Source organism: Periplaneta americana, chromosome 2, assembly GCF_040183065.1.
Source record: "Periplaneta americana isolate PAMFEO1 chromosome 2, P.americana_PAMFEO1_priV1, whole genome shotgun sequence".
NCBI classification, from domain to species: domain Eukaryota; kingdom Metazoa; phylum Arthropoda; class Insecta; order Blattodea; family Blattidae; genus Periplaneta; species Periplaneta americana.
The window spans coordinates 25,382,716-25,454,804 of record NC_091118.1 but is presented as its reverse complement, the minus strand read 5'-3'; the positions used below and the strand labels follow the sequence as shown (position 1 = coordinate 25,454,804).

At 37.5% G+C, this 72,089-nt stretch overlaps 1 protein-coding gene and 1 long non-coding RNA gene across 5 annotated transcripts; one reads left to right on the top strand and one right to left on the bottom strand.

Moving 5' to 3' along the window:
- Positions 1-14,044: 14,044 nt before the first annotated feature.
- LOC138716473 (uncharacterized) lies at positions 14,045-34,238 on the bottom strand. Of its 2 annotated transcripts, XR_011336672.1 has the most exons (8): positions 33,945-34,235; positions 30,086-30,254; positions 29,272-29,440; positions 28,624-28,792; positions 27,591-27,758; positions 26,804-26,937; positions 26,173-26,340; positions 14,046-18,053 (listed from the first exon to the last, which is right to left on the bottom strand). It is a non-coding gene; the product is annotated as an uncharacterized lncRNA (long non-coding RNA). The 2 variants fall into 2 exon arrangements; XR_011336671.1 differs by having other exon boundaries at positions 14,045-18,053; positions 26,804-27,758; positions 33,945-34,238.
- Positions 34,239-36,148: 1,910 nt separating this feature from the next.
- LOC138716455 (zinc finger protein 85-like) lies at positions 36,149-47,010 on the top strand. 3 transcript variants are annotated; one of them, XM_069849574.1, is made up of 6 exons: positions 36,151-36,184; positions 36,548-36,587; positions 38,596-38,690; positions 38,886-39,017; positions 40,930-41,009; positions 42,492-47,010. In XM_069849574.1, the coding sequence occupies exons 3-6, from the start codon at positions 38,601-38,603 to the stop codon at positions 43,696-43,698; spliced, it is 1,509 nt and encodes a 502-aa protein (XP_069705675.1). In that variant the 5' UTR covers positions 36,151-36,184; positions 36,548-36,587; positions 38,596-38,600; the 3' UTR covers positions 43,699-47,010. The 3 variants fall into 3 exon arrangements, with proteins under 3 accessions (XP_069705667.1, XP_069705675.1, XP_069705683.1); XM_069849582.1 differs by having other exon boundaries at positions 36,157-36,184; positions 38,600-38,690; XM_069849566.1 differs by lacking the exon at positions 36,548-36,587 and having other exon boundaries at positions 36,149-36,184.
- The last annotated feature ends 25,079 nt before the right edge of the window (positions 47,011-72,089 follow it).

The window sequence follows — 72,089 nt, the reverse complement described above, 5'->3', positions numbered from 1 at the left end:
TGCACAGGTGAGACTCGGGGTTCTTCTTACTTTTATATTATTTAGGTTATTACAATTACAACCGGAACAAGAAACGCGGGCGCTAGAAAAAAGGCGAGGGGCGATAAAAAGAGAAACCAAGAGTCGGGAAGTGATAGGGAAGAAAGTAGTGAAAAGATTAAGGGTGCGAGTGTAAGTGGAAATCTAGTATGTGAAAGTGAAAGCGTGGGGGGGAATAAAAGAGGAATAGAAGAAGAGATAAATAGAAAGAAAGACAAAGACAGAAATAAGGCAGAGACGAACAGTGAAGAAAGGTCAGAACCTGCAACAGCTGAGGATATAGCAGATATATTTGATAGGTTTAAAAAAATAGTGGGGATATGATCAAAAAGTGCAAGTGAAACTGGAAAAGATCGAGAAGTATAGGGGAGAGAGAAAGTGTATAACCAGATGTGTAGAATAAAATATAAGTATTTATAGGAAGTGGGAATAGTGACAAAGGATTAGGTGTAAGCAGAATAGTGAGAAAGTGGAAGTGAGCGCAAATAGGAATGAGTGAAAATAGTGAGAAAGGGTTAAGAGAAGTGAACAAGTGACATCATAAAATTAATACTAACATTTGAATGTTGGAACAGTAAATGAATATAAGAGAAAGATAGGAGAAAAGGTCAAAGAACAAATAGCACAAATAATTCAATATGATAATTTATAGAGAAAAATTTAAATTGAGATTTTAGTGAATAGTAGTTAGAGGAAAAAGGGGGTTTGAAAGGAGTAGGCTATATAATATTAGATATATTAGGATTAATGAACAAATAGGCCTAGAGAATAGCAAATGAAATGTAGGAGAAATACTGAAGGGGAGTTTGACCAAGTAACAAAAAAGGTACATAGTGTAATTGGGAGTATTTGTGTAGACGTGTACTGCAAATAATGTGTTATTGTTATAATAATAATAATAATAATAATAATAATAATGGATAAATCGCAGTATAGCGAACGGCAGTAGGGGAAGTTATCCCCACTCACATGAAATGTGCATTCGACACAACACTCGCCTATCACGTAGAGTGTCTGGTGAGCTAGTAGGGGAAAAGTGGAAGGGGTCGTGGGCGGAGATTCTACGTTCGCTATATTGCGATTTGCCCAATATATCATATATATTACAATTACAACGGTGGTCTAGTGGTTAGAGCGCTGGATTTATAATACTGTGAGCCCGGGTTCGATCCCTGGCGTACCCCCGGCTTATAACTTGTGTTGGACAAGCCAGTGCTTCAAGTAACACGGGGGGGGGGGTTTTCTCCGAGAGCTCCGGTTCCCCTGTGGCATCCCATCAAATCTCCATCCCATAGCGGGTGTAGCGTATGTCTTCTCTGGCGCAGCCCGGGAAACAACTGGAAAGAACCATGTCGCTGAAAGAGAGAACTTCAAAATTTACTGGTCATTTCTTGCCCACATCTAGATCAAGAAGTCCATTACATATAACTTTATATATATAATTACCAGGACGTACCATACATGTTCATTTTTCCTGGACATGTCATATTTTCAAGGGTTAAATTTATTACCGTCCGGGAGGAATTTTCAGAATCGAAGGAAATATCCGGAAATTTAATCTGTGGATTAAATTTAAAAAAATACTTGGCTTTCAAACAACGGAAGCTAAGATTCTCGACATACCTAACATCTTTGTTTTACTCACGATTCGGAAACTCAAAAATACCACTCGACACTTTTTGTAGTACTTTGAAGTACGAACCCATTTCACTTGCACTTGGTTATTCTTACTGCGTTGCTGTTCAATTCCCATGCGACGTTCTTGTTATGTTTGTGGGCTTGCTACTGCTTCCATATCACCTGTGTCATTATTTTCTAATCTCACTCAGGATTGTCATCCTATTGCTATAAAGTCCCGTAAACATTCACGAGAAGACAACAAATTCTAAGAATCTGAAATCGCCAAACTTTTAAGTGAAGGTATAATTGAAAAGAGTTATATTTGTCTTGTTAACTCTTCTTGCCAATCAATCCGTACTATTATCTTTCTCGCGGTATATGGCATTCAAATCATTCTACCCTATCTGATGATATCCCCCCCCCTTCCTTAACTGTGAATGAGCACAAACGCTTCTTAGGTGTAAATTTTTCTGAAGTTTTGCATATTCGATTCCCTAACCGTTTCAAATGTATATCATTTTACCTTTCAGGTGTGTTTCCAAATTATATGTAATACGATTTGTCAAATCTGGCAACCTTTTCATAAGGGAAGCTAAATTTATTTTTATTATTATTATCATCCCTGCGTAATTGGTTTACACGAGCTTTGAGTTGAGAATCGTGAGTTCTTTAAAACGCTTACAAAGCATTTTCCATTTTTTTTTATTTAAATGCAGTGATCTAAAGATAGGAAATATATTGATGTGGCAATAGTGAAGTAGGGCTAAAAGTTTCGTCACTTCAGTTACATAACATTTCATTCGTACTTGCTAAAAATTACTGATATCTTAAAGAAAATGGATCAGAGAAATATTCACCTACTGTTTAGCCTAAATGAAATTAATGGATCGTGTGAAATGGTCAGACAGAATAAGAAATGAAGCTGTGTTGGAAAGAGTGGGTAAGAAGGAATGATGCTGAAACTCATCAGGAAGAGGAAAAGGAATTGATTGGGTCACTGGCTGATGAGCAGGCTTCACATATGTCACAAGAGATAATAACTTATATTGGATGGAGTAGTTTCTCCTGGTACATTAAGGCACGAGCAGGTTACAAGACATCTGTGAGTTATATAGGAGTTCACGATGTTACGTAAGCTTATATGTCGAGTTTGTGATCCCGTTGCACCAGGTGGTGCACCAGGAGACAAATGCCGCCACCAATAACTACACCGCAGTTGTTTATTTCGGAATTTGGAAATTATTATTTTTGTGTAAGGAATGGTAACATCACAGTCTAGTATATGCAATCACGAAGCTTGAGGTGATGAGAGTACTAGGAACAATAGACTGTGCCGGTACTATTTCGCATTGTCTGTGATGAGGCGAGAGTAGCGATCCTAGTGGTTAGCAACTATCTATGGATGCATATTCCCTACATATTGAGCTTCGTGACTGTGGTGACATAATCTCAGAATGTATATCTTGCGATATTATAATAATAAATTGGTGTAAATTGTTTGTACAGGACTATATTATATACAAAATTTCTGTTGTATATTTTTATCAGATTATTAATTTTGAAATACAATTTGTATAATCAATAGCGTGGCAAACATATTTATTCAAAACGTTTCGGCTGTGCAAACAATTAAAATTAAGTTGCAGTGTTGCCATGATATGCTACATTATATTTTACATTCACCGTAGGCCTACTGTACCGACACTTATGCAGTGAGCGCCAGACATTTGAACTCTCTCCGTACAAGACTATATTTCTCGATAAATTCAGTGTGATAAAAATGCGAAGCGTGGTGATGAGAAACTGTCTGCTGAAGGATGCAGTGGAAGACATGGTGAACGGGAGAAGAGTTCGGGGCAGAAGAGATCAGAGGATAGACGACATTAAGATATATGGATCATATGCGGAGACAAAGAGGAAGGCAGAAAATGGGAAAGATTGGAGAATGCTGGCTTCGCAGTGACAGAAAATTATGAATGAATGACCCTCTATTGGAATTCAACTGACTTAAATTTAACAGAAGTTTATTCTATGCCTGAAAGCCAGGTTCTATTATGCAAACTCAGATTATACTGATAATAATTTAAGAATAAGTTATAGACAGAGCCGGGTATTTATGGAGATCACGAAAAATCATGAAATAATAGATATGCAATAGGTTTTTACTAATCTTTACGAATTAAGTGATTCTGATTAATAATATGCGGATAAAACAATCGCGACAAATCGCGAAATAGAGTTCTAATAGCGAAATATGAATACATTCGAGAATTATTACTATTGCGTCGTTTTATAGCGAATTTCATATTCTGAGTTTTTTCGGATTTTTTTTCCACTTGAATTTGTTATATATCCAAGTAACTTGCATTACATGGTATTCCAAGTATTCTGATTACATCAGTGAGCTGAAAAGACGGAGAATTCAACATTTCACTAATAATTTGAAATTGTTAATTTGAGGGCTGCAATTTTTTTTTTTTTTTTTTTTTTTTTTTCGTTTTTAATGACTGTGTGTTAAATACAGTCTCAATCCAAAAAATATTGTCTATTGGCCATATCGCATCTTTACCAGAATCCAACGAACCTTTAATGTTGATTATTTGGAAAGTAATATTCATACTGAGTTAACACTCCAATTCCAAAATAATTGTATTTTCTAAAATATCCGTTAATCTCCGCCAAGAATAGAACTCAATCTCCAACAATCTCTGCCGACACCAATATTAAAAGACACAAATGATAAAATTAATATCCATAAATTCCTGCCCCTGGTTATAGACGTTTGATTTCATATTATTTCTTGAAAATTACCGAATCTAGTAGCCTAGCCCTTGTCTCGTCTCACCCTCCACTTTCAGACCACACCGTATCCTCTTCATTTTCTTCTGTTGTACCAGTTCCTCCTTGGTCACCTCTCTAGTGGTGTTGTGATGCTGCATTGTTGTTCTGACTCTAGTGTAATGGCAATGTTTCTTTTTGCAGCCCGGAGAAAAGGGACGTGAAACTGGGGTCAACTGGACTGGATTCTGGAATGGAGGGCTTCACAAATTACAGGCAACACAGGCAAGTGTTTTGTTTGAAGCATGAATATAACGTGATATAATGTAATGATTATTACTTACTGATATCAGCCCTTTTGCTTATCTTATTTTGTGAAGGACAGAAAGTGTTGTGAAAAAAGTCCATTTCGAAATTCAGCATCATAACAATATGCTTTTAGTATCCCTAATGCCATCTGTTGGCGTGCAGCAGTTTCTACTAAACATCTACAATGTTGGTTGCATTTTATTCTCATTCAATATCTACCATATTCCCGGTGTATCCCCAATTTATAATTTGTGTTGAGCAAACCCGTGATGCAGATAAGACGGGTTTTTCTCCTGTTCCCCTGTGGCATTCTAACAAATCTCTATAATTACTTCATTTCATCGCGGGTGTAGCGTAGACCAGCCCCCTATGGCGCACCCCGGGCAGCGACTCTATCGGTAAATTGCTCTACATAACTGGCTTCATTTGGGTGAATGATGTAAGTCAAGTACCTGCCATTAGTAAAAAAAAGTAGCCTATAGCTATATTATTTACAAATTAATGTGTCTGTATTTGCGGTAAAAACTATGTAATGGACAATAGCGATGCACTTCAAGAAACTTCGTACGATTTTGTTTGTGATAAAGTGAGGCGTTTAACATTAAGGAAATTCTTCAGCAATTTGAATAGATAAAACTCAGAAGGGGTAATGTCTGGAGAATAGACATCCCAGTCGAAATTTCGCAACTTTTGATGGGTCGCCTTATATGGCATAAGTATGTGGTTTGGCTTTGACGTTGTGCTTAAAGACGACTTCATCGCTGCTTGCCAATTCCGATTCCGAACAAAGGGAGAAACGTAAAAATTTGTTGTCGAGTGTGTTTTTTTCTTATACATGGCCAACATTGAACAATTTTATATATAAATGCATGTTTAACATGAGTTTAATATAGCAATTCTTTTGTTTTTTAGAACTTTGAACATGTATTTATATTAGGCGATTGTCAAGATGGCCATGACTAGACCATGATAACCATGTGACTCCAATTCGTGCCGAAGCCTGTCTTTCTCGTTAGCCACGTAGCCTACATGTCTTAAGTGATGCAGGCGTTCTAAACAATGGCATTCTTGTTCCAGAATACGTTAAGTTCGAACACTCCTCTATAACCCGGATCTTTATAATAATTGTACAGAGGGAACGTACACAATCCACTTTCATTCTCTTGTAACCAGCCGTTTCAGAAAAGTATAATTTTGATTGCGTCTCATTAAGGAAACACGCGGAACCAAATTTCCGTCACTCAATTTGTACGGAACCCACATATCGCGAAGATTTACGTAACCAAGTTGAAATGCCTGATTACGCTAGCGTGAGATAAGTTCAGCCCTCTGCCATATCTCGAATTGTCATCCGTGGATCGTTTTAAATATCCTTTATTTCCACGTTCATAACCACAGGTCGTCCAGTACGAGATTTGCCTTTTGACATGCCCAATTCTTCACTGCATCTTCTCCGTAAACAACATTTGTGAGGCGGTTTTAAAACAGCATAAGACACCGAAAATGTTCCTTTTTGCCTTCCATGTTATATTAATGTAAATATAAGTTCACACCGCTGCATTCAACCTCCGTCAGTCGCAATAGAGAGTCTAGTTGCAGGGGTGTTTAGGCAGCTGTGATAATTTGGCTGTAAAGAGGGTAGAGTGTTTTCAGGCGGAGCAGATGAAAATTACGATAAAAGAAAACTAATGAGACAACCCCCGATACTTAAAAAATTATTCCCTCACAGGTAGCTAAAATCAAAGAAAATATAACATCGGGAATTTTCTAGATTTGAACATTTTTCGAAATGTATTAAATATTGAATCTATATATGCATATTGTGTAAAATAATTAATTAAAATTTGAGAATTCTGTGGTTCCAAGGCAAAAGGTAATATGCCAATGTTTGGTTAAAATGAGATTTTGCTATTTTTTGTACATCCTGATGGTATCTTCATGTGGCAAAAGATGACATGCATAGCTCTGTTATTTTTCTCTCTATTCCGTTGCTATGAATCATGATTAGTATGATTTTATACGGTAGTTCAAACTTGGACTATTTTGAGAGGAACAGAGATTAAGGGTGTTTGAGAATAAGGTTCTTAGGAAAATATTTGGGGCTAAGAGGGACGAAGTTACAGCACAATGGAGAAAGTTACACAACACAGAACTGCACGCATTGTATTCTTCATCTGACATAATTAAATAATAATCCGTGGCCCTACAGCCCGTGAAGGACCTAGACCGACCAGCCGGCTGCTGGCTTCACGCCGAAGCAGAGGTGGACGATCATCCAACCTGAATGGAGGTATCGTGTGGTTAGCACGATGATCCCCCCCAGCCATTATAGCTGGCATTCGCAACCGGATTTCGCTACCTATCGTAGCTCCCCAAGTGCATCATGATGCTGGGTGGGCACCGGTCCCATACACTGGCCGAAATTTCATGAGAAAATTTCTTCCCCCACGAGGACTCGAACCGTCCACACCTGTGGAGTAACGGTCAGCGCGTCTGCCCGCAAAACCAGGTGGCCCGGGTTCGAATCCCGGTCGGGGCAAGTTACCTGGTTGAGGTTTTTTCCGGGGTTTTCCCTCAACCCAATACGAGCAAATGCTGGGTAACTTTCGGTGCTGGACCCCGGACTCATTTCACTGGCATTATCACCTTCATTTCATTCAGACGCTAAATAACCTAAGATGTTGATACAGCGTCGTAAAATAACCCAATAAAAAAAAAGAGGGACTCGAACCATTGCGATTTCCGTAACGCGAGTCCTAGACTGGATGCCTTAGACCACGACGTCACGGTGCTGACATAATGAGGAACATTAAATCTAGACGTTTGAGATGGGCAGGGCATGTAGCACGTATGTAGGAATCCAGAAATGCATATAGAGTGTTAGTTGGGAGGCTGGAGGGAAAAAGACGTTTGGGGAGGCCGAGACGTAGATGGGAGGATATTAAAACGGATTTGATGGCGGTGGGATATGATGATAGAGACTGGATTAATCTTGCACAGGATAGGGACCGATGGTGGACTTATGTGAGGGCGGCAATGAACCTGCGGATTCCTTAAAAACCATGAGTAAGTAAGTTCAAACTGAAATTTTAAAACGGTTTCTCGGGCAGGACTCTGAAAATTATAAGAAGAATATTGTGTAATTTTACAGACCTTTTGTCTGGCCACTAAATAGTAAGATGGATCAGCAATTTCTCGTTTTCACATTACACGAATTGTTTTAGTCGTTGATATGCTTGTTTCCCTGCCTGAAGTTATTGTTACCCCAACTGCACTATAACACGAATAAGTTGGGTAAATATGATCAATCTCTTAATTTAGCCTTCACCAGGCTCACTTAGATGCTTTGAAGTTTTGGGCAGGTGCTTGTAATACATTTAAAAACAATTTCAGGCTCTGGTCAGGTTTGGATTCAGAGATGAATGGGTTGATCTGCGCTGAGCTTCCAATATTTTGGCCAATGGAGAATTATGGATGGGAAAGGAATGCACAATGGTGGTGATGGTGATGATGTTAATAGTGATAATGTATTGCTCCTTTTGCCATTTTCAGAACCAATATACAGAATAAATAATTGCTTATTTCAGTACAGAGAGAAGTTCAGAAAATAGCTAGACAAAAATTGAATATTTTGTTTATAAAGCTACTTTTTTACTAAATGTTATTTTTACAGAAAGGAGACAAATTATTGCCTTGAAATATGCGTGTTCATTCACATTTTATAGATATGTTATACCACCATTCTATGCACTAAATGTATTAGAATACTTCATAGTTTTCCAATAATTTCTAAATTAAAATATAAGGTAATAGATTTGGCCTGGGAAACAAAAAATTGAAGATTTTGGAAAATAAATCGTACTTTTAAATGTCATTTTTCATGACAAATAGAAGGAATTGGAAAAAAAAAATAACTTTAGCATTGAATTCAGAATGTAAGCAATATGTTTATTATGTTATGGGTCAAAATCGGTTTTTGAGTAAAATAGCAGATTTTGGAATGACACCATTTAATCGTTGTACAGAAATTGTATACCTGGAACACTATTGGAATCAGGGACATAATTCTCGAAATGGACTTTTTTTTACAGCAACACAATTCTGTTTTTTCTTCGTTTCATGTGAAATAGTAAAGAATATGCAGATATTGCTTGTCCCCACTGAGGAGGAAAACTTTACTTCTCTTAGTACATATTGATTGGATTGCTTAGGGAATCTCATAGCATACATACCACTTACACAGTAAAACCGTCTTTTCACGAATCTCCACTACGGGAATGATTACTAGTTTTCCTCAAAAGCAGGTGTTTGTTAAACAGGGGTTTTTTTTCACAGTGAGTCCCAGCCAATGTTCTGGTGTTTCTGCCAGCTGACCACTTGGAGGTTCCTCCTGCTACAGTCATTACTTGCATCTGTTAACTTGCCGCGCCTAACGGGATTAAAACTTGTGTACTGTTACAATATCATTCAATACTTACCCTCCTCACAGTAGCTACTGGAAGTGTCGTCCGTGTGATTCATAATTCACATCGTCATAAAAATATATATTCACATGCATCTGTTTCTCTGCAGTAATAGAACCAATTTCTGTTCCAAAGTTTTCTTCAAGTTCCTCCAGCATATGAGGATCACTGGCATACACTATTTTTCAATTTTCCCCAGAAATAAAAGTAACATGGTTTAAGATCTGGGCAATGAGCAGGCCATAATTCCCTGCTAATAATTTTGCTGCAAAATATACGAATATTACTATAATGTAGTACATCAGCTTTGATCAGATGCAAGCAGTGGCGATTGTGGAGGGAATCTGTGCTAGCTGACAAACAGAAATACTGAGAAAGATGAGGGCACGACAGAAACAGAGAGATCGAAACATGATAAATAGGGAGAAAGACTGGGACATAACAGAGAGAGAAAGAAAGACCAGGAAACAACAGAATAAGAAAGCCCACATGACAGAAAAAGACAAAGATTGGGACACGACAAAAAAAGGAAGAAAGATCGAGGCATGACAGAAATAGGGAGAAAGACTGGGACACGACAGAAAAAGTGAGATAGATCGGGGCATGACAAATTGGGAGAAAAACTGGAACACGACAGAAAAAGTGAGATAGATCGGGGCATGACAAATTGGGAGAAAAACTGGAACACGACAGAAAAAGTGAGATAGATCGGGGCATGACAAATTGGGAGAAAAACTGGAACACGACAGAAAAAGTGAGATAGATCGGGGCATGATAAATAGGGAGAAAGACTGGAACACGACAGAAAAAGTGAGATAGATTGGGGCATGATAAATAGGGAGAAAGACTGGAACACGACAGAAAAAGTGAGATAGATCGGGGCATGACAAATAGGGAGAAAGACTGGAACATGACAGAAAAAGTGAGATAGATCGGGGCATGATAAATAGGGAGAAAGACTGGAACACGACAGAAAAAGTGAGATAGATTGGGGCATGATAAATAGGGAGAAAGACTGGAACACGACAGAAAAAGTGAGATAGATCGGGGCATGACAAATAGGGAGAAAGACTGGAACATGACAGAAAAAGTGAGATAGATCGGGGCATGATAAATAGGGAGAAAGACTGGAACACGACAGAAAAAGTGAGATAGATTGGGGCATGATAAATAGGGAGAAAAACTGGAACACGACAGAAAAAGTGAGATAGATCGGGGCATGACAAATAGGGAGAAAGACTAGAACACGACAGAAAAAGTGAGATAGATCGGGGCATGACAAATAGGGAGAAAGACTGGGACACGACAGAAAAAGTGAGAAAGATTGAGGCATGACAAATAGGGAGAAAGACTACAACACGACAGAAAAAGTGAGATAGATCGGGGCATGACAAATTGGGAGAAAAACTGGAGCACGACAGAAAAAGTGAGATAGATCGGGGCATGACAAATAGGGAGAAAGACTGGGACACAATGGAAAAAGTGAGAAAGATCAGGGCATGACAGAAATAGGGAGAAAGACTGGAATGCAAGAGAAAGTGAGAAAGATCGAGGCATGACAAATAGGGAGAAAGACTGGAACACAACAGAAAAAATGAGAAAGATCGGGGCATGACAGAAATAGGGAGAAAGACTGGAACATGACAGAAAAAGTGAGAAAGATTGAGGCATGGCAGAAATACGGACAAAGACTGTGACAGTAGAGTAAAAGAAACATGGACATGGGAGAAAATGGAGACCAGGACACATGGAAATTTGTGTGAAAGATTTTAATAAATGAAATATGAATTGTGGAATCCAATACTTTCTCATAAATTATTGCATATTTCACTTTCCTGATAACAATGACACACTTCATCTGTAATCATAATTTCACACACTGCATTTACACCAAAAAATATCTTATTTCCTATGTTTTTTCACTGCACTGTACTAGCTGTTTTCTCTAATAGATTTTGGGGAAGTTTCAATACTTTCAGTAAACCATGAAACACATGGCATTACTTCTGTCACCTGGATTTGTTTAGTGTTCGTTTGATAAAGAAATCAAAACACACTTAATGTTGCAAAATGTCCAATTTTCCTCCTTAGTGGAATGCTTTGTGTGGCTTACAATCCTAGTTATAACTTTAGAATGTATGTGCTGAAAATTTTAATTTCAGGGAGCAGAAGTGAAAATTTGATTTGTCTGATGGTTTCTGTACTTTTTCTTTCCAGATCTTCATCCACTGCTGGCTAGTGTACAAGCAGAATGCAGTGCATATCTACTAGACTACAAATTCATCAATGTGCAGTTTCCAGTGATATGTTTTTATTGTGTAACTTATGTGCAAGTTGACTATGGATATTGAATGTGAAAACTAGAATAAGTTGGAATTACTTAGTGAAATATTCAAGTTGTAAATATACTATTTGTATGGTGAATATGCTTCATGAATAATAAAGTAAGGTTATGGTCAGACATGGTTTTATTTGTGGAATGCTATATGTATCATAGAGGGCCCTACAAACAAATTTTAAATTTTCCCGCCAAAAAAGATAGAATATATACGTTTTATAGGCCTTTTATACTAGCTGCTGGCAGTGCTTGTGCAGAGGTAGAGAGCAAATGATTCCATTTATTTTCCAAGTGCTGCTTATATAGGCTACAGTAGAGAACCCTGGTGGACAAACTGTATACTACAGATACTTCATGAATTTATTCTAAGTCCTGATGTTCAATAGATGCTTTTATTTCTGAACTTGTATACACTAGAGAACTCTGGTGTGCCAAGTATATACTCGGTACACTGGAGTTCTCTAGTGTATACAAGTTCAGAAATAAAAGCATCCATTGAACATCAGGACTTAGAATAAATTCATGAAGTATCTGTAGTATACAGTTTGTCCACCAGGGTTCTCTACTGTAGCCTATATAAGCAGCACTTAGAAAATAAATGGAATCATTTGCTCTCTACCTCTGCACAAGCACTGCCAGCAGCTATAAAAGGCCTATAAAGCGTATATATTCTATCTTTTTTGGCGGGAAAATTTTTTCGAACAAAAAGGGGTCCCTTTAGGAAAGGTGGCAGTTGTAGGAAAGCAAAGAACATAAACACACATACTCTCTTTCAAAGATTTTACTTGTACCACAATTCATGTTATAAAGATATACAATAATTATAACTTCATCACAAGCCTGCTAAAATTTATTAACACTCAACATTCTCACAAACTGTAACCCAATCACTTCAGAACTTTATATACTGTCATCACAAACAAAAATATGTACATGCTGAACCATTATGCAAGATATCCTGAAAGCAACAGTGCTAACTCTACTTAAAAAGGATTTTGAACAATGAGTCATTTCAAACATTTTAATGCACAAGATACTGAATAACTGTGATCTACTATAATGCCATACTGTTCTTTAAGACCTTGCAAAGAAGCAACTTCTGACAGATCCATAACATTTTTCAATTCTCATCTATTCTGCAAATTTCTCAGCCTAGAGGAGCCCAAAAAATCACTTATCTAACACCACATGCAAAGTGATAAGGTGAAGCTAATCATTATTTGCCATGCTTCATGTCATTGTCTCCATTATAATGCTTATCGCAGTCCATATTGTGGTGCTTGTCATGGTTCAAATTGTAGTATCATAATGGTTATCAGTCCATATTGTGGTGCTTGTCATGGTTCGAAGTGTGGTATCGTGATGCTTATCGCAGTCCATATTGTGGTGCTTGTCATGGTTCAAATTGTGGTATCGTGATGCTTATCGCAGTCCATATTGTGGTGCTTGTCATGGTTCGAATTGTGGTATCGTGATGCTTATCGCAGTCCATATTGTGGTGCTTGTCATGGTTCGAATTGTGGTATCGTAATGCTTATCGCAGTCCATATTGTGGTGCTTGTCATGGTTCAAATTGTGGTATCGTGATGCTTATCGCAGTCCATATTGTGGTGCTTGTCATGGGTCGAATTGTGGTATCGTAATGCTTATCGCAGTCCATATTGTGGTGCTTGTCATGGTTCGAATTGTGGTATCGTAATGCTTATCGCAGTCCATATTGTGGTGCTTGTCATGGTTCAAATTGTGGTATCATGATGCTTATCGCAGTCCATATTGTGGTGCTTGTCATGGTTCAAATTGTGGTATTGTGATGCTTATCGCAGTCCATATTGTGGTGCTTGTCATGGGTCGAATTGTGGTATCGTGATGCTTATCGCAGTCCATATTGTGGTGCTTGTCATGGGTCGAATTGTGGTATCGTAATGCTTATCGCAGTCCATATTGTGGTGCTTGTCATGGTTCCAATTGTGGTATCGTGATGCTTATCGCAGTCCATATTGAGGTATCGTAATGCTTATCGCAGTCCATATTGTGGTGCTTGTCATGGTTCGAATTGTGGTATCATGATGCTTATCGCAGTCCATATTGTAGTGCTTGTCATGGTTCAAATTGTGGTATCGTAATGCTTATCGCAGTCCATATTGTGGTGCTTGTCATGGTTCAAATTGTGGTATCGTGATGCTTATCGCAGTCCATATTGTGGTGCTTGTCATGGTTCAAATTGTGGTATCGTGATGCTTATCGCAGTCCATATTGTGGTGCTTGTCATGGTTCAAATTGTAGTATAATGCTTATCACAGTTCAAATTGTAGTATAATGCTTATCACAGTCCATATTGTGGTGCTTGTCATGGTTCGAATTGTGGTATCGTGATGCTTATCGCAGTCCATATTGTAGTGCTTGTCACGGTTCAAATTGTAGTATAATGCTTATCACAGTTCAAATTGTAGTATAATGCTTATCACAGTCCATATTGTAGTGCTTGTCATGGTTCAAATTGTAGTATAATGCTTATCGCAGTCCATATTGTGGTGCTTGTCATGGTTCAAATTGTGGTATCGTGATGCTTATCGCAGTCCATATTGTGGTGCTTGTCATGGTTCAAACTGTAGTATAATGCTTATCACAGTCCATATTGTGGTGCTTGTCATGGTTCAAATTGTAGTATAATGCTTATCACAGTCCATATTGTGGTGCTTGTCATGGGTCGAATTGTGGTATCGTAATGCCTATTGCAGTCCATATTGTGGTGCTTGTCATGGTTCAAATTGTGGTATCGTAATGCTTATCGCAGTCCATATTGTGGTGCTTGTCATGGTTCAAATTGTGGTATCGTAATGCTTATCGCAGTCCATATTGTGGTGCTTGTCATGGTTCAAATTGTGGTATCGTAATGCTTATCGCAGTCCATATTGTGGTGCTTGTCATGGTTCAAATTGTGGTATCGTAATGCTTATCGCAGTCCATATTGTGGTGCTTGTCATGGTTCAAATTGTGGTATCGTAATGCTTATCGCAGTCCATATTGTGGTGCTTGTCATGGTTCGAATTGTGGTATCGTGATGCTTATCGCAGTCCATATTGTAGTGCTTGTCATGGTTCAAATTGTAGTATAATGCTTATCGCAGTCCATATTGTGGTGCTTGTCATGGTTCAAATTGTGGTATCGTGATGCTTATCGCAGTCCATATTGTGGTGCTTGTCATGGTTCAAACTGTAGTATAATGCTTATCACAGTCCATATTGTGGTGCTTGTCATGGGTCGAATTGTGGTATCGTAATGCCTATTGCAGTCCATATTGTGGTGCTTGTCATGGTTCAAATTGTGGTATCGTAATGCTTATCGCAGTCCATATTGTGGTGCTTGTCATGGTTCAAATTGTGGTATCGTAATGCTTATCGCAGTCCATATTGTGGTGCTTGTCATGGTTCAAATTGTGGTATCGTAATGCTTATCGCAGTCCATATTGTGGTGCTTGTCATGGTTCAAATTGTGGTATCGTAATGCTTATCGCAGTCCATATTGTGGTGCTTGTCATGGTTCAAATTGTGGTATCGTAATGCTTATCGCAGTCCATATTGTGGTGCTTGTCATGGTTCGAATTGTGGTATCGTGATGCTTATCGCAGTCCATATTGTAGTGCTTGTCATGGTTCAAATTGTAGTATAATGCTTATCGCAGTCCATATTGTGGTGCTTGTCATGGTTCAAATTGTGGTATCGTGATGCTTATCGCAGTCCATATTGTGGTGCTTGTCATGGTTCAAACTGTAGTATAATGCTTATCACAGTCCATATTGTGGTGCTTGTCATGGGTCGAATTGTGGTATCGTAATGCCTATTGCAGTCCATATTGTGGTGCTTGTCATGGTTCAAATTGTGGTATCGTAATGCTTATCGCAGTCCATATTGTGGTGCTTGTCATGGTTCAAATTGTGGTATCGTAATGCTTATTGCAGTCCATATTGTGGTGCTTGTCATGGTTCAAATTGTGGTATCGTAATGCTTATCGCAGTCCATATTGTGGTGCTTGTCATGGTTCAAATTGTGGTATCGTAATGCTTATCGCAGTCCATATTGTGGTGCTTGTCATGGTTCAAATTGTGGTATCGTAATGCTTATTGCAGTCCATATTGTGGTGCTTGTCATGGTTCAAATTGTGGTATCGTAATGCTTATCGCAGTCCATATTGTGGTGCTTGTCATGGTTCAAATTGTGGTATCATGATGCTTATCGCAGTCCATATTGTGGTGCTTGTCATGGTTCAAATTGTGGTATCGTGATGCTTATCGCAGTCCATATTGTGGTGCTTGTCATGGTTCAAATTGTGGTATCGTGATGCTCATCAAGTGCTTGTCTATCCATATCATGGTTCCTGTCGTGGTCTGTATAGTGATTGTTATTGTGATCCTTGCCATTGAGCTTGTCATGGTCCTTATTGTTGTCCTCATTGTCTTTGTTATGGTTTTTATCATGTTCTTTGTTGTCTTTGTCGTAGATCTTATTTTTGTAATGATCCTGTATTTGTCATTTCTAAATAATGGTTTCCCTCTTTGGCAAGTCGCACTTTGGGAAGAAGAGAGCCACAAGTGCAAAAATCTCATAAACTGTGATAACACTAATGTCAAATGGAAAAAAAAACTTTGTCTGTTTATATATGGCTACAAATGATAGGTTAAAATTTGGATGCTGGGCGTAACTACCCATATGCCACTACTGCAAATCAAATGGACCTATTATAAATTAAACTTAAAATATCTCGTTAGTAGAGTTTTTGCACTTGTGGCTGTCTTCTTCCCAAGGTGAGAAGTGACTTGGGTTACATATTATCTATCACGCTTTCATAAAGATAAAATAACATGCATGTAACGAGAGATCTATCCCAGAAATTGACAACTGATAACATTTTGCACTGGTGTATATTTTGGGATAGAGTTGCAATAAGAACAAGTGCGATGAAAATACACACACATGTCTACACATTTTCCTGCATGGCTATAAACTCATGGCCAGTTTCATCAATCTCTGTTAAAATTAATAAATTCTCAAGATGGCAGTAAGACTACTTATTTCCCTGACCAATATAAATGAGCTGACATTAGAATAAATTATGTTAGTTTATCTCAAACAAAGATATATACATTCAGAAATTATAGTAAAACCTCTGTTAACCGAAAAACAGATTTAACAGAAACTTTTAAGTTATGTAACTGAATATTTACACAGAAATTTAAAAGTTATACTCCATTTATGAAATATAAAATTTACATATGATGTGTGGTACAATCATATTTATTTTTAATTTAAACATTTTTATGGGCAATTATATGAGGGCAAAGTGGAAGTAGTTCCAAAGATAAGTAGGATTGTCACTAAGCAGGTCAGAGGAATGTGTATGAGAGCAACAAATCCTATTGTTTATGCGAGTTGACAAAACCCACCCCTACCACTAAGCTGGTGTTTTGAGATGGGCAGGACATATAGCACATGGGCGAATCCAGAAATGCATATAGAGTGTTAGTTGGGAGACCGGAGGGAAAAAGAGCTTTGGGGAGGGCGAGACATAGATGGGAGAATATTAAAATGGATTTGAGAGAGATGGGATATGATGGCAGAGACTGGATTAATCTTGCATAGAATAGGGACCGATGGAGGGCTTATGTGAGAGCAGCAATGAACCTGCGGGTTCTTTAAAAGCCATTTGTAAGTAAGTAAACCCGGAAACCAGTCAAGATTTTGAGTAGTGATCATTTTTTAAATTAATTTCCATTCTTTCTAAACATTTTTCTCACTTTGACCCCCATCTAAAGTGAATAATAAAAAAGTTTGCTGCGTACAAACTTTTGAAGGTGTAAATGTCTATTCTAAACAGATCACATCGAAGTTAGTATTTTTTTCTCACTTTTCAAGAAATGATTTTCATTTCGAATTTTTTTCTATCCTTTCCTTAGACATTAAAAAAATTACAGCACGATTGGTGGACTATCATAGGACCTACGACACAATATATATTTAAGGAAGTGGAAAATATCGTACAAGCCAATGCCTCCTATAGCACTCCTGTAATCGAGGTGACATCATGCACAGAACCCCATGAAAGTCATCTGGCATTGTTCTTTACCATTAATATAATCCCATCACAGTTACAATCCACCACAATAAACACGATTTAATTTTCTAGTTAATAAAATACTAAGACAATGAAGAAACAAAATATTTTTAATGAGCTGTGAAGTCACTAACAGACGTCGTTGAAACTAGCCATGATTTGAGATTTTACAGAAATGTATCTAATTTGTCTATCACATTTCACCTATCAGATATCCACATCAATCTGTGTATGTATTTTAACCATATAATCTGATTTAAACTATTTATACATATTTTGCATTCTAATTCATTAGTTTCCAATGCATTCGAACCTCAATCCCACAGCATCCATGTCAAAGTCTTTCACTTCTTCACACCAGTTCTGCTGACATCCTCCTCTGCCCATGGAGAAATGATCTGCAAGAGAATTCGGAAGAATATTAGCTCAATGTTAGTAAGTTGTCCTATTTAGTTTTGCTGTTTATATTTCCTCATTTCGAATACAAAATACAGTAAAATCCCTTGTAACACTGGCACCCAATCAACTGGCAATACCAAAACAACAGCACTTTTGTCTGTCCACAAAGCAACAGCACTTTTAACTGGAGGGAAAAACAAAAAATTTTAAATCTGCCATGTTACCACAGTCTGGGCCGTGTTGCCACATTCATGTTCAGTGAATATCCAATGCCAACATTAGTGTATTATTTGTGTTGTGTTATGTGTTTTAATAAAGATAGCTTTTATGTTACTCAGTTATGATCAAGTGGCTGAGATCATATCGTTACAGTTTCAACACTTGGCATCATAACTTACGAACATGTATTTTTTTTAAATATTTAATCAATTATCCGGGAAAATCTCGTATCTAGAACTAGCCTGGTCCCTTTGGATACATGCAAGACAGAGCATGGTTGGTAGCTGGTAGCCTGACTGGAAGAAATGCCCAAACGTTAAGCAATAGAGACGTACAAGACACTTTCCAATGGTGAAAGAATTATCCAAATCTATTAAATATCTTCTGAGATTACTTCATACAAACAACACACTCTCCTTACATATTAAAATTGATAAACATTTATATCCATATAGATTACAATGATATCTACGAGGTCTGTCTAAAATGTATCCAACCTTAAATTTTCCCACACAAAGTAGTGATTCTAAGGTGGCGCCACTGTGCACGGTGGAAGGAGGAACCGTAATGCGCATGCTTGAATTTTTTCACCACATTCGCTTGTGCCAGTCACTGTCTGGTGGTCGCCCAGTAAGGTGCTGTTCTAAGTGTTTGTCAGATTTAGTTTTCTCGCAAGATGACTGAACGAATTGAGCAAAGATACTGCATCAAATTTTGTCAAAAGCTTGGTGATTCTCAAAGTCAAACAATTCGTAAGATTCAGCAGGTGTTTGGGGAAGATGCGATGGGTATAACACAAATTAAGGAGTGGTTCAACCGATTCAAAGATGGCCGCACATCAGCAGAGAGTGAGCAGCATTGTGGCAGGCCCCAAACTGCTCGGAGTGCAGCTGTTGTTGAGAGGGTGCGAAATTTGGTGATGGCAGATCGTCGTTTGACCGTGCAGGAGACTGCCGAAGAGGTTGGAGTGAGTAAAGATTCTGCACATGCAATTTTGCGTGATGATTTGAACATGAACCGAGTGGCTGCGAAATTCGTACCCAAGTTGTTGTCCCCACAACAAAAAGACCTCCGTCGTGACGTTGCACAGGACCTTCTGGGCACCGCCAACACTGATCCTGGGTTTCTGAACACAGTGATAACTGGAGATGAGTCATGGGTGTACGGGTACGACCCAGAAACAAAAACTCAGTCGTCGCAATGGAAGCATTCCGAGTCTCCAAGGCCGAAGAAAGCGTGGCAGGTGCAAAGCAAAATCAAGGTGATGCTGACTGTTTTCTTTGATGTCCGTGGAATTGTGCATCACGAATACGCACCGGAAGGACAAACTGTGACAAAGGAGTACTATCACGATGTTCTCCGGCGACTCCGTGATACAGTTCGGCGCAAAAGACCAGACATGTGGACGGCGAACAACTGGCACTTGCATCACGACAACGCCCCCGCACATTCATCCCAATTGATCCACACTTTCTTGGCCAAACATGGAATTACAACCGTTCGCCAACCTCCCTACTCTCCAGACCTGGCTCCTTGCGACTTCTGGTTGTTTCCAAAATTGAAGACACCACTGAAAGGATCCCGTTTTGAGAGTAGAGAAGAGATAATGCGGAACGCGACGACAGAGCTGAACACCATTCCAAAAGAAGACTTCCAGAGGTGTTTCCGGCAGTGGAAGGATCGGTGGGCTAAGTGTGTGCAAGCACAAGGGGCCTACTTTGAAGGGGATTAGGGTCCCAACCCCGTCAGGTATTTGAAATATTTTTTCTGGCTAAAGGTCGGATACTTTTTAGACAGGCCTCGTACATAAAATTGTGTTAATTGAACATCTGTTTGCTGTGCAAGGCCGTCTTAAATAAATGCAGAGTCATTTGTTTTCACTTCATTGTATTAGTCAGACTGAAAAGCACAGATATAAAAAGCGCTGTTATTTTAAAACCCATATACGTCTTTAAATATCAGTCCTATCAAAATTTTACATGGAATAAAACTTGTATTTAATTGTATGAGCCAGATATTTCGATTGACTTCAGGCTTCCTTATAATCCCCCTTTTAAGGAAAGTATGTTGTTTTCTAATGCCAGGCGTTTGACAAAGTCATTTGACCTCTTGCACTCCAATATTTTTTCAAAGATATTATCATGGTCAGCCACTGAAACACAGATTTTGAGATGTTCCGAATCCATTTCTTGGTTTGAGTTGAACAATGGGCAGTTAAGGAACTGATATATTCCAATTCTATGCAGGTGCTTAGCCAAACAGTCATTGCCTGTTGCCAATCTAAATGCAGCTACAGACGATTTTCGTGGTAAATCGGGAGTTAACTGTGGATTATGACGCAAAGAGTTCCATTTTTTCCTTTGAGATTGTGTTATCAAATTTTGTTTGTTTGTTGAAGTCTAAGTATGTAGATTTAATAAATCTTTTCACAGAGTAAAACGTAGATTTAGTAACAGGTCTGTAAGTAGCAGTGCTGCCCTTCTTTGCTAAAGCATCCGCATTCTGGTTTCCCAGGATTCCACAATGGGATGGCATCCATTGGAATACAATTCTTTTATTGAGTAATATTAATTGAGAGAGCACTTTAGTTATTTCTGCTGTTTGAGATGAAGGTGTGTGTCTAGAGACTATTGATAGAATAGCTGCTTTGGAGTCTGACAATATAATTGCATTCTTAAATTTATTGATGTGGTATAGAAGATTCCCGAGACTTTCACTTATTGCAATGATTTCTCCGTCAAAACTTGTTCCCTATCCAAGAGATCTATAAAGTGAGAAGAGACAGCACATAACACCTGCACTGGCACCTTGTTCTCTGGAGATCAAGGATCCATCAGTGTATAAATGACGTATTTTGAATCCCATATAGCCTAAATTTTAAGTGTGATCCAACGTAATTTATATACTAATTTTCATAGAATATCAGTTCTGCCAATGTTGTGTGAAAAGGTAACTGACATACAACGGACAGACATGTGAACAAAGATTTCAAAAAGTGCTATTTTTGGTCTCAGGAGAGATAATTATGTATGTTTACACTGATTACACTAGTCAACAAATTTTAACTTTTTGTCTGTCACAGAAATGAAATCAGCTGATTTTTACTAAATCGACCCTGCTGATTACGAAAATGGCAGCGAAAAATCTGTAACACGTAACATTTTTTGTGTGACACAAGGGGAAATATATTGATTAAAAAAAAATGTTTTCGCGCATTTCAAAATACGTAATTACAACAGTGAAAATAAATAAATTCTTAAGATGCACAATTCATACACAAAATACACTGACGTTTTACAGAAAAATAATAACGCTGCATTAATAATAATTACAATAAGAAAAAATGGCATTATGTTCCTTTTTTTTTCCCTTCGAAATAGGCTTTTACTTTATTAATTTAAAACTGGATCAAAGTAACTATAATTTTTTAAGGTTTATAAATTAAATTGATTAAAATCTCAAATCAAATAAGTAAACAACCATATACAGACTTCAAGCTAGATTAAAAAAAAAAAGTATTTAGTTACTTAGAGTTATTTTTTCCTCTTGTAGTTTGAGTCACCTGCTCTGAGCAAAAACCAACAGTAGTCCCCCATCATACTAGAATCCCACCTTCCTTGATATCGTTGTTCCATCCTGTGTATATCTTGATGGAATCTTTCCCCCTTTTCATCACTTACAGCTCCTAAGTTCTCTAGGAAAAAGTCCAGATTGGAATGGAGGAAATATATTTTCAATGACATTCGACAACCAAGCTTCTGGTAACTATGCAGGAGTTCTTGTACAAACTGTTGGTAATTGTCAGCTTTATTGTTACCTAAAAACCCACTAACAACATTTACAAAGGCATTCCAAGCTTCTTGTTCCTCAACACTTAATTTTTTTTTCAAAGCTCTCATCTTTCAAAAGTTTCCTAATTTGAGAGCCAACAAAAATTCCCTCTTTCACTTTAGCCTCACTGAGTTTCGGAAACATATTCCTTACATATGCAAAACCTTCTCCATTTTTATCCAGAGCTTTAACAAAACTCTTCATTAAACTAAGCTCGATATGTAAAGGAGGAAGTAGTAATTTTTCCGGTTTTACTAAAGGAACATAGCTTTCTCTGGGAAGCCAGTCTTCACTATGTAGCGTTTTTCAGTCGCTCTACAACCCCACAAACAGAGAAAGCAACAGTATCTTGTGAATCCATCCTGAAGTCCGAGCAATAAGGCGACAATTTTCAAATCTCTGCAGAGTTGCCAGCAGTATATTTTATATTGGACTGCATCTAGTAAACTGACAAATTTATATAAGTTTCCTTCATATCTACTGAATACGCCACTGGAATTGATGGTTTAGTGTTTCCATTGTGCAATAATACTGCTTTTAAACTTATTTTGGAAGAATCTATGAATAATCTTCATTCCTCTGGGATGTGTTGAAATCCTAGTTCTTCCATTAAGCCGTCTATATCTACACACATTCACATAGAATTCTTCATTATAAAATACTTTGAAAACCATTCATGTCTCTTCCTGTACAATGAAATTTTAGTATCTGGTGCTAGCAGTCCTGGTGCTGGTGTTGCAGTCTAGACCCTAAAATCTCAGCTTGTTTAGTGAGATTAAGATCTCTTATTAAGTTGTTCAGTTCACATTGTTGAATTAAATGGGGTTCTTTATGATGTTCTGGGCTATAGGACTGATCAGAGGATGTTGATGGTTGAGCTAAATCATCTGTTTGTTCTATTGGAAGAACCAATTCCTCCAATTGCGAAGGAGGATTAGAAACAGGGAGTTTTGGTCCAGGTGGTACAGGTCTTATTGCAGATGGAACATTAGGATATTCAATTTTAGATCTTGTTTTCTTTGAAAATCCCGTAATCTTTGTTAAACAGAAATAACAGTCTTCTGCATGGCTTGTTGGTTCACGCCAGATCATTGGAACTGCAAACGACATACTTTGAGTCTTCTCTCCGTCCATCCAGTTTATCAGTTTTGAGTAACATGTTGTGCAGCACATATGGGGAGCCCGTGATTTGTCCTCATCACACACATTACATTCAAAATAGTAATAATATGCTTGTTTCAACTTATCTGATAACGGCCGATGCTGCGATTTTGCCGTAAATTCTCCACATACGTAACAAAAGCTGTCTGGCGAATTTACAAACACACGAGATTTTTTCATTCTGAGAAAGAGTAAATAAACGCAAAGATAAAAACTTAAAACCAGCGATACAACTTGTCACAAGCTCAAAAAATATTCAACTAATCCTAAAATGCAATCTATTTCACTCTAAAAGCCCACCCTCTCAGTGCTTTCTGTCGGTCTAGCGTCATAAAGCAATAAAATAATAGATATATATCACCCACTACGCACCTTATTAATGCACACTCATGTATTTGAAAGAACCTATTCCTTAAAATACACTTTTAGTATATCCTGAGTAACAATAAGTTATAAAACGTATGAATATACTGTGTAACCGTTTAAATAAAGTCCATAGTTCGATACCAGAGTTCTTTGGTAAATTCATTCTTATTTTTTCACAATTTCCAATTTTCCTCTTAAATGGTGCGTGATGGAAAATTTTCAAGTTTAGATCTAGTATCAGCACACAAAAATTGATCTAAAATGACCAATTTCACCCTTGTGACAAAAACCTTGTTGACTAGTGTTATTATTGCAAAAGCGAAAATTACCAGAAAAATTTAGGTTACAATTTTATTATTAGTATAGATGTTAATGGCTCTGCAGTTCAGTATGTGCTACAAGTTCATAGCCGAATCTTCTCTGCAGAGAACACATTTTGGTGATAGCCTATATAAATTCCAATTCTGAAGAATTTGAAATAATTCAAATTCTTCCTCCTAAATTCCAGACTTTTCCTGGTTTTCACATCTAAAAAGTAAATTTCAGGCTAATTTCATGTTTTTCGAGATCAGTACAGACTATCAGAAAGTATGCGGTCAAAACTAATACACTGATAATAATGACAATAATATAATTTACTATTTAATCAACTTGCTAGCTGCATGAAGTCTGCAGGCCACCAGTTCACAGCTGGCACAACTACTCATTCCAACCAATTCATACCACGACAATATGTACCTGCACACATTATACCATATCTGAAACTCATCTCATCAACTGATACTGCGATATTACATTCCAACTGGGATGACTCAAATTTGTTGTCACAAAATAGTAGCCATGGTTTTAAGTCTGTTCCGTTGTTACGAGTTGGTAGTTTTATTTATATCAGGTGGACGAGAAGAAACACCACAGCTTAACCAAAAGTCTAGCGGCCTCCACATGCTATAGGAATAGTCTTCCTACCGTCAAAGTGCGACAGTAATATGCGGTACGATAAAAACAAAAAAAGCTTACCTCATTCTTGAACTGAAGGTACCAATTACAAAAATGAATCCTAACTGCATCATCAGGGGCCAAGAGCTGGTTGTTAAAAAGTGTTATGTTTCATTTAACGACGCTCACAACTGCCGAGGTTATATCAGTGTTGCAGGAGTTCTTTCACATGCCAGTAAATCTAGACATGAGCCTGTTGCATTTAAGCACACTTAAATGCCATCGACCTGGCCCAGGATCGAACCTGCAACCTCGGACACAGAAGGCCAGCGCTATACCAACTGAGCCAACCAGGCCGATGCCAAAAGCTGGCGCACTACACGTGTTTTGTATGGTTTGAACTTTAGTGGCGAGTTGAACAGATGTTTTAGACATCCCTATTTGTTGTGCTATATGGTGCAAAGATTTGTGAGGGCTTTGCTCTAACCGAAAACCTATTTCGTCCAATTTCTCCTCTGTTAATACATGTTTATTCACACGAGGCTTCTTATTTTGTACAGATCCTGTCTCTCTGAACTTCTTTACTAGTCAGTATATTGTCTTATCTGGCACAGGGGAATAGGGAAATTGATGACAGAACTTACAGCGAAACTTTCTCCACAAAGACTTTTTTGCGAAAGTATTACAAATAAAGTGTGTTGTTCTACACTGTTCTCACGACACAACTTACACACTCAGCACAAAACTGAAAATGGCTTTCTGGAATATTTTGTTGCATGGGATCTGGTAGCCCGAGAATATTCTCTCGATTGTTGCACAATCTGAGTAAATTGGCAGACTCAATATTACTGCGCACAAGAACGGTTAAAAAAAATTATGAATTATTGCTAGATTTCTGTTAATCATTCAATTAGACCTAGCAAACTAATTCATATGTACTTTGCGTGGGATCTAGACCAAGAATAACAGGGGCATAAACCCAGGAGCAGGTAGTGGCACTCCAGCAACTAGTTTTCTGTAGCTTTGGTGGTGTTTCGTCCCGTTCATCCGGTAGTTGGTAAAGTCAAAATTTTAATAGTTTTAACCCTCTTCATACTTTAGAAATGGAATACTAGAAAAGGACTTACAAAGTCATGGACCTGAGAATACAAAAAGTATACTGTCTAAATATGAATGGTATAAAACTAATGATGAAATTATACAGTACTTCTGTGCTATGGGACATTATCTTATTGATTTTGTTTTGTAACTCCAGTAAATGTCATAACATAACGTAAATTAATAAATTGCTTCTGTGGAGACATATGGGGATGGATGTAATAGAACAAACTGTAAATAGGGGTGAATAAAGTGACTTGAAATGAATTATTGTTATAAATTGTACTTGGGACCAATATATTATGGCAGTAATATCCTTGGTACGAATATTTTGGGATAAACAGTCACACAATCTTGATCATCACTGTTCTACATTATGCAAATAATTTGTTTCTAGTTCAATGAGCAATTTAATACATAATACAAACTGGCAATCAAACCAGATGTGAGCTATCAAAGAAACTAGAAGTCTTGAATGAGGGTAGCCACCTTGGTCTCGGTACTTACCAGTTTATGCATGTTTACTGCCAGTAGCTGTTCTCCAAGACTCCCACGCATTTCCTGGACGAGTGCCACTCAGCTATGCAGGTGTTGTGTGCAACAAGAACCATTATCCTATCTTCTGATCAAGCTGCTCCAGAAATCGAACACTACTCCGAGCTTGTCTGTGAATACCTAAAACAAGAAAGATTACAATATTGACTTATTTCTTTACAAGTGTTTCAAATTCTCGGTAAACTTTGGAATAGAATGTAGGGAAACTGCATACAGGTTTACAGACTTTATCTTGTGTTAAAAAATGTCCTATTGCTTTAGGGTTGCCAGACATACGGTTTTTTAAGAAAATGTACGAAATTTTTCTTTTCCTTTTTCTTGCATATATGCTACATATTTCATATCATATGGTAACAGTTCCTTGTTTTTGCCGTTTCAGTTAATAATGAAAATTATTTTAAATACGGTGCCAAATTATATTCAAAATCAGCACGGAAGAAATAATTTTCACGTAACTTAAAAATATCCTTAGGGTAATTTCCTATTTAGAAGCACTGATTGCTCAGTTTTTATCAAAGAGAACCTCACTGCCGAGTTAAGAGAAGTCTTGAATGAGGGTAGCCACCTTGGTCTCAGTACTTACCAGTTTATGCATGTTTGCTGCCAGAAGCTGTTCTCCAAGATTCCCACGCATTTCCTAGACGAGTGCCACTCAGCTATGCAGGTGTTGTGCTGCTCCAGAAATCGAACATCTACTCCAGTCTTGTCTGTGAATACCTGAAACAAAGATTACAATATTGACATATTTCTTTACAAGTGTTTCAAATTCTCGGTAAACTTTGCAATAACAATGTACGGAAACTGCATACATGTTTACAGACTTTATTTTGTGCTAAAAAATGTCCTATTCCTTTAGGGTTGTCAGACACACGGTTCTTTAAGAAACAGTAAGTTCCCCCCCCCCCCTCCCGCAATGATACCGTCATTTCTCATAACTATGGTCCAGGAAGACAACTATGGTCCATTCAAATTTTGTACTACATAACGTTTATCTATATTTTTGCTGTACTGTAGTTTGAATTCAAGTCACTGCAGCTATCTATGAACGGTCTATGTTACTTCTACAATGTTCTTTCAATAGTTTGTATTGTGGACCATAGTAATGGGAAATGATGGTACATATTTCATATCATAAGGTAACAATTCCTTGTTTTGGCTGTTTCAGTTAATAATAAGAATTATTTTAAATACAGCACCATATTTAAATTCAAAATTAGGAAAGAATAACTAATTTTCACGTAACTTAAAAATATCCTCTGGGTAATTTCCTATTTAGAAGCATTGATTGCTCAGTTTTTATTAAAGAGAATCTCACTGATTAGACGAAAGAAGTATTGACTGAGGGTAGCCACCTTGGTCTCAGTACTTACCAGTTTATGCATGTTTGCTGCCAGAAGCTGTTCTCCAAGACTCCCACGCATTTCCTGGACGAGTGCCACTCAGCTATGCAGGTGTTGTGTGCAACAAGAACCGCTATCCTATCTTCTGATCAACCCGCTCCAAAAATCGAACACTACTCCGAGCTTGTCTGTGTATATCTGAAACAAGAAAGATTACAATACTGACATATTTCTTTACGAGTGTGTCAAATTCTCGGTAAATTTTGCAACAACAATGTAGGAAAACCGCATACATGTTTACAGACTATTTTATGTTAAAAATATCCTGTTCCTTTAGGGTTGCCAGACGTACAGTTTTTTAAGAAACAGTACAACATTGTTTTTTTTCTGTATATGGTACACATTTCATACCATATGGTAACAGTTCCTTGATTTTGCTGCTTCAGTTAATGGATAAATCGCAATAAATTTTGGCGAATCCTCGGACCTCACCTCATCTCACTACATCTCGCCAAAATATTGTAAAAAATTGCACAAAATTGTAAAAATTGTAGAAATTTTCTAAATTGTAAAACTATAAAAATTTGTAAAAATTGTAATTGTAATTGTAATATTGTAAAATTTTGACTTGTTCCACATCTTAAAGCTTCATTGCTCATGTAAGATCTATAGAATAAAATAAATGAATGAATGAATAGCGAACGCCAGTAGGCGAAGTTATCCCCACCCACATGAAATGTGTATTCGACACAACACTCGCTTATCACGTAGAGTGTCTGGTGAGCTAGTAGGGGAAAAGTGGAAGGGGTCGTGGGCGGAGCTTCTACGTTCGCTATATTGCGATTTGCCCCAGTTAATAATGAGAAATATCTTAAATATGGTACCGTACCATATTTAAATTCAAAATCAGAAAACAATAAACAATTTTCACGTCATTTAAAAATATCCTCAGGGTAATTTCCTATTTAGAAGCACTGATTGCTCAGTTTTTATCAAAGAGAATCTCACTGGTGAGTCGAGAGAAGTCTTGATTGAGGGTAGCCACCTTGATCACAGTACTTACCAGTTTATGCATGTTTGCTGCCAGTAGCTATTCTCCAAGACTCCCACGTATTTCCTCGATGAGAAACACTCAACTATGCAGGTGTTGTGTACAACAAGAACTGCTATCCTATCTTCTGATCAAACTGCTCCAGAAATCGAACACCTACCCTGAGCTTGACTGTGAATGCCTGAAACAAAGAAACAAGAAAGATTACAATATTGACATATTTCTTTATTAGTGTTTCAAATTCTCGGTAAACTTTGCAACAGCAATGTAGGGAAACCATATACAGGTTTACAGATTTTATTTTGTGTTTAAAAATGTCCTATTGCTTTAGGGTAGCCAGACATAGTTTTTTTTAGAAACAGTACGGCATTTTTTCTTTTTTCTTTTTGTTTTGCATACAGTACATAGCTTATTTTATAGCATATGGTAACAATTCCTTGTTTTTGCTGTTTCAGTTAATAATGAGAATTATTTTAAATACGGTGCCGAATTATATTCAAAATCAGAAAAGAATAAATAATTTTCACGTCACTTAAAAAATATCCTTAGGATAATTTCCTATTTAGAAACAATGATTGCTCAGTTTTTATCAAAGAGAATCTCACTGGTGAGTCGAGAGAAGTCTTGAATGAGGGTAGCCACCTTGGTGTCAGTACTTACCAGTTTATGCATGTTTGCTGCCAGTAGCTGTTCTCCAAGACTCCCACACATTTCCTGGACCAGTGCCACTCAGCTGTGCAGGTGTTGTGTGCAACAAGAACTGCTAACCTATCTTCAGATCAAGCTGCTCCAGAAATCGAACACCTACTCCGAGATTGTCTGTGAATGCCTGAAACAAGAAAGATTACAATATTGACTTATTTCTTTATGAGTGTTTCAAATTCTAGGTAAACTTTGGAATAGAATGTAGGGAAACTGCATACAGGTTTACAGACTATTTTGTATTTAAAAATGTCCTACTCCTTTAGGGTTCCCAGACATATGGTTCTTTAAGAAACAGTACTTTTTTTTTCTTCTGCATACGGTACCGTCATTTCTCATAACTATGGTCCAGGAACACAACTATGGTCAATTCAAATTTTGTACTACATAACGTTTATCTATATTTTTGCTGTACTGTAGTTTGAAGTCTAGTCAATGCAGTTATCAACGAACGGTCTGTTACTTCTATGATGTTCTTTCAATAGTTTGCATTGTGGACCATAGTTATGGGAAATGATGGTACATACTTCATATCATATAGTAACAGTTCCTTGTTTTTGCTGTTTCAGTTCATAATATGAATTATTTTAAATACGGTGCCGAATTATATTCAAAATCAGAAAAGAATAAATAATTTTCACGTCACTTAAAAATATACTCAGGGTAATTTCCTATTTAGAAGCACTGATTGCTCAGTTTTATCAAAGAGAACCTCACTGGTGAGTCGGAAGAAGTCTTGAATAAGGGTAGCCACCTTGGTCTAAGTACTTACCAGTTTATGCAGGTTTGCTGCCAGTAGCTGTTCTCCAAGACTCCCATGCATTTCCTGGACGAGTGTCACTTAGCTATGCAGGTGTTGTGTGCAACAAGAACCAATATCCCATCTTCTGATCAAGCTGCTCCAGATATCCAACACCTACTCCGAGCTTGTCTGTGAATACCTGAAACAAGAAAGATTACAATTTTCACAGTCGTCAGGGACAGTCTACAGGATCAAAAAATGTCCATACAACATACGGTAAAAACTTGATAGTTTTTCCCAGAAAAAAATATTTATTTTCTAATTTTATTTGCGTTATACTGTTTATATCGTTCGTAAAATTACGAAAACAATTACGTCAGTAGGCCTAGGTATATCTAGCAAAGAGTTATTAGTTGAAATAAATGCGTGTCCTTATTACGTTTTCGTGAAATTAAATAAAAATGCATGCTTAAATGTGTTAATATTCTGGTGTGAGAGACATGGCAACGTGTTCAGCAGGCAGTACTCTGCACAGACATAAGACCAAATCAGCTGAGTTCAAACTCCCTGTCCATAGGTCTACTGCAGAGAGGATGACAGTTCAGTACAAGGTATTCGATAATAAACTTATGTCATTTACAGTTCAGGAATATCATGTTATTAATTTATGGAGAAAGTTGTCATTATTCAAGTGAGGCAAGAAGGATGTACAGTCAACGTTTTCCAAAAAAAAAAAAAAAAAAAAAAAAAAAAAAAAAAAAAAAAAATTTATGTATTTAGCGAACATTTGTAGTAGTTTCTCAACGATTTTTAGAAACTAGGAGTCTCTTACCCCATTTCGACAATCACACAACCAGAAATTTGTTTAAAAATGATACTGCTTTAAGGAAGAGGAAGAGATTAAAATGTCGCATTAGAAAAAAAGTTCGTGTGATTTTATGCAGAAAACCATTATTGTTCTATTAATGAGATTGAAAGTTTGTATTTTCTCCTCATTTTATGTAACAACAGTATTATCATGATCCGCTCCGGCATTAGGACAGAGCATCTGTCTTGTACTGGTATGTAGTGGCGGCTGATTGGCCGAGGCAAATGAGGCCAGGCTTCAGTCACTTTGCTTCCTTAATCTCAAAATTGTAGTGGTTTTTAGTCGTATATAACATATTATATTAGTTATTTCAATGAAGCGTATAGAATTGAAGTAGAAAACTTTGTGATGTATATAGACTTGTCTTGTAGAAAATTTGTTCCTGAGGCCAGGATCGCTCGTGCCGGGTCTGGCCTCTGCATTTCGTATGTTTCTACGCATTTTAAGGTTACACTCAGAAAGCTGAAACTGAGGCACATTTCTTGTGGCCTCGTGGGCTAGCAGGTATTCCCCCACCCATTAGCCTTCACTTCTCCCATTCAGAACCCGGTCTTTTGTCAATGCTGGTCTCAAGTGTCGGTTGGGATGAGAATAACAGTGGTGAGTCGTCGTGTGGTGTGGTCCACTGTGGTTATGTGTTTCGGGATAATAGAAATCGAAAGACATGCGAGAAATAATGATGATAATTGTAATAAATTCATTGTTAGAGTATCGTTATCAATAGGAAATAATATTGAAACAAAGGAAAGTTTTAAATTAAGACAGACCAACACCATCACTGACAATTTTTCAGAAAGACAATCTTAAAACGCGAGCTTTCAATGCATCCTGGTGTAACATAAATGGGTCTTTGATAATGTGGTGCGAAATAAACTTTGCTGTTGGTCGTGCTTCTTGCTGTCAAAAAAAAAATAAATAAAAGAGAGAGAGAGAGAACAGTAACTTCAGCGATCTGAAGAATATTTCCAGGGGAATTTTAACACATGCTTCTTCAGTTGAGCATAACATTCGTTGCTTTATAAAAATTAAATAGTTAAGCCTACTGAAATCAACTCACAGCACAGAAACTTACTTGAAGATTGACATGTGATTTTTCATTAATGATAATAATAATAATGATATAATAATAATATGGTAATGTCATCAATAATAAACATTTTGTATGGAAGGTAGCTTGCTTAAACTACTTACTACAAGCCTCACCGAGGATTTCGGTCACCAGCAGCTACTGCCAGTATGTCTGTACCCGCTTCAGTTGTAGCCTACTGTGTACTTATAAACTCCCTCCTCCCCATCCAGCAATGTTGCAAAACATCTAATATTGTAAACTGGTCAATGTAGAGTATCCACCGCCCACTGAACGAATATTGATTAAACAAGTGTTGAGCGACTTCCGCAGATTTTGGAATAGACACCAACGCATTTAGGTTAGTTTAGGCTTTTATTATCCCGTCAAGATGTTTAGCATTAGTGTAAAACTGGACTATGTCGCCTATAGTGGGCGGGACATAAGTAACATTCACCTGTAAAGTTTAATAATTAGTTAAATATTGCAATTAAAAAAATTGTAAGGACATTTTTTTCTTCCTTACGACATGAATAAACATCAGTTAAAATAATGGCACTTATACCCCTTACACCCTGTACTGTACTTGCCTTCAGAGAGTGGTAAGGTATTAACCCAAAAAGTCTTATATATGTAACTGATATTATACAGAATGGCTCCCTCCAACTTCCCTAATTTTAACTGTCTATGAAAGGAAGAGGTGCAGGGAAATATTTAGCATTGTTAAAGGTAAGTTGAAGTCAAATACTTGTCACTAATGTGGATGGTATTGATTGTATGTCAATGCCTAAATTACACAACATAAGAATTACACTTGCAAGGTACAAATTTTTCAAGAAATCAAGCCTAAAAACATCGTTAACAAAAATTTACAACTGAAATCCTAGAGCGCATTAACAAGAAAGTGTTTCTGAAACGTGTTTTCTCATAAGACCTTTTGTCTGGAAAAGTTAACCAGCACAATGTCAATGTGGGGCTCACAAAACCTACATATATATTTATGGATTTTTTTTCAAATTTACTTTACGACGATTTATCAACTGCGATGGTTAGCTAGCCTCTGAATGAAATGGCGATGATGCCAGCGAAATAAGTCCAGGATCCAGTGCTGAAAGTTACCCAGCATTTGTTCTTAATGGACCTAGGGAAGACCCCGGAAACGTGAACCAGGTTAACTTGACCCAACCAGGATTTGAATCCGGGCCCACTCATTTTAGTCGGACATGTTAATCTTATTCCACAGCAGTGGACCCATATAGCTATGGAGTATATTCGAGAGTCCTAAAAGGTACTTTGCTAGGAGACGTCGTTGCACATAGGCCAGTTTTACACTAATCCTAAACATCTTATTAAATATTGAACAAGTTCTGAATTATAACCTAAAATACGACTTTCCCCGAAAGTTATTCATAATAAGGTGAAACGAGCAACGCATCTTGCATTTTTGGTCCAGGGAAAATACTTCGTTTAAACGTGGTCTATATTTGCAACGTCGTCTCCTAGCAAATTACCTCAAGAAATAAATGTGACTTTATGTAGGTTATGATAATTGGACATTTCTTGGAACAGGTGCACAATACCGGAGCCGCCAGATTTTCACATATGCCAGTTATGCATTAAGTCAAGTGTCTTATCACGTTATCACACAATAAAATTGATTTTGCTCAAATCTGGTCTGCTTAATATTTTCCGCAGTTATGCATTTCTGTTAAATGGTCTTTTCTGCAATTATTTCTATAGATACTTCACTAGAAGGCACTTTTATTAATAAATAACAGTACGCATGGGCGCTGTTGCTTAAATACTGTAGACCTACAAGAACTATCTCAACATTACGACTTGCAATATAACTCTGATAAACTACTATAATATTCAATTCAATATGTAATTCATCAATAAGAACTCAATAAAGAAAGAATCGAGAATCTACGCACTAAAATACATCATTTATTTACCTACAACCCGTTAAAACAACCACCTCCAACCATGCCTGAATCGAAAGAGAACGTCAAATTCAAAATGGAAGCACAATGTGGCGCACTCTACAGAACATCCGGTTATGATACGGTCTTCATTTGTCAATCTTTTGCACTATATAACAGAAAAACGTTCAAATTGAGGACAGAACGTTAATTTATGTTCTGTAACATATCTTCAAATTATTATTGGATTTACCAAATATAAATTACATACGCGGTAGTATGAAATCGACAACACAAGAGAAGAAGACAGAAAAAAGTTACACAGGATGCCGGGACCGTAGAGCCATCTATGGGCATTTTTTAACTTTAAGTCGGTAACAGCAGTTTCTCTCTTACCACCCACCTCTTCTGCTGTATCGATAACTACATTCACTACTATACCATTCCACCACAGTCTAGTATATAGTAGTATAGTAGACTGTGATTCCACTCACTACTGCAACGTACAGTACCATTTACATTGCATTTTGATTAAAATTTTATCCTCTTTTCCCAGCCCACCTGTCTGTAACAATAGTCAATAGTTTTCAGCTTGGTATTTCAGTTTGGGATATTGCTCGAATGTGTAAAATTGAAAGAAAAGTTGAACCGAGACAATGCACCTTTAGGGAATGAATTTTCTTTTTTCTACATTTTTCAAGCTAGGGATTTAATTTCTGTATACAATAACCTCTTGTTATAAGTATTAATGCTCCTAAGTTCGATTAGTATTAGTTTGAGGGATTAAGTACAGCTTACAGCTGTAAAATTTTTGGATATATTCAACATTTTTTCTTCCATTACTGTATCTTGTACAATAATGAAAATTGATATGTGTAAAACACTGTTCTTCTGCTATATGAAAAAAGCATTTTTACGATTAAAAAAAATATATATATATTTTTTTTTTTTCAAAATTCAAAACGGTGGCAGTTCACTGTGCAGTGATGAAGCGTTTCCCTCATAATTCATAAACTTGTTAACTTTTTAATGTTCTGTCTCTTTTATTTTCTTTCTGAAACTCATGTTTACAATATCATGCTCTTTCAACTACATTCCTTAATAAATATTTTTTTTTTATTTTGTGTTAGAATAAAATACTGATATTTGATCATTTTTAAATGAATTCATTTTTCATCAGACAATCTATCAAAGGTAGAGAAGTGATCTTGCATCATATTGTAGATATGACATGCATAAATACACACAAAAAATTTCATCACAGAATGTTGGATAGTTTTTGAGTTATGAGGGAAATGCTCAATCACTGCACAGTGAACTGCCAACATTTTGAATTTTGAATATTTTTTTAATCGTGAAAATATTTTTATCGTATAGCAGAAGGGCAGTGTTTTACACATACTAATTTTTATTATTGTACAAGATACAATAATGGAGGAAAAAATTTTTGAATATTTCCAAAATTTTACTGCTGTAAGCTGTACCTAACACCTTACAGATTTTAAGTTACACTTTTTTTTTCTAATTTTCACCTATTTTAAAACTTATTTACTCCCACAAAATATAAGTTACAGGCCTGACAAAACCCGTATCACATTTCTGACAAGCATATAATTTAACAGGAGATACATCATTTGAATTTTTAATGTATGAATGCCCTGAATTCAACCAGTTAAAAAAATTTAATTACCAATACAACAAGCGAGAGATCCAGAACGAATTACTAGGGAAATTGTCCGTTTTCGCATGACTTTCAAGTTTCAATTCTTTATTGTTGGGTGCTTGTGTCTATCAGGTTATTAATATTATGGGAGTAGAAGTATGATACATTGTTTCGCTGTGTTTATATATTTTGGTACAATCCCTGAATGTGAGGGTACAATGCAGTAGGTGCCCACTAGTGGTATCAACCTTTAGGAAACATTAGGTGGGCTCGAACACTTGAGGTGTAGTTTTCTTTAATGTAAATAATATTCCCAATTTTTGGAGAAAGAAAAATGTCTTTATTTTTGTATTCAGAATATTGGAATCCCAATCATTGTAACTTATTATTTGTACAGTAATTCATTTCCTGAGTTACCATTTTTATGTCTTCTGTAGTTCTAAGAGATCATCAATTATTTATTGGACAAGGGCAGATGTCATGATATAGTCTGCACGCATTTTTTTTTTTTTTTTACTGGATACTCACTGCAACTTGATTCCTAAGGTCAAGTCACAGCCACTTGAGAAACTAGGTCAGAATCAGAAATCATAGGAAATTAAAATTAAAGGTATCAAATATGTGATTGTTGTTTAAGTAAATACTGCAGGTTACTGCAACAAATATGTATTACAACTATAATATCTATGTCACATTATCATTTCTGTAGTATGCTTAAATATGTTTCAGCGGGAATTTGTTTTATGTGTGTAAATTATTTTTCTGGAAGTGGTTTAGTGTGTAGTCATTTAAACAAGAAAATGTTGCTCTATAACTTTATATTTAGCATTACAACAATAATTTGTCACAAATTTTTCTCCAATGCAACTCCAATACTTACTATCGCAATTATAAAATAACTTATTTAACAATACATAACGTAGGTACCTACTATTTTATTGTTGATTTATCTTTTTTTTCTTTTGTCTTGTAGGGAACTCCGTACATGAACATTTCCCATTTATTTTGCTAAGGTAGGAAGGAAACTGTATAATTTTCACTTTCTGCTAGGTATTTATTTCTATTATGACTGCTGATATGACTTTTTGATGAAACTTCGATGTCTTCCCACACCAGACACTGAAGAAACAACATAATTAATTGAAAATTACCTCAGAATCCCACAGAATCCCTTCGGAAAGTTATCCGTCTCTCATAAATTCATATTAACATCCCTGCCAGGGATACTTCTATCCCCCCTCACTCCCTCACGAAATATAATTGTTTTAATACGAGTATACTTTATAAAGTACAGTATAAAGTAAGCAAAGAAAAAATATTGATGTACCGTATTATCGTCACTGGCAAGCTGACAACAATCAATAACTTAGGAATTACACATCTTATCTTAAGCCTGCTCTCGAATATATTATTATGATCAAGACAAGCAACTCAGTGTGACCAAGTGTTGAACCGTATCGAATGAGGATAATAATAATTTTATGTATGGTATTCTCTATTGAGGATTCTATCCCCCCGTCATCAGAAATCTTAATTTGCACCCTGTTCTTGTCAATTCCCGTAACTTTGTGGGAAATCACGAAAAACGTTTTAGGTTTGAAATTTCTTACCAGCTAGGCAAGAGATATTATGAAACCAAAGAGGTTGGGTGCATTTAGAATCAAATGGGAGCATGAGTCTCTTCGATTCCGAAGCTGGAAGGAATATTTTATCGGAATTTTGCTGTGGACAAGAGTCAGTTTGATTCCAATAGTCACTTTAACGTAAGATTTTAGTAGTTTAGAGGGCATTCTGTTCTCTTTGGAGACAAGTAAATTTCAATGAGAAATGAAGAAAGACTATCACTTCTAAGCATTATAAAATTAACTTATACCGGTAGTAAAGAAAACAAAAATAAAAACATTCTAAGGATTATTATAAAAATCAAAGTTGATATATTTGTTATTGTTTGCCAATGCTCTAGACATGAATTTACAGTAGTCTGTTTTCTTCAACGTACCTCGTTTACATGTTTCGACCTATTTATGGGTCATCTTCAGAGCTGGTCGTTGTTGGTCTTGGCGCCTCTTCTTCTGTTTCCTGTGAGGGTGTGTTCGTGTGGTATAGTGTAGAGTCACATCACACTAACATACGAAAACAAAAACATACACAAAATTGCAACCTCATTCAAGAAATTAAATTACAACATCGCATACAGAACAAATAACACTCTACAAAAACATCTCAACACACAAACAAACAAATCCAACCACACAGGCATATACAAACTCAAATGTAACACCTGCAACAACTTCTACATAGGACAGACAGGCAGATCGTTTCAAACACATTACAAAGAACATATCACAGCCATAACAAAATTACAAAACACCTCCACATATGCAGAACACATCACAGATGCTAACCACACCCACAGAGACATCAACACAGACATGGAAATACTACACATCCAACCAAAAAGCCAGAAACTCAACACACTAGAACAATATGAAATATACAGATACACAAGAACACACCCCAACGAAATTCTCAACACGCAACTCAACTTCAAAACACACACACTCTTTGACTCTATACTATACCACACGAACACACCTTCACAGGAAACAGAACAAGAGGCGCCAAGACCAACAACGACCAATTCTGAAGATGGCCCATAAATAGGTCGAAACATGTAAACGATGTACGTTGGAGTTTAACACAGGAAAGTCTTAACATACATATTCCGAAGTGATACAGTGTTAAAAGTTGTGTAAGCAACATGTATAGGATGAATATATGCTTGTCCTGTGTAAATGAGCTGCTTAACAGTCATGGCCAGTTGTTAGTCGAAAGATTTTTCTTGGTAAATCTGGGATGATAGTTGAAATATGTACATACTTAAATACAAGATCTTCTTCAGCTCAGCCTGTAATAATATGTAGGGTCTAGCATAAAAATGCCCTTAAGGCTGATGTATAATTGTATCTTTGGAGCAGTGATATTTCTTGAGACATAACTTAGTTTCAATTTTCTTTTCAGTTAGCATGGATTTAATTAAATTAGAGCCTGATGTGGACCCATTAGCTTCACAGAATGATGACAGATATGAAGAAGAGGAAAAACCTTTCTGTATGGTGAGTACTTGTCTTGTGTTTCTGTCTTTCCATGAAGAAGAAAGAATTGAGGGATTTGCCAGAAGAAGGGCACATAGGTCAGCTTGTCATTGACACATATGTTCCCCTTTTTCCGGCAAATTCCTCAATTGTCTGTGTTTTAGAAATGTTTGAAGAAACACAACAAATGTATTTTTTATAATTTTTGCTGCACAGGAAGGACAATTCTTGGAAGTCAATGTGGACGAGATCATGGCAGAACCTTCTGATCTCAATTTAGCGACACACATCAAACGGGAAAAGAATGATGAACCCAGTTCATTTTCAGTGACAAAGTTTGAAATTGAGGTAAGTTGTATGTTAATTTGACTAGACTGGAGGATTGGTGTGGAGCAAATTAACTGGCCGTTAGGACGATGACAACCAAGTACACATTATCTCAAATTTGTTTTCGTCAATTTCAACTAGGCTATATTCATTGGACCACATAATATTTTTCCTTCATTTTGCTGTGATAAAGTGCATCTGTCACAGAGAAGGTTTGAAATTGAATGGGTTACACCAGCTGCTACTTTATGTGGATGACGTGAATATGTTAGCAGAACATCCACAGATCATTAGGGAAAACACGGGAATTTTACTTGAAGCAAATAATGAAATAGGTTTGGAAGTAAATTTCGAAAAAAGAAAGTATGTAATTATGTCTCATGACCAGGTATTAGTACCGGTACGAAATGTAAATACCGGTATATTAAAATTGGACATTTATCTTATGAAGAGATGGAAAAACTCATATAAGTTGGAGCAACAGTAACAAATATAAACGACACTCTAGACGAAATTAAACGCAGAATAAATATGGGAAATGCCTGTTATTATTTGCTTGAGAAGTTTTTATCATCCAGTCTACTTTCTAGAAAACTGAAAATGTTGTCTGTTTATTTTTTAGACATTGTATACTCGTATTTATATGAAATTTTTGCTCGATTTCAGATTCTCTATCCATTCCCCAAATGTTTTCCACATATTTAGCACTCTGTATAATTGAAGGTCGTGCCAGAGAAGGAATCCCATTCCGAGGCTTATTGTTTGGAATTGAACGGGTTACATCAGCTTCTTGTCTATGCGGATGACGTGAACATGTTAGGAGAAAATCCACAAACGATTAGAAAAAACACGGGAAGCAAGTAAAGCGATCGGTTTGGAAGTAAATCCCGAAAAGACAAAGTATATGATTATGTCTCGTGACCAGAATATTGTACGAAATGGAAACATAAAAATTGGAGATTTATCCTTCGAAGAAGTTGAAAAATTCAAATATCTTGTAGCAACAGTAACAAATATAAATGACAATCGAGAGCAAATTAAACGCAGAATAAATATGGGAAATGCCTGTTGTTATTCGGTTGAGAAGGTTTTGTCATATAGTCTGCTATCAAAAAATCTGAAAGTTAGAATTTATAAAACAGTTATATTATCGGTTGTTCTGTATGGTTGTGAAACTTGGACTCTCACTTTGAGAGAGGAACAGAGATTAAGGGTGTTTGAGAATAAGATTCTTAGGAAAATATTTGGGGCTAAGAGGGATGAAGTTACAGGAGAATGGAGAAAGTTACACAACGCAGAACTGCACGCATTGTTTTCTTCACCTGACATAATTAGGAACATTAAATCCAGACGTTTGAGGTGGACAGGACATATAGCATGTATGGGCAAATCCAGAAATGCATATAGAGTGTTAGTTGGGAGACCAGAGGGAAAAGACCTTTGGGAAGGCCGAGACGTAGATGGGAAGATTATATTAAAATGGATTTGAGGGAGGTGGGATATGATGATAGAGACTGGATTAATTTTGCACAGGATATGGACTGATGGCAGGCTTATGTGAGGGTGGCAATGAACCTGCGGGTTCCTTAAAAGTCATTTGTAAGTAAGTATAATTCAAGGGCTTGGGGCAACATAGTGCTAAGCCACACTCAAATTTTACAGGAAAACAACTCTTAAAAATATGTTACCCCAAGCCCTTGAATTACAATAACTAATTTACTATGTCCAGTAGTGTGTTACATGAGTAAGGAACTTTTCTCAAGTTCACTGCCTTGTATATTTTCCCAGTAATATAATGGTGTTGTTGATTAGGTAATAGTCATCACTTTATCTATATTTTTTTAACTTTCACTTGCTTCGTCACTTCTTACGCAGTTTGTCTGTGTTACATCTTGTGTTTAATTTATTGCATAATGATATTTGCCTTCCACAGGAGGAAGCATGGAACGTGCAAGCAGTGAAGCAGGAGCCAGAGCTGTATGTGATAGAGGATGATAACGTGACTGATGACAGGTGAGAAAAGTGATGATATGGGTGAGCTTCTGTATTGTCAACATTACAGGCTATATTATTATATAGTAAAATCAGCGGAACAGAGTTATACCATAAAATGTACATTTCCAGGTCATTTGGTTTCTTTTGTACAGACTGTAAAATTTTTCCTTTGTCAGAAAAGAGCCAATTGTTGATCCATATGTTTATAAAATGAGACTTTACTGAAGCAAAAGCACTGGATAGAGATATCACTTGATTGCAAATATGTTGCCTGTTTTGCAATGTTATCGACTTTCTCGTTTTCAGGTATACCACAATGACTAGGTATTCATTGAAATGTTATTTCGTCTTAGAGTTTTTTTTTTTTTTTTTTTAGTTTACTTAGTTGTTTCTGAACTGGAATAATTCCATGTGCATATAGGTTTGGTACATATTTAATTATATTAAATATAGCCCCCTTGGAGTTGGTACCAGTAAGTATGCAAATAGATTATTTCAGAAATTTGAGTAACACACTGAAGAGCAGCATCAATAGCTAGCAATTCAGTGTCAAGACTGGAGGAGGATGAACATGGCATGAAATTACTTTCTTGATGTCCCATTATTAGGATATTTAGAGATACATCTGTATAAATTTGAAGGTGATCCTTATATGTACTGCAGAGTAGTTCCATGGCATCTAACTTAAGAATGTATGGAGGATCATTTTTGGAATGATTTCTTGGAATTTGTATGCTATGTTCTGGAATCACCCATTTCCATGGAGGAATTTCGTTCATAACTGGAATTTTAGCAATGAGTGTATCTGTGATATAGATTGGTATTTCTTCTTTGTTATTTTATAGAAATTACACAGGATATTATCTGACTGAAGAAATAATAATAATAATAATAATAATAATAATAATAATAATAATAATTGAAGAGTCCACTGCAAGAATGATGGATGTCACTTTCTTGTGGAAAATGAACCAAGACTGTCAATACATACATATAGAATGTACATACAGAGTTATATGGCATTAACACTGATAGTCATTGTCCAGTAATGATCGGAAAATCACAGTTAAGCTTTGAACGCTAAGCATTTGAAATTTTCAATTGCTCCTCCTGCAAAATGTATTCCAAATGACATCCATCATTCTTGCAGTGGACTCTTCAATTTTATATATAATACATAAATGTAGTGGAATGGGAGCTGAATAAAAAAATCTTGGGTTAAAAGTTTACAGTTCTTACTATTCTGAAAAGTTCTTTTTTATTTCCAAATCAAGAGACAAGAACTAAAAACATGTACATAATGCTTCAGACATTTCAGATAATTCAAAGCTATATTTTCTACTTTCATGATGGTATAATGGTAGCATGAACTGCACTTTGCCATGCGTAGAAGGACTTTAAACAAAATAAATTGGTTATGGGATAGCATTTATGACTTGCATGTTTGTGAATTTTGACAATGACTTTCCATTATTTCACCAATGATTTATGAATTTACAGGCCCGTCCAACATTTCCAAGAAGCCTTGACACACCAGCAGATAGAAGCATGCGTGACCTCTGTACCACAATCTGGCATCATAGTGCTGACACAGTCACATACGGAGCAAATTCAGCACGATAACGGAGATAAATCTTCAGTCGAGGACGATTTGAAGTGCGAATTTTGTGCCCAAATGTTTATTGCACCAGAACTTCTCCAAAAACATAGACGCATCCACTTGGAACAGAAGCCTTTCAAATGCGACATTTGTGAGAAAAGTTTTTCACGACAGGATCGTCTCAGGCAACATACATCCACTCACACAGGTGATAAACCTTTCAAATGCAAAATCTGTGAAAAAACTTATTCTCGATTTGATAATCTTCGGACACATGAGTCAACTCATACAGGTGATAAACCGTTCAAGTGCGAAATTTGTGACAAGAGCTTTCTGCGGCTTGATTGTCTTCGAATACACGCGTCAATTCATACGGGCGAAAAACCCTTCAAATGTAAAGTTTGTGGAAAGAGTTATGCACGTCTCAATCAACTTCGACAGCACGCATCATCCCACTCAGAAGATAAACCCTACAAATGCGACATTTGTGAGAAGAGTTTTAAACATCTGCAGCACCTCCGCAACCACATACCAACCCACACAGACAACAAGCCTTTCGAATGTGAAATTTGTGATAAAACTTTTGCTAGATATGACCGTCTTCGAACACACACGTTATGCCATACAGGCTATAAACCTTTCAAATGCAGTGTATGTGAGAAAAGTTTTGTGCAACGTTATTTACTTCGACAACACGAATCAACCCACAAAGGCGATAAACCTTTCAAATGCAATATTTGCATGAAAGCTTTTACGACTTCAGGATATGTAAAACTTCATATGCTCATTCATTCAGGGGAAAAACATTTTAATTGCCAGATTTGTGGTAAGAAATTTACAAAAAGTGATGATGTTACACATCATATGAGAATACATAATGAAGACAATGCTTTCAAATGCGGCATTTGTTCCAAGAATTTCTGGCGTAAAAGTCGTTTACAGTATCATATATTGATGCACATGGAGGAGAAACCCTTCATTTGTGAAGTCTGTGGCAAGGGTTTCAGACAACCGAGTAATCTGAAAAAGCATGTACGCACTCACAAAGAAAAAGTTCCTTCGAATCCACCACTTGTGGAAAAGCCTTCAGACAATCAATCCAATTAAAACAACTTCCTGGATTGATCGTCAGAAGATGCCTTTTAATAGTTATGTCTGCGACAAAAATTTTGTAAATATAAATTTTCTGTTATATCATGCCAAAATTGACACTGGAGATTTTTTTTTTAAGTTAAGTAAAAAAAATAATTTCAACTCGCGAATCTGTGGTAAGGAATTTTTTCAAACCTTGTACCTATGAACTTCAGGCTGCAAGAAATTAACCCTTTTAGTACAATTTTTTCATTTTGTTGGTAGTTTTAACCGATAAGCAGAATTATAATAGGTTTGGAATGAATGGGGCCGTCTATTGCTTATCTTACAATGTAGTATTAATATGTTGCATTTTATTGATGAACGTTTTCGGCATATTTATGCCATCTTCAGATCTTAAAAAAGTTGTCTTTATACATACTTAATATTATGCCACATTGGTTAAATGCTATACATAACTAACAAACAACGAAATCATAATTACACTATTTATAAGACGAACATGTAATTACTGTGTCCACAATCAGCTGTTGATTGTAAATATCACTTCATAATATGTTGTTGTTTTCTAATGCCAGGCGTTTGACAATAAAGTCATTTGACCTCTTGCACTCCAATATTTTTCAAAGATATTATCATGGCCAGCCACTGAAGCACAGATTTTGAGTTGTTCCGAATCCATTTCTTGGTTTGAATTGCACAATGGGCAGTTAGGGGACTGATATATTCCAATTCTATGCAGGTGTTTGGCCAAACAATCATGGCCTGTTGCCAATCTAAATGCAGCTACAGACGATTCGCGTGGTAAATCGGGAATTAACTGTGGATTTTGATGCAGAGAGTTCCATTTTTTCCCTTGAGATTGTGTTATCAAATTTTTCATTTCATAATATGTTAAAACACAAAACACTAGTTGAATGGAACAGATTAAAACAGGTCTATAAAACATTAACATGAAACGATAGCAAATGACACTTGATAAAATTCATAGGACGGTTGTCGTTTTCATCGTTCATTTTGTTTACATGTTCTGATAAAACAAATTAAATACAATTGGGTATCTGTGCTATGTGGTGGATTGTTTGACGTATCAAGTGTTGCAAAGTTTTCTAGCGCTAACAATCAAATTGAAGTACAATGATGTTAATATTATAGTCCCGTCACTCTAATTTCCAGCAGCCAATCGCGTTGCAGGTCGGCTACATTTAAACGTGTGCGTCTTGTGATTCGCTGATTCATTTCTTAAGGCTCGATAAATAGTTAATATAATCACCCGCGATTTTAGCTCTTTCGTTGGCGTTCGCAGAAAGCACACTAAGACGTTATTTGCCGCTCAATTATTTGCTGAATTACATTGCGTTTGATTTATTATCATAGGAGCTACGACATGATAATGTTTAACGGTGTGGCAAATAGATTCCTCGTATGGTAGCTCGGCAACGTAAGAAAAAAAATGGCGAACGATACTACCTACCTAGACTTTATAGAGCCTTCACGTTCTAAGACATAAGCAAAGAGGCGGAGTCACACCGGAAATAACAGCGTCGGGACTATAGATATCAGCTTGATGTAGACGTATGACTGAACTTCGAGAAGTGACAACTTGAAAATCTGTTAACATATGTCTACATCATGCTGAGATCTAATATTAACATCATTGTACTTCAATTTGATTGTTAACGCTAGAAAACTTTGCAACACTTCATACAGTCAAACAATCCACCACATAACACAACAATCCAATTATGTTTAACTTGTTTTATCACAACATGTAAACAAAATGAACGACGAAAACGACAAACGTCCTATGAATTTTATCAAGTGTCATCTGCTATTGTTTAATGTTAATGTTTTATAACTCTGTTTTAATCTGTTCCATTCAACTAGTGTTTTGTGTTTTAACATATTGTGAAGTGATATTTGCAATCGACAGCTGATTGTGGACACAGTAATCACAAGTTCGTCTTAAAAATAGTGTAATTATGATTTCGTTGTTTGTTAGTTATGTATAGCATTTAACCAATGTGGCATAATATTAAGTAAGTATAAAGACAACTTTTTAAGATCTGAAAATGGCATATGCCGAAAACGTTCATCAATAAAATGTAACATATTAATACTACATTGTAAGATAAGCAATAGACGGCCCTTTCATTCCAAACCTTTTAGTACCAGCCATATTACTATGGAATGTAATAGAAATGCCATGCACAATTTGCTGAAAATGTTTTTCCTTCAAATAATTGTACTTGCCTCAACTCTGATGATAAGTTGTAAAATTTTCTCTTGTTGAAGGATATAGCCATCCAGGTAACGGGTTTTCTCTGGAAGCTTCACCTGTGGCATCCTAACCAATCATCGCATCTCGGGTGTAGCATAGACTAGCCTCCTATGGCGCACCCTGGGCAACATCTCTGTAGTAAATTGGTGTACACTACTGGCTGCATATGGGTGAGTGACAAACAGTCAAGTATCCGCCATTAGTTAAAAAAAAATTAACAAACATCCGTACATGTTTATTACACTTCCCACTTCACAGTTATTAAAAAAGTACTCATTTCAGATGCTGATATTTTTCAAATTTCAAATTTTTATTATTTTGTACATACTAGCCGGCCTGGGTTCGATTCCCGGCAGGGTCAGAAATTTTCATGTAAAATTTCTACCTCGGGACTAGGAGAGATGGCGGTGCACAACTTCTAATCACTAGATTGTGCACCAATATGCCTGGATTAAATCCCAAACCTCTCCGCAGTGCATATGAAGAGAAGGCATATGTCACTGTTGATAGTGATTCATCCGTCGGATGGAGACGTTAAGCCTGGCGGCCCCCTTGGTGCTATTCGACAGGAGTAGGCTACGTGCTGACACCAGATTTCCCTTTCTCCCTTCCTCATCATCATCATCATCACTCATTCCAGACACTACACTTACACGAACACTTACACATACACTCACCTTAGTACACAACATAACTCTCCACAAATCTGGTATATGAAAGTGAAAGCGTGGGTGGGAAAAATAAAAGAGGAATAGAAGAAGAAACAAATAGAAAGGCAGAGATATAAATAAGGCAGAGACGAAGAGTAAAGAAAGGTCAGAACCTGCGACAGCTGAGGATATGGCAGAGGTATTAGATATGATTAAAAAATGTGGGGATGCGATCAAAAAGTGCAAGTAAAGTGAAACTGGAAAAGATCGAGAAGTATAGGGGAGAGACGAAGTGTATAAGCAGATGTGTAGAGTTAAAATATAAGTATTTATAGGAAGTGAGAATAGTGAGAAAGGATTAGGTGTAAGTGGAATAGTGAGAAAGTGAAAGTGAGCGCAAATAGGAATGAGAGAAAATAGTGAAAAAAGGGTTAAGAGAAGTGAACAAGTGACATCATAAAATTAATACTAACATTTGAATGTTGGAACAGTAAATGAATATAAGAGAAAGATAGGAGAAAAGGTCAAAGAACAAATAGGACAAATAATTAAATGTAGAGAAAATGTGAAATTGAGATTTTAGTGAATAGTAGTTAGAGGAAAAAGGGGGTTTGAAAGTAATACATAATATTAGATATATTAGGATTAATGAACAAATAGAGAATATCAAATGAAATGTAGGAGAAATACTGAAGGCGAAATTAGACCAAGTATTAAAAATGTAAATGGGAGTATTTGCGTAGACATGTACTGCAAATAATATGTTAGTGTAATAATATGTTAATGGTGGCACCGGATACAGGGAAATGTGAGGTACACCATTACATGTAAAGAAGTGCTGTGACGAAAATATATCATATCATATCATAACTCTCCAGAGATACACATCATGTACAATGTGACCTGCCGAAGTGGTGTACAACTAGAAATGGTTCACAGTTCTGCCATCTATCCGCAATATGTGGAACCCGAATCATGCAAGTGAAGTGGGTAGGCATTGGATACACATACACACACATTATTTTGTACATGCTAAACCAATCTTGAAAATGTATATGGAACACACATTTAAAGAGCTGTCAATTGGGAACATAATTACAAATTTTAATGTTTTTTTTCTTTTCAAGTAATGTGGCGATTAATATATTTTACAATTTTTTTTTTTTTATTAGTGGCGGACTTTTTTTACCAATGGTGGTTACTTGACTGTTCACCATTCACCCATATGAAGGCAGTGGTGTAGACCAATTTACCAACAGAGTCATTGCCCAGCATGTGCAGGAGGAGGGTGGTCTATGGTACACCTGCAGTGAGATCAGATGATGGAGATTTGTTGGGATGCCAAAGGGGAACTACACTTTCTCTTTACTATTGTTACATGTGATACTTACGCACTGGAAAAGTCGGTATAATATATATAGGGCTACACACTACTGGTCAAAAGTTTTCTGTCAGCTATGAAAACAACTATATACTTTATATCAATGTACAAACACATCGGAAAAACTAAATAGACCAACGAAATAAATATTGTCTCTCTCTAGCATTATGATATGATAGAATATTCAAAACGAAATCCCTGTTTTCACCACAAATCTATAGTTGTGATAGGTGATCGAAAACTTTAAGAGTCCACTGCAAGAATGATGGATGTCACTTTCTTGTTGAAAATGAACCAAGACTGTCAATGTATAGCTTAAGACATATAGAGTTATATGGCATTAACACTGATAGTCATTGTCCAGTAATGATTGGAAAATTACAGTTAAGCTTTGAGCGCTAAGCATTTCAAACTTGCAATTGCTTCTCCTGAAAAATGTATTCCAAATGACATCCATTATTCTTACAGTGGACTCTTCATATATATACAGAGTGTTTCAGAAATACTTTGACAAACCTTAGAGGCATGTTCCTCGCACCAAAACAAGAAAAAAAGTTAATATAAACATATGTCCGAAAATCGTTAGTTTTTTAGTTATTAATGAAAGAACATAATGAAACATGTTAGATATTGTCAGCTTGGTAATCAATTCAGAAACTCATAACAAATGTTCAAAATATTTTCCTCTTGCTTCCATACACGCATGCACTCATTGGATCACGGACTGTCACACCCTTTCAAATACTCCCACACGGTATCGACTTGTATCAATAACATCATTCGATTATCTAATAAAATGAGTCGGTTACGAACTTAAGTTGTTGGATTATATCTCGAAATGCGTTGAACGTAAACTTTCATTGTTATGCGTTTCTGAATTGATTAAAGTCGCAACACTTGCTACCAAGCTGACAATATCTAACAGATGTTTCATTCTGTTCTTTCATTAATAACTGAAAAACTAAGGATTTTCGGACACATGTTTATGTGAACTGTTTTTCTTGTTTTGTTGTGAGGAACATGCCCCCAAGGTTTGTCAAAGTATTTATGAAACACCCTGTATATATATATATATATATATATATATAGTTGATCGATAACGCTAAATATCGACCTCTGGCAGAAGAAGAGACTTCCCTTCATAAGCTGATATGACTTGTGATGCCAGCACAATTGAAACGGGAGTTACAAACACTTAAAAATCGTGGCATTCTGTGCATAATGTCTCAGCCTCATGACATTAAAAGGGTTCAATATCCCCAATTCTTTTTTTATTTATTTATGCAAAGTCTAATCAATAATGAGAGAGACTTATTTTATCTTGTTGAACTGTCAAAACCTTTTTGTGAAACATCACAGGTTTTCTCTTTTTATTTTCCGTTAGTTAACACGTCTAGAAACTGAATATCAATTTCAGAAAGAGGAAAGTTGAATGCTAAATATAAAACGTCATAAACAGAGTTAACCTCACAGAGAAATGAGAGAAGCATTAGAATGTGTTACAGGGACACGTGTATGTATATGATTTACAGCCAGTTCTGTTATTTCAGCCGAGGAACTCGCTTACTTATGTATTTTCTCTTCTGTGGGTGTATTTTACATTTTAAATAGGCCATCTATCCGCAGTATGCGGAACCCGATTCACGCAAGTGAAGTGAGTAGGCATTGGAAACACACACATTTTAAATAGAATATTTTAGTGCGATATTTTGTAAACTTCTGCTCTATTGTTTCTGTTGGCTTCCTATTGCATTTAATGTAAGGGAAAATAAGAAATAAATAATTTTTAAAATATGTAACTGTACTTTCTTTAGAAAGTGTATATGAAAATGACTCCCTACACTGCATTGACGACATCGTTAGAAGTCATGACTAGAGCTAGGATTTATATGTAGTAAGAGTTAAGAATGACGCTGAGTATAGTTGAGATGATGTGATGCCGGTTAAGAAGGTTTCAGTAGTGGCCCGTGGTTACAAAGGTTGGCAGTTCTGCATGAAAAATAGTGTTTAGCAAACGCATGCTGTTTATTGCATGTAAATCGGATAACCCGTGTAATTACAGCCCCTTCTCGAAGTTGACTGTGCACCCGAAATTGTTCTCCAAAATCCGTGCGCTACACCTCTCCCACCTGGTACAACTAGTCACGTAGTGGAGATGTGCCCCACATGCTTTTCTAGTCTTTTAAGTCAAATTAACTAAATCCTTGACTCCGGTGTTTGAGCATGTATTTTCTTCTCTAAACAGAATACACGGGTGGGGGAGAAAGCGTTTTCATAAGCGCAGCAAAAAACCAATCGTTTCCATTACACAGTTCGGTATTAAAATGACTAGTAGGCTACATGATTTCCTAGACTTTTTCCAGAAATTTCAATATTTAAATTTTGTGTAGGACGTCCTAATTTCTTAAGTTAACATGCAATTTCTCTTTTAATTTTGAAAAGGGTTGGTCGATTAGGTTTTCACTTCATTCATTTTTAATATAAAATATTTCCTTAGACACACTGACTAATCACATCACACCACCCACAGTACTATAACACACTAGAACTGATATACAGTAGTCCAGAAGCCTATGTGTTCTAACACAGGTCATAAAGAGATGAGGGTGTTGTCGGTTCTTTTGTATATTCGGAGAGAGCTGCTTCGGTTGCAGCTCTAATGCAGTCTTATGGGACGGTGAAGAAAACCAGTTTTCTACTGCCGACTACCCTACGTTGAGCTTCAGGAACTGCCGATCACAGATCCGAAAAGTACACTACAGCTAAAATTCTCGAGCAGTGCAAGGCTCCTACAGATAGTAAAATCTCGAATCGAAGGAGAATGAATTGGAAAAATAATTGAAACAATGAACTAGATTACATAAAAGCACGTTTTACATTTTTAATTTTTTCAGGTCCATTTAAATGGCGGTTCTGCAGCTCTACAGTTCTTATTGTAGAGCCACCCCTGGAAGGTTTTAAGCCTGGTTGACAAGACTCTAAATGCAAGAAAAGTCACAAGGACTACACAATGGAGCCTTTAACCCCCCCGCTGTTTTGTAAGTGGTGGTTAAGAGGATTAAAGACCCTTAGCGCCAAATAATGGAAGTACTGAATGACAAGAATGGCAAGTATAAGGAATGGGAGACATGGCTTGCATGTTTATAAAATATACCGACTAAAAATATTAGCTTTTACTACATACGAATCCTAGCTCTAGTCATGACCAAAGCAAAATCATGGACTACAAGGCTACCAACTGTACCGAGAATAAGTGAAGTAGTCTTCTTTCACTGAAATGGCAATGTATCACGTGGCTAACGAGAAAGACAGGCTATGGTGCGACATCACATTCCTAGTAATAACATGGCCAACATTGAACAAGTTTATATGTAAATGCACGTTTAACAGGAGTTTAATATACTGTTCTCCAACCAGGAGATCAACCGTGAAAGGAATGTGCTTACTATTGCGTCATCTATTGGGACGAAGTAGATAGACGATATTACCGTTATAACGTCAGTTTAAAAACCATGCGCTCTCCTGCATTTGTTATTTCCTGTATGGAGAGATTAAAAGACCAGGAGATTAACTGTGATCTAATTTTGTAACTAGAGTAGTATCAATATGTGTGATCAATGTTACGGTTTGTGCTGTGCGAGCTAGCCAATAGAGATAAGAGTACCCACGTGTGTGACCTTATGACATCTTATGACATCAACATTCATTCACAGCATTATCCCACTTCGTCTCACTCCCCGAAGACTTTCTCGTGGTTGGAGTACAGTAGAGATTCCTTTGTCTTTCAGAACTTTGAACATGTATTTATATTAGGCGATTGTCAAGATGGGCATGGCTAGACAATGATGACCACGTCACTCCAATTTGTGCCGAAGCCTGTCTTTCTCGTTAGCCACGCTGTATCATTACTTCTGTTCATACAAGGGCCACCAACACAAAGCCGAGTGACCAGTGGCGGCTCGTGCCTTTCTTGAATGGGTGTTCACAAAAAATATGAGTAATGAACACACTGATATATTCTCGTATAGCTGAATCACACGTCAGAGATAAACGAGTTCTAATATTCATGCACCAAATCTACGCATATGAAACTAAAATTAAAACCATTAAGCAAGAGTAGAGTAAAATTAATTCATAGGACTCATCTTCACTGCTGTTGTAGATGGTGTTGAAGATCTAGATTTATTTGTAGAGAAGCTCCATGCGCCTAGTTTTGAGAGACGCAAACTTATCAATAATTTTATTATTAAAGTCTCTAATCTTGTTAACAAGTGTTTCCCCCCCCCCCCCACTGCCAACATAGCCAATGTACTTAATCGGTCTTCTGTCATGGTGTTACGGAGGAATGTTTTAATTCTCTTTTAATTTAACACACTCATAATTTCATACACGTCCGTTTCCAAACTTGAAATATTACTGTTTCAACTCTCAATACGCACCAGTGCAGCTTGTATTTTCCTTACTTTGCTGAACAAAAGACAACAGAGCCAGTCACCGCACATAATGGTATTTTGAAAAGAAAGAGTAAGGAGAGAAAACGAGGAAAGAGGGAGAAAGGAACAGGATGCCAGACCCAAGAGAGATGGAGCATCTCTCTTTCTCTGTCACTAGCACGTTAAGACCTGTGCGAGCCAGAGCTATTGTAACCATTGTAACATGCCAGAAAATATTCTCGCCTCAGGCTATTCCACCCTGCTAGAGAAAAATTGTGCGCGCTGCTGTCAACCTGTCCAATTGAGATTTAAAGACACACGACACACGAACGGGACATTCTCTCGAGACGAAAAATCCAGGAACGTCATTGCACATTGGAAAGTAATAGATATAATAATATTAATGCAGTAATACATATGATTATTGTTGGTTTTTAAGGTGTTCACGTGCTCCTGTGCTCATATAGAGGAACCGCCGCTGTGAGTGACATTTTACACTAGAAGGGACCCGAAAAAGTGGTGAATAAATCAATGGAAGAGCAGTGTAAGAATGTTGGTCACAGCGGTTTAAAAGTCATAATATTTCTGCCAGAGCGGTAAATAAAAAAAAAAAAGAACTTAAAATTAAATACTGCATATTACAACATATTGGCACAACAGATAGTCTATTTAACGTCTATTTGCAAAAGTTACTTTGTATCTTAGTGTGATCACATTAGAAACTGCTCACTTAACACAACCACTCAAGCTCTAACGTGCCAGTTCTAAGCTAATTTAAAAGATATCAACTATTTAGACCAGTGGCGGTTCCTCGGGGGAGGGAAGGCAGGAACGTCCTCCTCACATTTTCTTCTTTTGAAAGTAAATACCAAATAAAATATGTGCCTTGAAATTCGAGGAAGGTTCGATAATTTTTAAGTTCACAGCTATAAGAAAAACTCGGTTGATCGAGTTTTAAACGACGCGCGCTCATGTGCCGTAGAAAACTGTGAGAAAGATGCGAGATTGTCTGTGTAGAGGAAAGGCACTCCATTCCTCCTCTACTGCAGTTAACACACATAGACAGCAGCGCACTAGCGGTCAGAGAAAGAAGCAGAGTTTTAAAGCAAGTAAATGAACGGAGAGGGAGGAGATCCTCCTCTGAATCAGTCATGGGCAGGATATAGAAACCGACTGGTCGTGCAGCAAGTTCGCTACCGCTGCCATCTAACGATGTTGCATTCAACCGGACTATAACACATCCAGGAGGAGACACAACAAAAACAGTTCTAACGCAACGCTATTTTTAATTATAAATAAAAAATATTATTCATTGCACTTTATATAGGCTACTATTCATGGTTTGAAACTTTCGTGGATACTTGAAAGTTAAAGTCGGGCTTATGTAAAACAAAGAGGAAGTAGTTTTACGTAGTTGGCCCCTGAAATTCACTTCTATTCATTGTTTACTAGACAGGGCAACAGCCAAGTTGCCAGTTTTGTACAATTATATTTGAAACTGAAAGTAGGTACTCCAAACTACATCATTTTTAACGTAAAAAATTAATCGGCCACCAGCAGCTTTGAACAATAATGATAGTATGACCATAATGGTATGACTTTACAAGAACTTACGTTCTTCAAAAGCATGTGATACTGAACTTGTAAAATGTACATGTGGCAACACAGACCACGTGGGTGAGTGCAGTGTTCTCGCTTTCCTCAGATTATTTCCCATTCCCATTTCCATTTCCGTAAAACGGTTCCGGTTACGAGTAAGTAGCTAGTCTCTTCCAACACGTGTGATGCTGTAGTGTGCTCGAAAAATGCTACGAGGTTGTGAATTTCCTTGTAATTGTTAATTTGTGCAATTATTCAACAATGAATGGAAGTGAAAACATAATATATTTTGGACAATTTAGGAAACTCAGTTCACAAGAACAGTTTATTGCTATACAGAAGGGAAGGCCAACCCCAACACTACCTGGTTTTACATGTATGCATGTTGGCTAATTTGTAGCATGTTTCATTCAAGAAGGTGTCATTTAGTGCTGTTAACTCCTTTCCTCCTCTTAAGAAATATGCAGGAGCCGCCACTGATTTAGACCTATGCAGATACATTGTAAACTGGCTAAAGGTGGCACGAGTGGATAAATCTCACCCTCGGCTTTCCTCACTGCGCATGTGCGGTATGTGACAAGGTTAGTGTGTTAGTTGAGGTGATATCTAAGTGATGTAAGGCCAAGGATCTTAAATCATTGAAATCTTTTCACATGTTCCTCGGCCTCATGTCACTTAGATATTCCCTCAACTATCCCACTAACTTTGTCATATACCCTGTAAAAGACTTCCAGACAGCTGCAGATTGGATGATAACTCGATTTTATGCTTACATCGGTGCACAACAATTAGTGCATGCACAGTGAAAAGAGCCAAGGGCAAGATTTATCCACTCATAACGATGGCTTCATGATGGTACTACATGAGTCATAATACTCATAATATAATCTTTGTGCGAAATATTATAGAAAATTTTAAAAAATATCTTTGACGTAAAATTTCGCAGAAAAAACTAAAAAAAAATTCCATGTAGAATCTTTTGTACACTACTTTTAACACTTGAATATAAATAATTGATTAAGTGGCGATCTTACTCGTGTTAATTATGTAAGCATGTGTGGCTTACAGCTGTTTCGGTGCTACTTGACACCATCCTCAGAGCCTACTAGATCTCGGCGCTATCTCAACTTCGCTGCCTGTTGTGTGGGTGCGTTCGTGTGATGAAGAGCTGTGTCAAATAGTGTGTGTGTTCTGAAATTGATCTGTGTGTTGAGAATTTGATACAACCATACAGGTGTATACCAACTCACATGCAATAGTTGCGACAGTTTCTCATTGGACAGACAGGCAGATCATTCCAAACTCGATACAAAGAACACATTAAAGCAATAACCAGAGGACACAATACATCTACATATCCCGAACACATAACTAATGCTAACCACACATACAGTAACATAAATACAGACATGGAAATCCTACACATACAACCCAAAAACAAAAAATTCAACACACTAGAACAATATGAAATATACAGACACATTAAAACACACCCTAATCAAATTCTCAACACACAGATCAATTTCAGAACACACACACTATTTGACACAACTTTTCATCACACGAACGCACCCACACAATAGGCAGCGAAGTTGAGATAGTGCCGAGATCTAGTAGGCTCTGAGGATGGTGTCAAGTAGCACCGAAACAGCTGTAAGCCACACATGCTTACATAATTAACACAAGTAAGATCCCCATTTAATTGATTATTTATAAAAAAATTAAAAATTTCGCAGAAAGAAAGTTATGTGCGAACATAAAATATATTTTACAGTGACTTATCTTACTACATACGTCAAAGGAGTAACTTTTAGGCCTTAAAAAATAGTTGCTCCAAAATCCATTTACCAAATTCCACTGTCCCTATTCATTAGATTATGTGGCATTTTGAAATGGAAAGGAACCACTGGCATAGTTCTGATAGTGGACTTGCCTGCTGGTCTAGAGCTACACTGGGGTGTGGATTCGATTCCCGCTTTGGTATTTTCCGAGATTTTCCCTACTGAAAGACGAATGTCACACAGTCCAAGGCGAATTCTCTGCCTCATCTGACCAAATACCATCTTCCTATCACCAATTTCATCACACTTAAGGAACCCAATAATTGATAGAGTTGTTAAATAAGAGACTAAATGAAATTAAAAGCAAAAATTCAAAACCTCCCCGGAAAAAGGATGTAAGATCAGATTCTTGAAATATGTGACGTAGGTGGAAAAAGTAATTTAAAGTATTTATTTATATTAAGGTTCACTTGTTTGCAAGATAAAGTACAATAATCGATATAAGAAAACGTTGTGCGGGTTCTTGGGAGCACACATTGCAGGCGCTTAAACACCACTGCCTTATAGCTTAACTCTCAAAGGGAAAAAATGCTTATAACCACCACTACGACTACCACAACCACCACCATCACCACCACTACAATCACCACCACCACCACCACCACCACCAAAACTACCATCAACACCAGCACCACAACCACCACCACCAGCACCACTACAATCACCACCACCATCACCACCACCACCAAAACTACCATCAACACCAGCACCACAACCACCACCACCAGCACCACAACCACCACCACTACAACAACCACCACCACCACAATCACCACCACAACCATCACCACCATTACAATCACCACCACCATCACAACCACCACCACCACCAAAACTACCATCACCACCAACACTACAAACACCACCACCACAATCACCACAACCAACACAACCACCACCACTACAATCACCACCACCATCACAACCACCACCACCACCAAAACTACCATCACCACCAGCACTACAACCACCACCACCACAACCAACACAACCACCACCACTACAATCACCACCACCATCACAACCAGCACCACCACCAAAACTACCATCACCACCAGCACTACAAACACCACCACCACAATCACGAACACAACCACCACAACCAACACAACCACCACCACTACAATCACCACCACCATCACAACCACCACCACCACCAAAACTACCATCACCACCAGCACTACAACCACCACCACCACAATCACCACCACAACCAACACAACCACCACCACTACAATCACCACCACCATCACAACCACCACCACCACCAAAACTATCATCACCACCAGTACTACAACCACCACCACAATCACCACCACAACCAACACAACCACCACCACCATCACAACCACCACCACCAAAACTACCATCACCACCAGCACTACAACCACCACCACCACAATCACCACCACAACCAACACAACCACCACCACTACAATCACCACTACCATCACAACCACCACCACCACCAAAACTACCATCACCACCAGCACTACAATCACCACCACAACCAACACAACCACCACCACTACAACAACCACCACCACAATCACCACCACAACCATCACCACCATTAGTCTACAATCACCACCACCATCACAACCACCACCACCACCAAAACTACCATCACCACCAGCACTACAAACACCACCACCACAATCACCACCACAACCACCACCATCACCACCACCAAAACTACCATCATCCACCACCACAACTACCACTACCATCACCACAGCACTGTAACCACCATAACCAACACCACTACAACCACCACCACCACTACAATCACCAACAAAACCACCACTACCATTACCACCAGCACTACCAACCACTACCACTACAACCACCGCCACAATCACCACCACAACCAACACAACCACCACAACCAACACAACCACCACCAGTAGGGCTATACTTTCTCTCACAGTACTCCCCATGCAACGCCGCTTACAGATAATTATTTATTATTCTGTTGTATATGCCACAGAGTTCAATTATTCAGTACAGTACGACTTATGCAGTTCACGCAACGTTTCATTTCCCCAAATATGAAGTATAACTTACAGAAAGCATTGGGCTATACTTTGAGAGTTTACGGGCTGCATACAAACTTCACAGAAAGGTTAGTTTTGGCTTTCTGTCCGTCTCAAATACTAGCTAACAATTTGTGTACGTAATCTACTTCTGCTATGATTTTATTTCTGATTGAACCAGCTATATGTAAAGTACATGTTTTCAGGATCACTGATAGACAATTGCTACTTCCGCCATACTGTCCGCATCAAATAACTAAAACAATTGAGTGGAAGATATGAAAATATTCTCAACTTCTGCTTTGCTTTAATTTGCAACGGACGAAGTGTGCAAAGAAGTAGTTCTACTGCACAAAGGTTCACTGAATGCATTTAAGAACGAATTGTTTAAAAAATATACTAAGTTATATATTTATATTTAAATCGTCAATTGAAAATGGCCCTTATAAAAAATTAAAGTAATAAAAACATAATGTAGTACATAATATGTGGCAGTAGTATGTTATAGATGCATTTATCCAGTACAGTTTATATTCAAAAGAAATAATTATTGAAACCATTCGTGGAGTTATATTTTGTCCCAATGCAAGCACTGACACTCTCAAGTTTATGATCGTCCAACAATTTATTAACTTCTAAGGTCACTGCTGCTTTAAGTATTTGGAATATTTTTATGTAAATGTAAGGGCATTAAGAATATTCGTTATTTTCAGTTATTTAGGTAATCAACATCCGCCCCTTACTAATAAAATCTTAGGCAGCCTATACCAAAATCTTCCTGTTCTCGGCGTAAGAATTGCTTATCTCACGACACATTAATATATAGGCTACTATTCAAACAAGAAGATGCCTCTAAATGATATATCACCGTATGAAGTCAAAACGAGTAAAGAACTGACCCTGAATTACAATTTATGTATAAGAAAGCTGATTGATTTGTAATAGAAATTTTAATTCCGATGTATTTGTATGTCGGTATTTAATACCTACTCGTCTAGCTATATAATAGTAATCACATGTTTTAACTATTCGCATAAAACAAGGAAATAATAATATCGCAAGGAATGAAGAAGTGTAAACGTTCGCATCTCTTATTATATAGGTATTTGAACTCACTCACTCGCAGTTTGGTTATTGTCGTGGCGACGTCATCAACAATGCTCAACACACAGGACGTGGGGATCGTTTCCCTGGAAACACTTGGGATTGTGATTTCGCAGCTTTAGGATGTCGAAAGTTTTCCAGTCCCTCAAGTTTCACTCCTTGAAGCTAAAGAATGCGTTCTGGGGAGGACCTGCGGTTGTGCAAGCACCATCGCGGATTTCGTGGGGTATGCCAGATTTGGTAAGAACCGTGGGTATCGTTGGGACCTTGGGGTTGGGGGGCTACTACCTATGGAACCGTCTACCGGAGAGAAGTGATGCCTCCACGTCCCCTGATCGTATTCCTCCGCCGTCACCGCCTTCACAGTCACCACACGCACACTCCCGTTATCCCGCACATTTTACATACTTTTACGCACCCCCCTATCCACCAACACGCCCACGACCAGTAACACTACAGTCACCCCCCTCATCCCCACATCCATCTTCACCCATTCCACCGCCACCCCCGCCGCCCCGCCCTATTCTCAAAAAGGGTACACGACAAAAACAGGGGGCCGACCGTCCGCGGAAGAGGGTGACGATTGTGCTTCCTCCCGAGGTCATTGAGATACCTCGGGAGGAAGACAAAACGTCGCCCTCCTGGCGGGCGGCAATGGCAGAGAGACGGGCCCGCCGACAACGTACAGACGGACGTCCTCCCCGGTCAAGTCGTCGTAGCCAGCAGGCAGCGAGGCGCTCCTCCCCGAGGGAGAGCGCCCCGCAGCCTGCTGGACCGTCCAGTACGGACAGACGCGACAGCCAGCGGACTCCGGGGGGCTCTACCTCGCAGCCTGCTGGCGCGTCCAATACGGGCAGCTACGACTTCGACCTAGGCCTGACAGCGGAGGAACACGAGTCTTTGTACCGAAGATATTTGGCATCTAATCCTACCAAGGAGCAATTGGAATTCTATGAACGGGCCTTTAGAAAACAGGGGATGGCGCGTGGACGCAGGGACGGAGGGGATTAGGGCAAAACTTGCACGGCCGCGGTCCTCGTAGGGCTCGTCGCCAAGACAATTAAGGTAAGTCGAGAATCTGCCTCATTACTATTATCATTATTCTTAGTGTTCTAGTGTGTAGGATAGGTATAGGTTATTGTAGTTATAGTTTTTTATATTTATAGTATACAATCAGTGCATTATATCATCATTAATATTTATACAGCAAAAATTAAATTCTTGTTCTATTCAAATTTTATTAACAGTTTCGTCATTATTCAAAATCTGTAGTAATTTCTGGTTCAATTTCTGGCATTATCTTACCACCTTCATCTCATTCACATGCTAAATAAACATCGCAGTTGGTAAAGAGTCATAACAAGCTAATTACATTTTTTTTAAATATCTGCATATGGGTAAGGATATTTACCACCTACATTTAGGAATCACGATTTATAAAAGTGATGCAGTCTCATAACACGAATAAGAATATAAAATAAATACTTTCTCAGTAAATCGACGAGAGAATAATCACAAGGAAAGTACTTGTGTCAAATTTCTGACAGTGCTGCACATACTTTGAGGTCACAGACTCAATTGCAGATAGCACTTTAAAAATAGCACTAAAGTATGAAACGATTAAAACAACGCTACTATAAATATGCTATCACTAATAGCCAATTACTCACATACAGCGTAATCAGTATTAAGAAAACAAGTCTTAGACTATGCATCGACTTACTGAGTCAAAGATTGGAAAGGAGAAAAGCCAAATAACGCCACAGGTTCTAATATCGCCTTCATATTGCAAGAACTGAGCAACTTACTACAGTGGAAGAACCAAATCACAGACTTTTAGAATTTAACACGAACAAAAACAGGGGAACATGTCTCACAGTTGGCCGCTATTAATGGCCCAAGAAAACAAATTTTGACTACGGTAGGGCCTGCTTCAGAATCCGCTCTAAGTGATTCACGAGTCGTAATCAGCAAATATACAAACACGTACCAATTACCCATATCATATGGCAATGCTCTTGATTGTATTAAACAGATCAGATGAACAGTACAGTCTTTTCTAAAATTAATTTGCTATAGAACAATTTAATTCACTACTCAAATTATGCGATAAATTAACAAACCGAAGTTACTTTGGAAGAAGGTACTTCCAAATATGGTTACGCATGTTGAATGGCAAAATGAATTCCTCAGTGAAAAGTTATAACTGAATAAAGTAGTCAGTAAACCCAATTCCATTACAAGCCAAATCGGCCCAGAGGATCGCGGGACGTTAAGGCTCCATCTATACAATCGACATTAATGACAGTAGGAATGTCAGCCCTACTTGCTCGCCGTCCTTACCCTCAAGGAAATGTCCCTGGTACTCATTCATTTCTGATAGGAGCTGAATAAAATGCAGGTGAATAGTGCGGCTGGAAGGGTTAGAGAAAATCCATGACAACATAGCGAACTGCCATTAGCTTTAGCTGCCATTCGTCCTCGAACACATAGCCTCTATGTTAGGTGGCAGAAATTGGCATCGGAAAATATGATAAAATTCAGTGTAGGGTAAGGTTGCTATCAATGGGCCAGTTAAAGAAAATCCGTAATAACATCTTTTAAATTTATATTTACTTGAAGAAAACTAGATTTATAATGAACATTATATTTTGTGATTGACATCATTAAAAGGATAAGTAAAAAATGTTGCAATAAAATTAAATATTTGACAAACAAAATTAAGTTCGATCGGCTCAATGAAGGAAACCAGTCTCCTTCAATGAGCCGGGTAGTTTCCATGAATGGGCTGCTGTGTGACTTTTGTTTAACACAAAATACATGTTATTAACTGTCTTTAGATATGATTTCAATCACATATGAGTAAGAAGTTTGTATCTAGAATCATAGTACGTGGGTTCAAACAGTCCAAAGTCACTCCAACATTTGAAATAATTAAAATTGAGACCTAACCATAATATAACAAAGAGGAAAAAAATTGAACACACTATTTACAAAACAAACCCTGTTATCACAATATAAATACAAATCTTGAATTAGTTTTTGTTTACATTCATAGGCCAAATTGGCACAAGAAATAACGTTTGCAGAGAAAGTATCAGTTCTATGATGAATTTTAGTCGGTTTTCACAGTAGAATATTTTCGTCGTTTTTCTAACATGCACTCACTCTTTAGAAGAAAACATTGAAATACTATTAAGAATCAAACTATGTTATCAAAATACAAATGAAAATCTTGAATTACTTTTTGTTTATACTCATACACCAAATTGTCACAAAATCAGAACTTTTCCAGAAAAAGAAACAGTTTTATGTCGTTTTTCTAACATCAGTCAGGTTTCATGTCCCACTTTGTAGAAGAAAACATTGAAAATACTAATAAGCAACAAACTCTGTTATCAAAATACAAATACAAGTCTTGAATTACTTTTTGTTTATATTCATAGACCAAATTGTCATAAAATCGGAACTTTTGCAGAAAAAGCCAGAGTTCTGTGACGAATTTTAGTCCCAGTTTTCACAGTAGAATATTTTGGTCCGTTTTCTTACACCAGCACACGTTTCATGCACCCACTCTTTGCACGACAAACACTGGATCATGTCTTTCTTTATGTCATTACAACAGATGACACAAAACTTTGACTCCTTTGAATGAGGCCTTGCTAATACATTCGAAGAAAAAGAGAGTTTGGCTCTTGATGACTTCCCTGAGGTAGGATTTTGGAGAGTTCTTTTCTTGGTCGTCTGTTGTTTTTTATATCTGTGTGTTTCAACTTCTTCCAGCTTATGCTTGTAAGGACTGCCAGTGATAACTATCGCCTTTTGTGCCTTTTTATTAGTACTTCCTCCAGGAGAGATTTTCTCTGGAAAAGGAGAGATTGTACCCAAAGAAGCACGAACTTTTGAAGCCAGTACTGTTGATGGAAGTGATTCTGATCCTCTGGTACAGATAAATGGCCCTGCTTCTTTTGCTGGAATATCTTTGGAAGGTGACCGCTGAATTTCCTTACTGATAGATCCAACTATTTCTGGTACTTCTACAGTGGGGATGGCATCTTTGTCAAATTGCATTGCTGCTACAAAATGATTATCTTGAAACACATCCCTGTTGACTGGCCAAACTCCTGTTGCAGCAAATCCATTCACTGCGGTCTCTATTGTCGCAGCCTTTCCATATGCTTTGCCAAATAGTCGAGCTATGTGGAACTGAGTGACAACTTCAGGTTTCCCTTCACTGCGCTTTTTGCGGAGGAACTTTTCCAATTCTGAATCATAATAGCTTTTTAAAGGCTTAAAGAAGGACACATCCAGGGGCTGCAGTCTATGAGTTGTATGAACTGGAAGTGACAACATTAATACACCGTTTTCTCGAGCAATCTCTAAAGCTTCAAGGTTTTTAGTATGGGTGGAATGGCTATTCAGTAGGAGCAAAACTTTTCTCTCTTTTGAGGGGTGGACTGTATCAATGAAATATTCAGTAGCGGCCGGTGATCGAAATCCTCGGTGAGGCCAGATACAACTAGTTTAAGTGCCTCCGATAGGAAATGTTTGTTTATGATATTAATTATTATTGTTATTATATTATTAATATCATTATTACTGTATTATTATTATTAGTATTATTACACTCAGGGACAAAAAAAATCGGACACTTCTATATTTGCTTGTATTTTGTTGCCAATTATTTCAAAATGAAACAAAACCTATTTAAACAAAATAATGTTTCATTTAGCACCTTATACGACAACATTTGAAAAGAAAAAATCTCTGATGAGAAAATTTACAAAAAATTACAAAGGGCGTATAACTATGGCATCGTTTCGTATAACTGTTTTTTCATTTTATGGTGCCTTAAACATTAAAAACTCTTTTTAGTAACGGGTATTAGCCCCTCTGGCTTGAATAACTGCTTCCATACGTCTTGGCATGCTCTCAATTTGGTTAGCAATGTCTTCTTGAGGAATAAGTTCCCATTCTTCGCCAAGTGCTCGCCTCAACTCTTGTAACGATTCTGGTCTCGGTCGTCTATTCTTAACACGCCATCCCAGCATGCTCCACACGTGTTCAATTGGGTTCATGTCTGGACTCCTTGCTGGCCATGGAAGAACATGGATTCCCACTTCTTGGAGATAATCTCCGACCGCATGGGCAATATGCGGCCGTGGATTATCATGCATTAAAACAAAATTATCGCCTACAAATTGGCCAAATGGCACATCATGATCAGCCAAACATTAATTTATATACCTATCAGCTGTTAGTCTTCCATTTTCAACAAAAACCAACTCTGTACGAGCATTCGTACACACTCCTGCCCAAACCATCACTCCACCACCTCCATACGGCACATTTTTCGGAAATGCAACACTGTGAAAATCGTTCTCCCCTCCTTCTCCAAACTCTTTCACGTCCATCAGGTGAGCACAGATTGAAACGGGACTCATCGGTGAACAGAACACAGCTCCACTGTCCATTTCTCCAATCCCTGTGATCATTTGCAAAACGCAGTCGTTCAACTCGATGCATCCTGAGAAGTCTGGGACCAGTTGCAGGTCTGCTTGATATCAGTCCACTTGCTTTCAACCTCCTTCTAACTGTTTTGGCCGAAATTGAGCGTCCATGCATGTTAACAAATTGCTGGGCTACACTAGTAGCTGGCAGGTTGCGCTCCCTAAGGACTCTCAACACCATATACCTGTCTTCATTTGGATTTGTAGCTCTTGGACGACCCGAACCTGGTCTTCTGGTATATTCTAGGGTCTCTCTATACCGTTTTATGGCATCATGGGTTGTGCTTCTAGCCATATTCATAACATTTGCAATGTAACGTACACTGCGTCCATCATCATAAAGGGCTACAGCTCGAGCCACATCTTCAGGTCGCATCTTGTTTTAAGACAAATGTTACAACCCCACTTAAACTCAGAAAATGTAAAAATAAAGAAATAATGAATGATAACGATAATGAAGCACAAAATGGTTGAGACAAAATTGTTATAGCTGAGACTCCGAAAGCAAAATTGGAATATTTGGTTGTAATGGCTTGTTTATAAAACAAAAAACAATCAACAATGTATACACGTCTCCATAACAACAGATGGCTACCATAATATTGTATGAGAAGATAATGTTTTGCAAAATACCAGCAAATATTAAAGTGTCCGGTTTTTTTTGTCCCTGAGTGTATTAGTCTATTATTATTAGCCTACTATTGATGAAAAATAATTTCACTCACCAAATAAGCTGTTATGCTGTGAGTTTCAGTGATTGTTTCAGTGTGATGAAGCAACCCATATTATGTGTTGAAAATCCCCTCCTTTCTGTTCTTTTTATTTTTTTTCCCTTGACAGCATCAAACAAGGCCAACAGAGAAGTTTATTTTGCACCACATTACCACTTAACCATTTATGTTGCCCATACCAGGATGCAATAGAAACTCGCGTTTTAAGATTATCTGTCAGAAAAATTGTCAGCGATGTCGTAGGTATCTCGGTAGGCTCTCTCTTTATTTAAAACTTCCTTTCTTTCAATATTATTTCTTCTCGAAAAAGGACACTCTAACAATGAATTAACTACACCAGCATTATTTCTGGCATTTGTTTCTGTTTATATTTTCCCGAAATATATAACAACATTGGTCCAGATTCACTACTGTACTACGAATTACAATAGTACAACACCCTCGCTTAAGTCATAAACTGAGACATAAGGGGTCTCTGCCTGCCAAAGAGCTGGAATTTGTGTTATTTATGACCTATTTAGGAAGACAAGTCACCATTGCTATTCCCACCCCACTCTACCCTTGAGGCCGGCCCATGGATGTGAGGAGTGAAACCTGACCAGGCCACGAGGCCAGACGAATTGTGCCTCGGCTACAACGTTTTAAGCGCAAGCTCAAACCCCGCGAAAATACGGGAAATTCAGAAGACAGACCCGGCACGAACGATTCTGGCCTCAGGAACAAATGTTACTGCAAAACAGATCTATATACATCACAAGCCAAACCCGCATGAGCGATTCTGGCCTCAGGAGTAAATTTTACTGCAAAACAGGTCTATATACATCACAAATTTTTCAAATGCTTCTACAGCGATGCTTCATTCAAATAACTAATACATTATATAAAAACACAAAATTTGATTTCAGTTACGCCAAGTGACTGAGGCCCGGCCTCACTTGCCTCAGTCAATCAGCCGCCACTGGAAATATTTCAACCATTTTACAAATATGTCCTTGTTGATATATCCACTGTCAGAGTTGTACGCAAAAATTGTTCCCGGAGGAGCCCCTTCTTCCAATCCTTCTGCAGAGCGGGAACGTTTATATATTATTAATTGCGGGACATAATGTCCATCCGCACTTACACAACAAACTGCAGTGGTATTAGAACCCCTTTCTCCACTGGCTATTGATCCTACTGCCTTCTTGCCCTTCTGAGCTATCACCTTCCTCGGTTTTTTTTTGCACGGTAGACAAACCTGTCTCGTCGACGTTATATATTCGTGTTGCATCCAGTTGGTTTTGGTCAACAATGCCCTCTAACACACCAAAAAAGTGTTGCACATTTTCTTTGTAGAAACTCTTCACTCTAGCAAATGAAGTGGACTCCGACTATCGCAAACTGAGTTCAGGATGTCTATTCATAAACGAGTAATGCCATTTTTTCCCTGCAATTTTCTTTTCTTTGCTAAACCTAGTTGGAATTTCGTTCTTTTCTGCTATTTCGAACGCCAATATACGCAGTTCTGTGGGTGTTATTCCGAACATTAATTCCTCGAGTTTCAGCACATGAGAAACTAATTCTGGTTCTACTTCAGCGGGCAGATCAGCTGTGCTGCCTATAATTTTTTTTTGTGTTCTATAGCAAAAGAGTTATTTCCTGCCAAATGTCTCTGCAATGTCGCCCTCGGCACGCTGTATGTTCTGGCAGCCACATTAATACTCATATCCTCATTTCGAACTGCATCCAACGCACGACTCATATCATTCTCGTTCCACAGGTCGTATTTCATCCCCGGGGCCATCTAAGAAGAAAACGTATTAGCGGTTTATATACACGCACTGTACAGAGTTGTGAAAATTATTAGAATAATCTTAATTTTAAAGGTTTTTTAATAGTTCCTTCACAAATATTAAATGAATTGGTGAATATTGGTATATATTACTATATTGATGTAGGATATATTTACTACTAACAATGCAGGAAAGCATTGTTGTACATTGGTATTTTTCTTATTTTACAATTGTTATGGGAATTCAGAAATTATTATATTATGTTGGCGGAATTGGAAACATAAAAAATTATATGCACAAAACAGATGTATACGTTCATTTGAACCTTCACAACAATGTAAACGCAAAGAACAATTTGTTTAAAGCATTTCTTAATTAATTTTTTATGTTTCCAATTCCGCCAACATAATATAATAATTTCTGAATTCCCATAGCAATTGTAAAATAAGAAAAATACCAATGTACAACAATGCTTTCCGGCATTGTTAGTAGTAAATATATCCTACATCAGTATAGTAAGATTATATACCAATATTCATAACTTCAATGAATATTTGTGAAGGAACTATTAAAAAACCTTTGAAATTAAGATTATTCTAATAATTTTCACACCTCTGTACCTATTCTTCATAAACACTCAAATAAAATCAGTCAATACGATTATAAATTATGAGGTCCGAAATAATAATTGTTACGAACGAGCACCTGGAGTTGCCATCAATGGGCCACTGGCTCATTCATGGAGACGCGGAGTGGCTCATTGAAGGCACCTCGCATGGCAATGCTTAACATGGCCCTGCCTCTGTCTGTACCAAGTAAATTTAAAATCTAAATATGGTGAAATCATGTGGATTTATTATATTTTCAGACAATGCAGGTAAACATATAAACATAATTAACGTTTCAATGATATTCCTGTTCAGTAGCGGCTGGTGGTCAAAATAATGAGTGTGCTACAATCTTTATATCGGCCTACTGTATACACTTATATGCATTTATCTTAATTTGAGACTCGCCTAGTGACGAAATATGGAGTTCCTTCCTACTGCAGAACTTGTCAATTACCCTGGAGTTAAACGTTAAACCCCTCCATCCTGGACATCATACTCTTTTCTATTGACAGTATTCCAAGAGCAGTGAGGCGATCCTGGGACATAATGTTCCTTAAAAACGTTTTTATGCATTTCAAGCAAGAAAAACATCTTTCTGGCTCAGCAGTGGTCATTGGTGTTGTAACCAAAATATTTAACAACTTCGTTACTGCACAGAATGGATCCCGTGAATTGTTGGAGACTATGTTTTGTAACAATTGAACAGCCATCTATATTTCGGAAGTCGGATCTTCCGTATAGAACTCCAAGTTGTGTCTTTAACATTCTTTTGTTCAGTACAGTATAGCTGTTGACAGCAACTTCAAGTTCGCGTTCAGGAAAATTATGCAAAAAATTGTCAAAAAATTCGCTGTTTAACAATTTTGTTGCGTCTAGGTAGCTTAAAGATTGGAAACGATGAGTAGTTTCCAGAATTATACGGTTACATACCTCCTTGGCAACAATTTTCTGGGATTCAATTTTCCTTCGCTTGCTGATTGATTCAGGAGGAACCTAAAAAAACTGGTAGATGGCAGCAGCAGTCGAACATTTGAATTACCAAATACATTGTACATAGTTCTGAGTTCCTCCACAAACAAGCATTCTTTCCTTACGCTTTACTTTTGCAAGCTGTGTTGTGCTGAAGCTGACTACAGCACTTCCCCGCGTAAAAATAGCCAATCAGAGCAGTTATTTCAGCTTCGCACATGCGCATTAACTGTCTACATTCTCATGTAAGTTTTGAGTAGCACAACGAACCCCCTGAGGCACCAAAGAGCGGAGAGCGAAGACTAAACACTCTATAACGCGTCATGAACATAACCACGGGAAAATGTCAAATGGCAGATCAAATACTATGGTATTGCAAACACTTTATTTGAGCAAAAATTATCATTGTGCTGTAGCACTGTAGCACATACGGACGGGCCGCCCCTGTTCCTGTTGTAGTAACATTAATAATCTATAAGAAACTAGTGAAAAAAATACCTCTGCTCACACGCGTTTTGTAACTGCACTGAATAACTCCAAAATAAAATGGTGACTTTATACTACCACGGAATTCATATTACAGCCAAAACAGAGAGCTGCTTGTCAACAACTACGAAGATCTCGTGGTGGCCCAACGAAGGAACTGGCCAGATGATAGCAACCTTACCCTAATTAAGTTGTGTAGGAACAGGCTCTTAAAATTAGAGTGTTCAATATCACCCTCATCTACAGGACGATACGAAGTTCATAGAGACAACAAGATCAGCTTACACTTGGGTCAAATCGAAGGAGTTCAGGATCATGATGATGATGCACTCTTTCATTCTGCACAATAAAGAAAATTTAAATGAATAAAGAGGCATTGATTTAATAATAATTCCAATATATTCTTCAGACAATGAATTTGACACCGGCGTATCCAAACTGGCAGCTAAAATATTCTTTCGATAATATCTAATGATTGACGACCATTTTGGACATAGGCGATAATTTCAGGGCAGTATATCTCGCGATTCCGATGTGGTAGCACGCTAACCTTTGTACCAAACGGAAGATCTCGTCTAGATCTGTCCACTTAAGACAGAAGTATTCACGTAAAAGCTACGGCTATGTTCCCGACACAGCAAAACTCTGATTTTTTAAATTAAGATAGGATCTTTGAGGTATCTACACCTATGGAATACTGAAATTGTGTACAGATTTGTTCTCTTGTGCACATTTCTATTGTTATCCGATTTTAAGTATAATTATTGATATGAATGATTTTCCTTTGGAGTGCAAAGGCTCATATTAACGTCAGGCCTGTACATACTCACAACCGTCGCCTACGTAATTTCATACCATGCATTTTTTCCATTCATCTCTGTGTACTTCATGCATTGAATTAAATTTATTTCAATTGTATTCTTGTGACACGACATCACATCCTAATTAATGAAGACTGGAGTAACCTTTTCACTGTTTTGTTTACAACAGTATCTGTCATCATAAGGCCTACGTGCTGGGAGAATACATGTAATAAAAGATGCTCTGAAAGAAAAAATTAATTGATACAAGAATTGATTTGAATCAGACTTAGTTCCATATTCCTTCCCACCGCCATATCTTAATCTGTGATATCACACTGTCTGAAAGACCTGATCATGAACTGAGTCTTGTACCTTCAGTAATGGTTCATGTTCCTCAGGAAAGTGAGTGGAAACAGAGATATGCGTTCAAAATGTTGACCAAGACGCTAAAGTTAATGTAGGTTAACATTACCATGTTATATAATCACTACTGTGAAAACACAAGCACGCAAACAAGGCTTAAATGTTAGCTTTTCAACCTCACTTCATACGATCAGGCATATGCTCAATATAGAGGGCGATATTAAGAACCACAGCTCTAGCTGCAAGTCTAGTCAATGACCATTATAAATAAAATACTTGAGTGGAGACCTTCCTGTTTTACGAGCCAAATAAAGTTATTCTTGGTAGGCTTTTCCACTATTCAGAGGTTTGCCTCTTAATGCTCTTTCCTCTCAACGGAGGTAAGTACAATCAACCAGTTGCGATGTTTCTCCGACAGACAGCAGATGAAATTAAATGAAAAATACTCACTCAGTCGCCAGCTCAAAGATATTTAATCCTGCGATTAACACTGTGGCATGGTTCCAAAGTACCAAAACAGGACAATGTGCGGGTGTGTATGTGTAGACGAGCAGAAATTGGTCTCACCTAGTGAACTCTGGGAGCCACAAGTACCTCCACTTAACCTCGAACATGTTATGTACAATGTATGTACAGTGGTTGGTTGCACAAGTTGCGACCATTATACAGCAAGCCTAGAATGACTGCTATCGTCTCCGTCAATATGGAGCCACAAGTAGCTCCACTTAACGTCGAACATGTTATGTACAATGTATCTACAGTGGTTGGCTGCACAAGTTGCGACCATTATACAGCAAGTCTAGAATGACTGCTATCGTCTACGTCAATATGGAGCCACAGGTAGCTCCACTTAACGTCGAACATGTTATGTACAATGTATGTACAGTGGTTGTTTGTACAAGTTGCGACCATTATACAGCAAGTCTAGAATGACTGCTATCGTCTACGTCAATATGGAGCCACAAGTAACTCCACTTAACGTCGAACATGTTATGTACAATGTATGTACAGTGGTTGGTTGCACAAGTTGCGACCATTATACAGCAAGTCTAGAATGACTGCTATCGTCTACGTCAATATGGAGCCACAGGTAGCTCCACTTAACGTCGAACATGTTATGTACAATGTATGTACAGTGGTTGGTTGTACAAGTTGCGACCATTATACAGCAAGTCTAGAATGACTGCTATCGTCTACGTCAATATGGAGCCACAAGTAGCTCCACTTAACGTCGAACATGTTATGTACAATGTATGTACAGTGGTTGTTTGCACAAGTTGCGACCATTATACAGCAAGTCTAGAATGACTGCTATCGTCTACGTCAATATGGAGCCACAAGTAGCTTCACTTAACGTCGAACATGTTATGTACAATGTATGTACAGTGGTTGGTTGCACAAGTTGCGACCATTATACAGCAAGTCTAGAATGACTGCTATCGTCTACGTCCAATATGGAGCCACAAGTAGCTCCACTTAATGTCAATATTTTATCTATTGTGTATGTAGTTGGTTGCACAAATTGTGGCCATTGTGAAAGAGTTCCAGTGAGACTATTATCACTTCGTTCAATATATAGCCATGAGTGGTCCAGTATTTGTCTACGATGTGTTTTGCTGGTTACACGTGGTGAGACAAGCTAAAGGAGGTCTAGCGCGACTCCTGTACTCTACGTGAACACATAGTCAAAAGATCTCCATCAACGTCGAATGTGCAAAATATGGCACAGCTGCATGGATCATATTCAAAGCTTGACTAAGATATTGTGCTCTGTCTTAAGACATAGAAAACCCTACAATCCCAGTAGGGACAAGTGATGTGCTCAATTACACCATA

Excerpts from the sequence above, each read along its gene's own strand:
- LOC138716455 (XM_069849566.1), top strand. The coding sequence starts at position 38,601 with ATGGATTTAATTAAATTAGAGCCTGATGTGGACCCATTAGCTTCACAG. Across the intron at positions 39,018-40,929 it reads TGACAAAGTTTGAAATTGAG|GAGGAAGCATGGAACGTGCA; the intron begins GTAAGTTGTATG and ends TGCCTTCCACAG. Across the intron at positions 41,010-42,491 it reads GATAACGTGACTGATGACAG|GCCCGTCCAACATTTCCAAG; the intron begins GTGAGAAAAGTG and ends ATGAATTTACAG.